Below are 72,089 nucleotides of genomic sequence, written 5' to 3' on the forward strand. Positions count from 1 at the left end.
TGACTTTTGGCAGACTTTCAACATACTTTCTAACGACCGGACTTGCCTACATACGATCACACCAAAGTCCGAGGGATTCACGCGTGATGACGTACACCGGACTAAAATAAGGAAGTTGATAGCCAGTAGCCAATAGCTGCCCTAGCGTGGGTTTTTGTCCGTTGGACTAGCATACAGACGAGCGGATTTCTGGGTCCGGCGGAGTTACGACGTAAAGATTTGAAGCATGTTCAAAATCTAAAGTCTGTCAGATCTGCGACTGGAAAAGTCCGGTGAAGCCCACACACGATCGGATTGTCCGTCGGATTTGGTCCGTCGGTGTCCGTTGGACAAGTCCGGTCGAAAAGTCTGACCGTGTGTACGCAGCATAAGAGACGGTCCTGGTGCTTACTGGACTTTTTTGGGTGGCCTGAAGCCTTCACAAATGCAGTGGAAATTTTTTTTTTACGGGATTTTCATGGCAAAGAGGGACTTTGCAATTAATTGCAATTTATCTGATCGCTCTTTATTACATTCTGGAGCATATTCAAATTGCATCATAAAAAAACTGAGGCAGCAGACTTTGTGAAAATTACTATTTGTGTCATTCTCAAAATGTTTGGCCATGGTTGTACAAGGCTCAATAGGGAGGACATGTCCCTATATACAAGGCTCTCTGGGGAGGACAGGTCCCTATGTACAGGACTCTCTGGGGAGGACAGGTCCCTATGTACAGGACTCTCTGGGGAGGACAGGTCCCTATGTACAGGACTCTCTGGGGAGGACAGGTCCCTATGTACAGGACTCTCTGGGGAGGACATGTCCCTATGTACAAGGCACTCTGGGGAGGACAGGTCCCTATATACAAGGCTCTCTGGGGAGGACATGTCCCTATGTACAGGACTCTCTGGGGAGGACATGTCCCTATATACAAGACTCTCTGGGGAGGACAGGTCCCTATGTACAGGACTCTCTGGGGAGGACAGGTCCCTATGTACAGGACTCTCTGGGGAGGACAGGTCCCTATGTACAAGGCTCTCTGGGGAGGACAGTTCCCTATATACAAGGCTCTCTGGGAAGGACAGGTCCCTATATACAAGGCTCTCTGGGAAGGACAGGTCCCTATATACAAGACTCTCTGGGGAGGACAGGTCCCTATGTACAAGGCTCTCTGGGGAGGACAGGTCCCTATGTACAGGACTCTCTGGGGAGGACAGGTCCCTATATACAGGACTCTCTGGGGAGGACAGGTCCCTATGTACAAGGCTCTCTGGGAAAGGCCAGGTCCCTATGTACAAGGCTCTCTGGGGAGGACAGGTCCCTATGTACAAGGCTCTCTGGGGAGGACAGGTCCCTATGTACAGGACTCTCTGGGGAGGACAGGTCCCTATGTACAGGACTCTCTGGGGAGGACAGGTCCCTATGTACAGGACTCTCTGGGGAGGACCGGTCCCTATGTACAGGACTCTCTGGGGAGGACAGGTCCCTATGTACAGGACTCTCTGGGGAGGACAGGTCCCTATGTACAGGACTCTCTGGGGAGGACAGGTCCCTATATACAGGACTCTCTGGGGAGGACAGGTCCCTATGTACAAGGCTCTCTGGGGAGGACAGGTCCCTATGTACAAGGCTCTCTGGGGAGGACAGGTCCCTATGTACAGGACTCTCTGGGGAGGACAGGTCCCTATGTACAGGACTCTCTGGGGAGGACAGGTCCCTATGTACAGGACTCTCTGGGGAGGACAGGTCCCTATGTACAGGACTCTCTGGGGAGGACAGGTCCCTATATACAGGACTCTCTGGGGAGGACAGGTCCCTATGTAAAGGAAACTCTCTGGGGAGGACAAGTCCCTATGTAAAGGGCCCTCTCCCTTCTACTGACACAATGCCCTACATGTAGGGACCTGACAGCACACATCCCTCCCTCTCCCTATATGTAGGACTGTATGGTGTCAGGTCCCTGTGTATAGGACTGTGTGGTGTCAGGTCCCTGTATATAGGACTGTATGGTGTCAGGTCCCTGTATATAGGACTGTATGGTGTCAGGTCCCTGTGTATAGGACTGTATGGTGTCAGGTCCCTGTGTATAGGACTGTATGGTGTCAGGTCCCTGTGTATAGGACTGTGTGGTGTCAGGTCTCTGTGTATAGGACTGTGTGGTGTCAGGTCTCTGTGTATAGGACTGTGTGGTGTCAGGTCTCTGTGTATAGGACTGTATGGTGTCAGTAGAAGGGAAAGATGTGTATGGTATCAGGTCCCTAGGACTGTGTGGTAGAAGGGAGGAATCTCCCGGCAGGCAGTGCGCGGTGTCTGCAGTCGGTCACACTGCGGAGTTGGGTGTATAGTGGGCGGAGTTGGGTGTATAGTGGGCGGAGTTGGGTGTATAGTGGGCGGAGTTGGGTGTAAAGTGGGAGGGGTTGGGTGTAGAGTGGGCGGGGAGCGGCTCTTCTCCCGCATTCCTCTCCTCCTCCTCGACCGGCAGGTAGTGTGAGCGGTGCGGGAGGACGATGTCAGTGGCGGCGCTGGTGACGATCTTGGCGGCTCTGCCCTGCGTGCTGTACGGCCGGGTGGTGCAGGAAGGGGAGGATGGCTTCGCGGAGTGTAACCGCTTCTTCTACCGGGAGAGCCCGCCGGAGGGATTCACCCACCCGGGACAGGTCCGCATCTGCCAGAGGTACCGGGGGGACCCGCACTCCGCCACCCTATACAGCACCGAGCACCGGATCCCCCTCTACTCCGCATTCATCTACCGGGGGGAGGAGGGGGCCACCCCGGGGGCGGAGGAATGGATGCTGGAGCCGCAGGTAAGAGGAGCATCTCCGGGATCACCGACCATAGATCACCGGGGACCGGGATCACCGACCATAGATCACCGGGGACCGGGATCACCGACCATAGATCACCGGGGACCGGGATCACCGACCATAGATCACCGGGGACCGGGATCACCGACCATAGATCAGGGGTGACTATTGGGGGCCATGGATAGGCTGATCCCTGCCCATGTGTGACCACTGACCATAGATCAGGAGGTGATCATTGGAGACCATGGAGGACCACTGGAGGGTGGAGACCATGGAGGACCACTGACCATAGATCAGGTGTGATCACTGCCCATAGATCAATAGAGATGATGGAGGATCAATGGTCACTGCCCATAGATCAGGTGTGATCCCTGGAGACAATGGAGGATCACTATCCATAGGCCAGGTATGAGCACTGTGCCCATAGATCACTGGAGACCATGGAGGATCACTGTAGACCATGGATAGGCCAATCATTTACTGCTGGTCTTTGGAAACAATGGAGGATCATTGCCCATCGATCACCGGAGATGGAGGAGGGGGTGATCTTTGCCCATAGTCCAGGTGTGATCAGTGGAGGATCATTGACCATGGAGCTCTGAAAACAACGGATGTTACCATCACTGCCCAGGTCAGTGGTCACTGCCTTTTAGACCAGGTGTGATCACTGGGAACGACGGATAGGCTGGTCACTAGAAACCGCATATGGACTGATCACTGCCCATAGATTAGCGGAGGCAATGAAGGATCATTGTCCATAGGTCAACTGTCTATATATCGCTGGATAATGTGGAAGGGGGGTGATTACTGCCCATAGTATCGCTGGAGACGTTAGATGAGGGGCCGTGTGAGCAATGCCAATAGACAAGGTGTCATCACTGAAGACCATGTATGGGTGTCCTATGATCCCTGGAGATAAGGGATGGGTGAGGATTCAGTGATAACTGCTCAGTTCAGTGACCACAGATCCACTGGAGACAATAGTGTTGAGTCCTGTGGTCACTATTAATAGACCAGGTGTTCTCACTGCCCATAGACCTGCTGCACACTATTTATATGGCAACATTGCCGTCAGTTTAAATGGCCATTCAGGCAGCGTATGAGGTTGGTAGTCATTGACATAAGTGGGTCATTACAGGGTCTGTCTAATGACTCTCCTCCTTGTGGCAGGTGCATGGGTATACATGAACATTCACAAAGTCCTCGGAAAGGTTGATTGCCCAGGATGGGTGTTCCTGGATGGTCACTCTTGTTTCCCAAAGATGAGGCCAGTACTGTGGTTAGGAATACGCACCTTGCCTCATGTGTCCATGCATGCTGATTCCAAGACAGGAGGATCCTGCTGTGGTCAGGTCTTCCAACCAACATCTTATGCCCATGGGTACCCAAGTGTTAATGATGTAACCATACAGCAATTGTGCCTATATCTCCAAAAAAGTTATGTCCTTCTAGTCCATATGCATTCAGTCATTGGCCCAGATGGTCAGCAAAGTGGAAGCCAATCTGGCCGTGGATAATTTTGGAGGCAAATGGTAGACTTCCTAATGTTTTCTTTGTTGGTGAGATCTGTCTGTCATCAAGAAGATCAAAGACCTGGTAGACCTGCCAAGTTTTTTACCTTTTTATGATTGGATTTGTGGAAAATAGATCAATAATTGCTGATCTGGTAACCCCAGGGATCGGCACATTTCGTGGGGCTCCCCAGGGATCAGCAAGGTACGCAGGGATCATCGCGGGGCACCCAGTGGTATAGCATGGTACACGGGGGCACCCCATGGATCAGTATGGTGCACAGGGCACCCCAGGGATCATTCCTGGGAGCCCTGTGCTGCAATTTTCTTAAACCCTTATAGCATTACTAAACCCACAACCGTAATATCAATCTGTATATGTAGCATAGCATGTTTGTTCTACTCACTGCAGAACTTAAGGGGTTTTTCCTCTGCATTGTGTAAAAAGGCTGTTTTATCCTGTATGCACAGATCCTCCCCTCCCTGCACTGTCTATCTGGGGAAAGCCAGCTAACACATGCAGGATAGCCAACCTGCACATGCTCAGTTGTGTCTTTTATGCTGGAGAGAACATTTAGGCTGGGTTCACACGATTGCGAATTGGATGCAGGTTCTCTGCATCCGATTTGTAATAGCAGGAGATTTTGACCGGCTCTCTATGGAGCCGGTTCACATATCTCTGCAGCAGGTCAGGTGCGTTTTGCAGAAAAACGCTGTGCGTCTTTTGGTCCGTTTCAGGTCCAAATTCAGGCTGACATTGCACCTGAAATGGTGAACGGGGCGCATCAGACCCCTGCTGTGAGACGGATGTGGGGATGGTGTGAAGCCAGCCTTGTTCTCAGAGATGGCCAGGTCACATAATATTGACATCACACATGTGGGCGTGTATACAGGCTGGGGTGAAAATCTCCTCCTTCCTGAACTCTCAGCATTGGAGAAACTGCAGTTTATCATGTAATCGCGGTATACAGATCATCCAAAAAGGTATATAGTGGCAGTATTTTAATGTAAGAAGATTTATAAGCGGTGGGCAATGTGGTGGAGGGCGGATGAAGGATTTTCATATTATTGGGTTTACTAACACTTTAACCTCAAATGGCTTGTGGATCCCTTGCGACACTAGTTTGTACGTGCCAGGCTGCTATTGCATTACTTACACACTTTTATATATAATATTTATATTTTTTTTATCGTTTATTAAAGTAGATATTTAAGGGTACAAACAGTGTACTTTGTACAAGTTGACAGAGACACATATGCATAAATTGGAGACATTTTCGTCCCTTACCAGATGAAATAGGGCTGTTTATGAATTTTTAAATGACCGGTAAACGCTATCGTATTTTTAAAATATATTTTTTTTTATTCAAAATTTTTTTTTTAATTTACATTTTTTTTTTATTACACTGCAATTTACTTTGTTTTTGTATATTTAAATTTTTAATGTATTTTTATTTGCTTTTTATTTTTTTATTTTTTTTTATTTATTCTGATGGCAGCCAGTATTTTATACTTGATGGCCCCAAGCTGCTTCCTTTTTTTTTTTTTTTTTTTTTTTTTTTTTTTTTTTTAAATGTTGAATAACTACCATACTCAGCAAGCCCTGTCAGTTGAGTCACTGTCTTGGAATGCAGTTGACTCTGAACAGATGCAGATTACGCATATCTGCAGGTTTGGCAGCAGTTCCTAATTTCTGTCCGGTCCCTGGATTGTAAAGCTTTGTCCCTGGAAATAACAGATTTTTTTTTTTTTTTTTATAATTAACAAACTGTATAATATATTTCCCATAGGAATGTTAGATTTAGTTCCTGTGATGTATTCACATCTATCTACTCAGCATTAGTTAATTTATTATACAGAATTTATAGAGCGCCAACCGTTTTCAATTCATTGAAAGGACAATATTATTATTATTATTATGCAGGATTTATGTAGCACCAACAGTTTGTAATTCATATAAAGGACAATATTATTATACAGTATTTATTTAGTGCCAACTGTTTGTAATTCATAAAAGGATATTATTATTATTATTATACAGTATTTATATAGCGCCAACAGTTTGCGCAGTGCTTTTCAACAATATTATTATAAAGGAATATCTTGCACTCCCTGGCAGTAGTGTGTTGAATTATGTGGATATATTAGATTATATAACTAGTTAAATCTTTCAAATCTTGCATTTATACCCTTTCCTAGGTGTATAATGGATTGCCCTGGTGTAGAGGAGTGCTTTGTGTAAGGGATTCTTTGATATTGGTATACAGAATATACAGGTCTCCTTGAATCCTTCGCAGTTGATCTGCAGTCCCTGCACTGAGCCTGATTATTCTCTTGTAAAATATATTCGATTCATGATTGTAGCCGTTTGCATATTTCATCGCAGCGTTGCGGGTTCTCTGCGCGTCGCTGGAATAATCAGCGTTTTGTTGCACGCCCCACCTCTCGCCTTTCAGCCAGCCTTCATTACACAGACATGTGGGTTTGACAACCACTTTCACTGACAGCACAGGACGGGCTTTTAAAATAATCGGTCTATTTTGCATGGCTTTCCGCTATTTATGGAAATCCAGCCGACGGCCGCGCCGGGCAGCTTTAATGTGACACAGCATATTGTGACAACTGCGGATTGGGGGGGGGGGGGGGGAGAGAAAAAAGGAATCTTGGTGGATCAGCTGAAAAGAATTAAGTCCTTGTATTTACTGTAGCAGAACGGGGTGACGTCAGCTGTGAACAAGGGGTATTGTCACCACGCCTCGCTTCCCTGCCGGTTGTGTTTGTGACTGGTGCCGGTGTCATTGTGTCAGTATAAGTGACACATTGCTAGGCACATCGCATCAAACAATGAATTTTACAGGGATAACCATTACAGCTTTGTTTAGAAAAATTAACCCTGTTCTCTCCACCTTGTAAATGCCATAGGAACACATACAAGCTTTGGAAATCTGATCAAAGGGAATGTGGAATGTTAACTGCACTTAATTGCAAAGGGAATGGATGCTGCATAGCTGGGGGCAGGCACAGGACAGACACATTTTGCGACTGTAAAAGCCTTTTGTAGAAACATAAACTGTCTTTTGGTTACCTGATTAGAAAGACAAAGGCCTCCATATATTGTTTTTTGGCAGTGGTTACGATGTGTGATGCGGTTACCTGGTTGGATATGCAAAGGCCTCCTAGGCAGTGGTTCCATTGTGTGGTTTTAGAGGAATGTTACCTGCTCAGGTGATGATTCAGCTAAGCAGGTCTTCAGCTGGGTATAGACATTAAAGGGGCAGTGCTATGTGTCTGCATAACGATACCAGTGTATGCCAACAGCCTTCTGGTGGCTTGTGTTTAGGCTGATCGAAAGAAGCACGTTAGAGGAACAACATTGGTTGGACAAGATTTTCTAACCTGGTGAGCTTCATTATCTGCGGGTGGCTAATAGAAGTTTAAGGCTATCAGTGGGTGCCTTTTAAAGTGGAAGTAAACCCTCCTATCGTTTTCAGCCAAGGAAGCTGCCATCTTGGCCTCTGTTTTAATCTACAGATGCCATGATGCTGCACATGTGATCAGTTAAGACACTAGCCAATGGGATGGTTTGACAGTCTGAGAGCACAACCAATGGGAAGGTTTCATTCCTGGCACGTGCTGGAAATATAACTTATTTGAAATGGTTAAATGGATGGGTTTACTTCCAACTTAAAGTGGAGTTCCACCAAAAAATGGAAGCTCCGCTTATCTGCCTCCTCCCCTCTTCCGGTGCATAGGTTGAAATCGAAGGCTTGGTTGGTCAAATTTCAAAATCAATGGAAGCACCATCAGATCACAAAACTTCTGATTTTTTTTTGTTAGAAAATTTGTTTGGTGTTTGACTCGTGTATGGCCTGCATTATCCTGTGAAAGGAAGTACACTAAAGCAATGGTCATCAACCCTGTCCTCAGGGCCCACTAACAGGCCAGGTTTGCAGGATAACTGAAATACATCACAGGTGATATCATTTTCTGGTCAGTGATTGCAGTATTCTAGTCTGCATCTCCCCAAGGTAATACATAAAACCTGGCCTGTTAGTGGGTCCTGAGGACAGGGTAGATGACCACTGCACTAAAGACTTCTCTTACTATAGGTTTGTCAGAGGGACAACGTTGGTTGAACAAGGGTTTTCTAACCTGTGAGCTTATGCTAACATTATCAACAGGTGGCTAATAGATATTGGAATTCGATTATCGGTGGGCATCTTGGGGAAAAGGTGGCAAGATTGAATTGCCTGATGTACAGTTTCATAGATGGTTGCTTTTGGAGGAAAGAAGGGTTGTGGTGCTAAATGCCTTCCTGTTTTGACATCTTATGCCAAAATAATCCAACTCGATAATCAGAAGATCAGTTGGAAAGCGTTGTTTAATGGGGGGGGTGATGATGGCGCACTGAAGTTGAGCACCAGGAGACACCAGAGGTGGACCAGTCTCTGGAAGTAGCGTTCAGCTATTCTGAATAGTTTTGTCCGGTTGCTGCTTCCTCAGAGCTAAGTTGGCCTTGGAGTGCCTGGTAGTGACTCCTCATGTTGTATTGACTCGGAGGGATTTCAATCCCCTGTGTTTGGAAATTTTTTTTTTTTTTTTCTTTTGCTTATTGCTTGACTTCCTGTACTCACACGTCCAGATAATCCAGTGTTTGTCCTCCTGTAATTTGTGGTAGGCCGTCACATACCGGCCCTGTGCCTTTATCTTTGAAGTCATCGGAGCTGGCTATCTCTTCTGGGGCCTAGCCCTCCAAGATGTGGCAGTATGTATGTGCAGTGTGTTCTGCATTGCCTCAAAGCCTCTTGCTGTGCTTGATTTGGGTATCGCGGGAATCTTCGGGGAGGGGGAGAAGGAATGTCATTCTTGTCTAGGAGAGAAAGGCAGAATTCTGAGCTGTGCTCCCAAGAAAATATATTACCTCCTTAAAGTAGAACATGAGTGTAAGTCCAGTTTATACAGTAAGGCCTCATGTACACTGCTGCTGGTAAACTGACGTTTAGGAGCAGTTGCGCATATTTATTTTATTTTATTTTTTTTTTTTCTTTCAGCTGCCCCTGAATTTTCCTGTTATCTTATTGGCACATGTACACTAAGTCGTTAATAGTCGTTAATAGTCGTTAATAGTCGTTAATAGTCGGTTGAGTTTAGAAGCATTTTTTAGAAAGCAAAAAAAATGCGTTCAGGACAAATGTTCAGAGGCATTTTGAACGCCAAATGCTTGTAAACACGGTAACTCACATTTTGGACGCGTTTTTGTTTATAGGCAGGCGGTTTTAATGGCGATGCATTTCTGACCGTTTGCAATGCAAAAACCGCTTCTAAACGTGGCACAACGGACGTTATTAACTACTTCAGTACTGGAAGATAGTAATATGACTTCCACAGATTGGATCTCCCATCCTGGGCGGGCGCCATATGACTTCCTCGGCTTCGGGCCGACATAGGGGGCGCGTGCGGCGTCACCGAAGAGCCGATGCGCGTGTCCGCCGGTCACCCGCGATCGTTCGTGACAGAGCAGGAACGTGGATCTGTGTGTGTAAACGCACAGATCCACGTCCTGTCAGATGAGAGGAGACCGATGGTGTGTTCCCAGTTCAGAGGAACACCGATCGGTCTCCTTCCCCAGTCAGTCCCATCCCCCCACAGTTAGAATCACTCCCCTAGGTAACACATTTAACCCCTTGATCGCCCCCTACTGTTAAATCCCTCCCTGTCACTGACATTTATACAGTAACCAATGGCTGTTTATCTGATCGCTGTATAAATGTCAATGGTCCCAAAATAGTGTCAAGTGTCCAATCTGTCCACCGCTGTAAAAAAATAGCAGAAATCGATTAACCTATTTTGTAGGCGCTATAACTTTTGCACAAACCAATATACGGTTATTGCAATATATTTATTTTTTTACCAAAAATATGTAGAATACATATCCGCCTAAACTGAGGTAAAAATGTTTTTGTTTATAGCGCAAAAAAATAAACTGCAGAGGTGATCAAATGCCACGAAAGAGCTCCATTTGTGTGAAAAAAATGATCAATTTCATTTGGGTACAGTGTAGCATGACCGCGCAATTATTCAAAATGTTACAGCGCTGAAAATTGGCCTGGGCAGGAAGGGGGCGAAAGTGCCCGGTATTGAAGTGGTAAAACGTTGGTTACTAGCTGTCAAGTTCCATTGTTAAGGAGAGGTTTTAAAATGTCCCGTGTACATGAAGCCTAAAGGTGTAGACAGGGTCGGTGCTCCCACTAGGCAATCTAGGCAGTCGCCTAGGGGCGCAGCCACAGCTGCTGGGTCCCATCCAGAGGATCGGTTCCCGGCGGGTGGTAGCTGGTGCAGTGTGTAGCGGGAGGTGGCTCCATATGGCTGGCTGCAGAGTCGCGGGGAGGGGGACCATGCTGATGTCCAGAAGCCATGGGTTACAGCTCTCTGCCCGCCCCGCCCCCCTCCCTGGGTGATGTGCAGCCATCACTGGAGGAGAAGGGCAGGCGGCATTGTGCATAGACAGCCAGGATGGATCCACCCAGGCCTGGACTGGCCACAGGACACACGCTGGGCCGAGGCCGCCGGGCCACTTGTCCTGGAGGAGCGAGGAGCCAAAAGAAAAGCTGATCCTGCAGCTTATCCAGCCTCTCCGCGGCCGTCCGCCGGAGCCCGGGGGGAACCGAATGATCAGCTGAATGGGGGTGGAGCTGGAGGATGTCTCCCGTGTGTGACTGGTGACACAGACTGCCGCCCGCTGTCTCACATGTGGAGGGAGCTGGAAAGAAGCGCCCCAAGGTAAGAACTTGTCAGGTGGTGGGGGGAAGCGCTGGGGATGAAGGCTACCAGTCAGACCTTTATCCTTGGTGTGTGACCCCCTCCATTTGTCTACACCCGCCCTCCTTTCAACCTGGCTCCATCCCTCCACCTGGCTACCCCCCCTCTCCTGTCCACTTTGCTATAACCTCCCTCCACTTGGCTGCACCTCCCCTCTCCCGTCCACCTGACTCCACTCCTCTACCTGGATATATTCTCCCTCCACCTGGCTGCACCCCCTCTCCTGTCCACCTGGCTGCACCCCCTCTCCTGTCCACCTGGCTCCATCCTTCCCCCACCTGGCTGCACCCCCTCTCCTGTCCACCTGGCTCCATCCTCCCCCCACCTGGCTACACCCCCTCTCCTGTCCACCTAGACCAGTTCTAGTGCTAAAGTTATTAAATGAATTTAGGTTTTTTTTTTTTTTTTTTTTTTTTTTTTTTTTTTTTTTTTTTTTGGGGGGGGGGGGGGGGTGAAGTAGCTGGTCTCGCCTAGGGCGAAAAATAGTCTAGCAAAAAAAAAAAAAATAGTCTAGCACCGGCCCTGGATGTAAATGTTCACATTTTCAGTCGGAGAAGTTTCTTTCTGCTTCTCATATTCTCCATTCAGGGAAACAAGCCATGCACAAAGGTCTTCACAGCTGCTCTAAAAAAAGAAGTTGTTGGAAGCTCAATGCTGTTAAGTGCAGGAACTACAAATTCCTGGCCTTGGAACCCGTTGCAATATCTGTATATCTCAGTCAAGGTATTAAGGAGGTTGGTTATTTGCCCCTGGATTCTATATAGAGCTTGGCCCAAATTTGTAACTGATAAGGCTCTAATACACACAACCATTAAGGAGGAATTCCGGGTATGGCTATTAGTTACATTGGTTTAACTTGGACCAACATACCTGGCTGATGCCCCTGGAAGTAGACAGCGCTACTCCAGTGATCTTCACTTGGTTTTGGGTCCCGTGTCAAGTGGCTGTCCTGCTGCATGCTGGTCACTTAGCGTGGGTGTCATTCAGAGAAGGCTTTGCATTGTGATGTCATCACCCACCTCTCCACCTCATCCAAGCAAAGCATTCGCTGAATGGCGCCCATGTGGAGCATCTAACCTCCTGTATTCAGAACAGTGTAGCTGCTTGGCACGGGACCTGGAAGCCAGTGAAAATCACTGGAGTAACAGTGTATACGTCACTGATTTTTGATTTTTTTTTTTTTTTTTTTTTTAGCTTCCAGGGACTTCAGCCAGATATGGTGTATATACTTAGTTACATTGGTTCATCTTGGAGCAATGTAACTACAGTATGTAAATATTCACACACGTGTGGCGCACAAGAAAAGTCTACGCTTATTGTGCTATATCAGAATTTAATAATGATTCTCATAGGAGTCATGATTAAGTGCTGATGTAGAGTGAAACGCGTAGACTTTTCTCATGCTCCAGTGTCTTGCTGTGGGGAGGTGTGTTTTTTTTTTTTTTTTTTTTTTTTGAGTGCGGCTGTCCAAACTCTTGTTTTTTATTACATATGCTTCCGATGCTTGTAAGAATTTCTCATCTCCGTATTAACACCTGCTTGCAGCAAGCAGTGCTGGAATCGGACATGGTGAAGCCATTCCTTTGTTGATTTGGATGTATGCTTTGGGTTGTTATCATGCTGAAAGATGAAGTTCCTCTTCATGTTCAGCTTTCCAGCAGAAGCCTGAAGGTTTTGTGCCAATATTGACAGGTATTTAGAACTGTTCATAATTTCCTCTACCTTGACTAAGGCCCCTGTTCCAGCTGAAGAAAAACAGCCCCAAAGCATGATGCTGCCACCACCAGGCTTTACTGTTTGTATAGTGTTCTTTTGGTGATGTGCAGTTTGTTTTTTTTTTTTTTTTTGCGCCAAACATCTCTTGGAATTATTGCCAAAAAGTTAAACCTTGGTTTCATCAGACCATAACGCATTTTCCCACACGCTTTTGGGAGCCTTCAGATGTATTTTTGCAAAATTTAGCAGGGCTTGAAAGGTTTTTCTTAAGAAAAGGCTTCCGTCTTGCCACTCTACCCCATAGCCCAAACATATGAAGAATACGGGAGATTCTTGTCACATGTACCACTCAGCCAGTACTTGCCAGATATTCCTGCAGCTCCTTTACTGTTGCTGTAGGCCTCTTGGCAGCCTCCCCGACCAGTTTTCTTCTTGTCTTTTTCATCAATTTTGGAGGGACGTCCAGTTCTTGGTAATGTAACTGTTGTGCCATATTTTCTCCACTTGATGATGACTGTCTTCACTGTGTTCCATGGTATATCTAATGCCTTGAAAATTCTTTTGTTCCCTTCTCCTGACTGAAACCTTTTAAAGTGGTAGTAAACCTGCTGACTTTTTTTTTTTTTTTCTCTTTTCCCTACACCTGTAAGGGAAAAGGCATAATGAGCTAGTATGCGCCGCATACTAGCTCATTATGAGATACTTGCCTTTAGCATGAGGTGACGGCATCTCACCTGGTCCACGCCGAGGGAGCTGACATTTCCCCTTGGCGTGTCTTCCGGGTATCGTGGCTCCGGCGCTGTGAGTGGCCGGAGCTGCAATGTGGTCGACTTTTTTGTCCGGCGGCTGCCGGGCTTTCAGCCGAGAATCCCCGGAGCGCATGCGCCGCTGCAGTCAGCGGCTCATTGCGAGGGGAATATCTCCTAAACCGTACAGGTTTAGGAGATGATATATTTTTTTTTACCTACAGGTAAGCCTTATTATAGGCTTACCTGTAGGTAAAAGTTTAAAAAATAGGTATTCAACCGCTTTAAACAATGAGATCTCTCTGATGCTTTGGAAGCTCTCTGCGGACCATGGCTTTTTTCTGTAGGATGCTGTAGGACTAGGACAATGTCAGGAAAGACCTACTAGAACAGTTAAACTTTATTTGGGGTTAATCGGAGGCACTTTAAATGATGTGTGTACTGACTTCTATTTAACATGAGTTTGAATGTAATTGCTTAATTCTGAACACGGCTACATCCCCAGTTATAAGAGGGTGTGCACACTTATGCAACCACATTATTTTAGTTTTTTAATTTTGTCACATTTTAAAGGTGGAAAAATTTCTGAAATTTTCCTTTTTATTTTTTCTATATCTATATCTCTCTATCTCTCTATCCACTGCATATGAACACCCAAAGTTTCTTGGCACAAGTTACCTCGCATGACAGGATTTTAAGATTACCTGTCAAGGTAATGAGTCCTCTATAGCAGACCTTGCAAAACTGTCAGGCAAATGTATAAAACGCCTTTTTAATTTTTCTTAATGCGTCATTTTGAAGGAGTTGTAAAACCTTTAATCAGATGACATTTAGGCCTCATTCACACTGGCACTGACAAACCTCTGATTATATGTGTTTATAGGACATTTCTAAATACGTATAAATATATGTAATGATTTTAAATGGTATTATTCACTGCACGTTTTATCTGCTTTTTAGATGCAAATTAAATAAATTCTGTGTATTCAGGAGCAGATCAGATGTGAACGTGGCTAAAAGGAGGTGATATGCATATAAAGGCAAGTAAACTCAGGTGAGGATAGGTATACCTTAGACCACGTTCACACTGCGTGTTTAGCCCATGTGCGTCTATACTGGGTGTTGTCATGCACCCCGGAGGCACAGGTGTAGCCTGTCAAGGTCTATGACAGGCTGAAAAATGCTGCGGTTGGACATTTTACAGAGTGGTGTTCATGTTTAGGACTTTTGTGTACATTCTAGGCATTTGCATCTGAATGTATGTGACACAAGTGTAAGTACCGCTCAATACTGTCCTACCACAGCATATTCCAGCCTGTATTAAGACTTTGGCAGACTGCAGTTCTGGACGCTGCACCTGTGTCTCCTGAGCGCACAAACGCCTGGATTGGGTGCACGGTGGCTAAACGCACATTGTGCATGTGGCCTACACACATACTTGTACTTCCTTCTGCATTAAGAAATTAGCAGCAGTGCCAGTGTGAATGTGTCCGTATGCCGGCCATACACAGATCATACACAGATCAATACACAGCGTTCTGTGGGTTGGCTTGTCTGCACCACCTGGCTCGACAAAGGTGTGTGTGTGTGGTGGTTTTTTTTTTTTTTTTTTTTTTTTTTTTTTCCCATACTGTCTCAATTATCACAAACATCTCATCACTACTGATCTCTTCCAGCTTCTTTTAGCTACTTCCTGTAAAACGCATTTAAAACGTATTGCACGGTTTACTTTTTCCTAACTTAAGAGCCCTTGCACACTGGGGCGGGGGGCGGCGTCGGCGGTAAAACGCCGCTATTATTAGCGGCGTTTTACCGTCGGTATGCGGCCGCTAGCGGGGCGGTTTTACCCCCCGCTAGCGGCCGAGAAAGGGTTAAATACCACCGCAAAGCGCCTCTGCAGAGGCGCATTGCCGGCGGTATAGCCTCGCCGTCCCATTGATTTCAATGGGCAGGAGCGGTAAAGGAGCGGTATACTCACCGCTCCGAAGATGCTGCTGGCAGGACTTTTTTTACCGTCCTGCCAGCGCATAGCTCCAGTGTGCAAGCCCTCGGGGCTTTCACACTGGGATGACAGCAGCGGCACTTTCGGGGCGGTTTGCAGGCGCTATTATTAGCGCAATAGCGCCTGCAAACCGCCCCAGTGTGCAAGGGCTCTTATTGAAATGTTTCATTTTAACTTTGTGCCCCCCAGTACATCGTCCTCTGTAAAGGATAGGGCAGTTTTAGTTTGTTTTAAGTGAATGTGGCAAGTTTGGTCTTTCTCCACATTCCTGTTATTCCTGCTTTTAATTCAGTCCTAGAACATGACTCCACCCTGACATATGGTGAACCGCAGCAAACCTCACCCTCCGGGCGTTCTCTGATCACTGAGCTTGTCTAAGTTGTAGTCTCTTTTTATTTTCAGGTGTTGCTAGTGCAATCGTGTGTGTGGGTTTTTTTTTTTTTTTTTTTTTTTTTTTATTTATTTTAATTTATTTTTAACCTTCAAGTGATAGAGTCCACCAGCTCAGTGGGAGATCTCTCCGTTGATCTCCCCTGAGCCGGCAGATGACAGGTCCCTCTCTGTTCACTAAGCGGGGAGGGGCTTGTTGAGCGCCACTGCTTTCTATGGAGAGATCGGACGAAAACGGACAGTGCGTCCATTTTCATCAGATCTCATCAGATCTCATCCGATCCGCCTGGGACGGAATGTGAACGTAAGGCCATCTGTCTGATTTTTAGCGGATCGGACCAGGTTGGATGTCAGCGGACATGTCACCGCTGACATCAGATGCTCCATAGACTAACATGGAGCACCCGTTCAGGTCCGCCAACAAAACTGACAGGCGGACCTGAACGGTCCGACAGTGTGAAAGGGGCCTAAAGGCTTTTTATATGTGTGTACATACATGCATACCTCCACTGTGCAGTTTGTTTTGCACAGTCGCCCTGATCCCCGACTTCTGGGGTCCCTCGCGGCTCCTCCCCACATCAGATAATCCCCTAGGAGAAGTGCTATCCTGGGGGGGGGGGCTGCTATGTTGCTGGCACGCTCCCGAGTTCAGCATTTGTGTCCATAGACACGAATAATACTGGACTTGGCCCCGCCGCTCACATCATTGGATTTGATTGACAGCAGCAGGAGTCAATGGCTGCGCGCTGCTTTCAATCTATCCAATCAAGAGCCGGGACCCCGTGGAGAGAGGGAGAGCGGGTCCCCGCTGACAGAAATACGAGGCTCGGGTAAGTAAAATGGGGGGGAGGGGGCTAGGGGCTGGTCACTGCCAGGTGTTTTTTCCCCCTTGCATTAAGGTGAAAAACACGAGGTTTTACAACCCCTCTAATGCATTAAGATAAAAAACCTTGAGGCTTTAGAACCACTTTAATTCAGAGCTGTCTTCTGTTCACCTGTTTATTTTATTGGAACTCTACCCCGAGCTTGCCATACAGTAGATTTTCAGACAATCAGTCGTATTAAATTCTCAGTGCATTTGATGGTGTGGCATAGAAGAGCCGACGCCAATTTGACCCCACTAACAGAACATAAAGAGGGCCTTCTTGTAATGCAAATTTTCTGATGAGATTCTACTAGTGTATGGCCAGTTTTAGGCTTCATGCGTGTGGCCGTACAGGGATCAGACAATGTACATAGCTTGCGTAATGCCTCTGTAATGAATGAGAAAAGGCGGCTGTACACTGTCTTGTGTCAAGCGTTTCACAAAGCACCCCTCTGCACTTTCTGTCTACATTCAGAGCATACTTCCATGTACATGTTGTTGCTTTACGAAACTCTCTTGGTGCAAGACCGGCATACAGTCGCCTCTTCCTATTCATTTCAGTGGGACACTGAACGTGGCTGCAGCAGGTCTTGGGGCAGGCATTATGCAAGTTCCGCATGCTGTACAGCCCCTGTATGGCCGTGTACATGTAGGCCACAGATTATGCCACTTTCTTTCCTGCAACCATGGGAAGCTGTCCCTGCCGGGAGAACACACTGATCTTTGCTATAAAATACCAACAATCGCATGCTGGTTGTACCCAAGTTATTCCAATCAGCTTGCCCATAAATAGATTGAATCACGGCTGGTCTCTACTGACTTGGTCCCCCCATGGCACATTAAGACTGAAGTGGTTTTCAGCATTTGGGTTACTGTTGACGCTGTATACTTATTAAAGCCCAACACAAGGCTGGCAACAATATAATGCTTGTGGTGTGTGTTGTGTGTTTTTTTTTTTTTTTTTCCCTTGTGAATTATTTAAAAGGCTAATACCTGCAGGACCTTAATTGGTTTTGCAGGCCCCACTCTTCTGGTTTCCACTATGGCGGCTCTCCCTCTGCAGTCGTGTTGGTGCCCCTCTTGCCAATATCATCATGTACAGTGCAGAGCCAGTGGTCACCGCTCCAGGTTTGCAGTGTATGTGATGACATCAGGGGCTTACCCAATTATCCGTGCCGGAGAGCAAAGGATCAGAGCGCCAGCTGTCTCAGAACCATGGGTATTCTTCAGTTGGATCACCCTGAAGGACCGTAAACTGGCCCTTTTTGTTTTAAAAGTTTGGGGACCCCCTGCCTTAGATAAAAGCATATAATGGAGGGTGGCAATTTTTTAATTTTATTGGCCAGCATGGCGTTCAGCTTTAACAAACATCGCTGCTTCTAAGGAGTATGTGGAGATCAAGAAGAATCACTTATCGTTACCCCTGACAATTTTCACTTTGCTTTCTCTTGGAACCGTAGGAGATGGTGAGAGGTTATACTTGAAGGCCTATTTTCTTCAACCTAAGTAATTATGGATATGGATTCTTTGCAGTGATTCAATTAAGCAGAAAGACTTTTTGAGGTTGCAGACTCTATTAAGTATGATGTCATCTCCTGGATGACTGTAATGCATTAGGCTTTGTCATAACCACCAAATTAATGTACATTGCATGATGTGATGAAGGTTCTTTTTCTGCTGAAATTATAAATTAATCAAAAACGGTCTGAAAATATTATTGTCTGACAAAGCATTACCATTCAGCATTGTTGACAGGATAATAAAATAAATTCTGCATCTAGAAAGACGAGGCTTAATACAAAATGCTTCTAGAGACAATATTTCATAGTATATCTCCATGCTTCCCCTAGTAGTCTATGGATGTGACGTGAGTTAGATGTCTTGGCAGTAGAGAGCTTTATTATTTAAACGGATTATGGATTTTTTTGTTTTTTTTTGTTACAATTAACAAACGGTACAGGAAAGAACACAAGGCAGTATAGATTATCTACTATAATGAAAGGGATATCATACAGCTTCATATAAACACCATTAGAAAGTACACCTAAGATTGGCATATTTATATCATTTTTTAAACCTTATGTTGAAAAGTAGACTTGAATCTGCAAGGTGTTGCACCTAAGGTAGTTCTTTACTAATTTGATGAGTTTTTTTTTTTTTTCTGCTGTGATGTGTATAGCCTGGTGTTAATTGATCTCCTTCACAACACACAAGCTGAATGAGACAGTATAATAGTCGGCAGGCTCTGCTGGGTTTTAATAAAAGAAGCCCAGTATAACCAAGCTACGTATGATTAACCCTAGCTTCACGTCTATGCGGTCGCAGTGGATGCGGTTTTGCCATGCATTTTGTTTTTTTTTCTTTTTATTTTTTAACAAACTGTTTTATAGCTGGTTGTTAAGGCTGCCACGTTCTTAACAACCAAGTCATCAGCGCCCCCCCCCATGCCTTTTTTTTTTTTTTTTTTAAATAGCCCCCCCCTTTCCCAAGAAAAAATTCATACCAGACCCTTATCTGTTCATGCAGCAAGATGGATCAGGAAGGGGAGGGGGAAGCCCGCTGACTCTTTGGTTTATAAGTATGTGGTGACTGGTTTTCCCACCCGCTCTTTAACAACCAGCTATATAAAGTGTTTATGGATAATAAAAAAAAAAAAAAAAAAAAATAGCCATCAAAAATGCAACACTTGCGGGTCTATTGAAGTTCTTTCACTCTCATAAAGTCCCTGAGCCTTTCCAAGAATGCATAGATGTGAAATGTACCATAGGAAACTAAATGAGTTGTAGTGCATTTCTGAAAACTGCATAATGCACTAAAAAACGCATAGGTAGGAACCTTGCTTTAAAGCTGAACTCTTAAAAGTCCTTTCTTGCAGTGGGAATGCATCTACACGCCAATACTTGTTTATACCCAGGGTGCCATGAAAAGCGCTTTTACTTTTCTGCTCTCGCGGGCTCCTCTTGCCCTTCTAAATTGGTCCCTGCAGCTCTTTACTATGCTCCAACAGACCTCTAATGTCTTCAACACTGATGCAGGGACCATAGCCCTGCATTGGTTGCAAGGACGCCAAGGGATAGTCTACTGCCAGAGCAAAGGGGAGCTCCGTCTGCTGGTGGAGTTGATGGAGACAACAGTGGACATGTCTGCATAATGATTAGTTGGGAAAGTCGCTTGTTGACTCCGCTGGAAGTGCATGCATCAGGAAGGCAGTTACGAGAGAGGGACAACACATAGTTGTCACACCAGGGGCATTGCTAGGTCTACAAAAGATCTGGGGCTAGATCCCATAGCAGCATAGTAAAGAAAGTCATGCGCTTGGGCGGCATACACATGTATACAGTAATATACGTGTGTGTGTGTGTATATATGTATCCCCAGAGAGCCCCCTTTACATCAGGGTCTCCAGAGAGTCCCCCTTTACATCAGGGTCTCCAGAGAGTCCCCCTTTACATCAGGGTCTCCAGAGAGTCCCCCTTTACATCAGGGTCTCCAGAGAGTCCCCCTTTACATCAGGGTCTCCAGAGAGTCCCCCTTTACATCAGGGTCTCCAGAGAGTCCCCCTTTACATCAGGGTCTCCAGAGAGTCCCCCTTTACATCAGGGTCTCCAGAGAGTCCCCCTTTACATCAGGGTCTCCAGAGAGCCCCCCTTACATCAGGGTCCCCAGAGAGCCTCCTCCTTACATCAGAGTCCTCAGAGAGCCTCCCCCTTACATCAGGGTACCCAGAGGGCCCACCCTTACATCAGGGTCCCCAGAGAGCCTCCCCCTTAAATTTGGGTCCTTAGAGAGCCTCTCACTTGCATCAGGGTCCCCAGAGAGCCCCCCACTTACATAAGGGTCCCCAGAGAGCCTCCCCTCCCCTTTGGGGACCCCTGCAGAGACTCGGGGCTATTGGCCCCAGATTCGGGGCTATAGCCCCAAAAGCCACCCCCTAGCAACGCCCCTGTGTCACACTATAACAGGAAGTGCCTTATCAAAGTCTGTCCTGGTAGGATCACCAGGTATTAATGTAAGCTGCAGATTTAAAGAAATGGATTTTAAACTTGCATTAACATGTTTTAGATTATGAGATTTTGTTCACATCTAGTTTACTTGTTCACAATCTTTAAGAATTAACACAGACCATACACTGCTCGAATTTCGGCCAATCCCTGCTGACATTGGACGTTTTTTTTCCCATTAAATCTGAACTAGGAGAAAATCCAGAGAGCACTATGATTTAATGCAGTTATGTAGTCACCAAAAACTTTTATTTATTTATTTTTTCCCTCCTGCATCTAAATGCCCCATCCATGTTAGTCTATGTACCTATACACACACATAGGTGCTTAAAGGAAAAAAAAAAGGAAGAAAAAAAAGGCCTAAACACATCTAAACATTGAGCACATTTAGCTCTTGAGTATTCCTTAATTTCAATGGTCATTATAAATGAATATTCTGGCCAGTGGAGTGAATGAACGCCCAATTGCTTGATTCTTCTTGACGCATTTACAAAACGTGGCTTTAGGCGCATTTTTATGCTTCTTTTCTCTTGTCAGCAGAGTAGGTGTTCAGAAGAGCTGGGCAAATGGCCTAATGTAATATTAAATGCAGCCAGCAGAAGTAGACTAGACTCGCACTTTTCTGATGCGCTTTATGTAAATGTATATCATGTTCATTAGCATGTTGTGGTGTCCTTCATTATAAATGGCACCTCAGTGCACTAAGGGAACATAGCCCCAAGGAGCGGCGGGGGAGAATGAGTGAGGGTAGCATCAGCGATGTTCGGAGCTCATGTTGGCCTGAATGGACATATACACTATATTACCAAAAGTATTGGGACGCCTGCCTTTCCACACACATGAACTTAAATGGCATCCCAGTCTTGGTTCGTAGGGTTCAATATTGAGTTGGCCCACCCTTTGCAGCTATAACAGCTTGAACTCTTCTGGGAAGGCTGTCCACAAGGTTTAGGAGTGTGTCTATGGGAATGTTTGACCATTCTTCCAGAAGTGCATTTGTGAGGTCAGGCACTGATGTTGGATAAGAAAGCCTGGCTCGCAGTCTGCGCTCTAATTCATCCCAAACATGTTCTATCGGGTTGAGGTCAGGACTATGTGCAGGCCAGTCAAGTTCCTCCACCCCAAACTCGCTCATCCAAGTCTTTATGGACCTTGCTTTGAGCACTGGTCTAAATCATTTGGTGGAGGGGGGATTATGGCGTGAGGTTGTTTCTCAGGGGTTGGGCTTGGCCCCTTAGTTCCAGTGAATGGAACTCTTAAGACATCAGCATACCAAGACATTTTGGACAATTTCATGCTCCCAACTTTGTGGGAACAGTTTGGGGATGGCCTCTTCCTGTTCCAACATGACTGCACACCAGTGCACAAAGCAAGGTCCATAAAGACATGGATGAGCAAGTTTGGGGTGGAGGAAATTGACTGGTCTGCACAGAGTCCTGATCTCAACCCGATAAAACAGTGGTTCTCAACTCCAGTCCTCAGGACCCACCAACAGGCCAGATTTTAAGTATTACCTTGGGGAGATGCAGACTAGAATACTGCAATCACCGAGCAGCAAATAATATCGCCTGTGATGCATTTCAGTTATCTTGCAAACCTGGCCTGTTAGTGAGTCCTGAGGGCAGGAGTTGAGAACCACTGCGATAAAACATCTTTGGGATAAATTGGAGTGGAGACTGCGAGCCGTCCAACATCAATGCCTGACCTCGCAAATGTACCTCTGGAAGAATGGTCAAACCTTCCAGTGGACAGCCTTCCCAGAAGAATTGAAGCTGTTATAGCTGCGAAGAGTTGGCCAACTCAATATTGAACCCTATGGACTAAGACTGTGATGCCATTAAAGTGTGTGTGTGTGTGTGTGTGTGTGTGTGTGTATATATTATAATATATTTGCATGCATCCCAATACTTTTGGTAATGTGTAGAATTTTAGAGGGTTTAGCAGGACAAAACATATATATTTTCCTTTTTAAAGGACGGCTACGTTTATGTGCCTGTTTACCCCAGATGCGGTGGGGTTGTGTTGGCCGCTATTTCCAGGCGCAGCCCCATCACAACCACAAATGCCTTGTTTCCAATCATGGAAGAAAGGAAAAAATCCTGGACTGCTGCACACCGCTAAACCTCTTTATTTAAACGATTAAAATCCAAAAACGGTCAAATCTTGTGCATAGAAGACAGGGGAAACCAGCTAATGCATTTTCACATCATGGATAGATGCTTAGTCATGTTTCCAATCATGTCAGTTCCCTGTGGTTACATAGTAGGTGAGGTTGGAAAAAGACACAAGTCCAATCTATGTGCGATTTATGTGTCAGTATTGCATTGTATATCCCTGTATGTTGGGGTCGTTCATGTGTTTATCTAATAGTTTTTTGAAACTCTCAATGCCCCCCCACTGAGACCACCGCCTGTGGAAGGGAGTTCCACATCCTTGCGGCTCTTACAGTAAAGGACCCTCTACAAAGTTTAAGGTTAAACCTCTTTTCTTCTAATTTTATTGAGTGGCCACGTGTCTTATTAAACTCACTTCCGCAAAAATGTTTTATCCCTATTGTGGGGTCACCAGTATGGTATTTGTATATTGAAATCATATCCCCTCTCAAGCGTCTCTTCTCCAGAGAGAATAAGTTCAGCGCTCGCAACCTTTCCTCATAACTAATATCCTCCAGACCCTTTATTAGCTTTGTTGCCCTTCTTTGTACTCGCTCCATTTCCAGTACATCCTTCCAGAGGACTGGTGCCCAGAACTGGACAAGCATACTCCAGGTGCGGCCGGACCAGAGTCTTGTAGAGCGGGAGAATTATCATTTTATCTCTGGAGTTGATCCCCTTTTGAATGCATGGCATTATAGTTGCATAGTAGAAATGGTGTGTGATAAAAGACAGTACTACTTGCACTTTTTTGCACAGTGGTCTGCAAGGCAAATTACTGCATTGCAATGCCGCCATGGTGCATAGAGCTGGAGTGAAATGTCACTCTTCACATTTTGTTAGTTTGGTGAAATAAAAGTATGCAATGTGATGTGCCCAAATCGGAGTCATGGCAATATATATCGCACAGCGCACGCCAGTGGCCATGCGTTCAGGGGCTCGCTCGTGTGAACAGGCTCCCTAACACTTCTGTATTTTGATGCAGTGGCTTGTTGCGTCTTTGGTGCACTTTCCTTAGGAATTAATAGTAAAACGTGAAATGATCCTAAAAAAAATTCACTAAAGCGTGCAAACCCTGGTGCAGCTCTGCATTATAACTAGTAATCAGCTTGTTCAAATAAGCTTTGACAATTAAACCTGGAAGCTGATTGATTTCTCTGTAGAGATGCATCGGAGTTTGCACTCCTGTTTTAGTAAATGAACCCTACCCCTCCCCACTCTCTTCACATCTTGGTATCGAGAGCTTGGTTCACAAAAATTGCAGGACATAATTACAAAACATTTGGCAGCATTAAAATGTCAAAATAACAATATCAGAATACCATAGAAAATTTAAGCTTCTAAGGGGGTCATTCTAAAATGCTCACATAAGCCCTTCGATGTACTCAGGAGATCAAACCTTTGTAAAGAAATCCAACAAATGAAAACCGGGATGAATGTGGGCTCCAATCCCCGCCATTTAAAGAGAGCTGGAATGTGGTTTCTGGGCTTGGAATAGTTTGCATTAGTGTGAGGTATGGTGTGAGGTATGTGCCTCTCCCCAACTGTACAAACATTAGGAGTGCTACACTTAAGATTCGTGTAAACAGAGGCTTATTGCTTCATCTCCAGCATGTTGACACCTTAGCACACCACAAATAATGCTTTTAACTGCTGTTGACCACATGTATAGGAAGAATTTCTTTGGACATTCTCTGGAATTGCTTCTGTCACTTTGCTTGCTTAAGGCAAAATGACAGGTTCTCTTGAAGGAAAACCCTTAGAGCCCTTGCACACTGGGGCGGGGGGCGGCGGCGTCGGTATGCGGCCGCTAGCGGGGCGGTTTTACCCCCCGCTAGCGGCCGAGAAAGGGTTAAATACCACCGCAAAGCGCCTCTGCAGAGGCGCTTTGCCGGCGGTATAGCCGCGCCGTCCCATTGATTTCAATGGGCAGGAGCGGTATACACACCGCTCCTTCACCGCTCCGAAGATGCTGCTAGCAGGACTTTTTTTTTACCGTCCTGCCAGCGCATCGCTCCAGTGTGCAAGCCCTCGGGGCTTGCACACTGGAATGAAAGCAGCGGCACTTTCGGGGCGGTTTGCAGGCGCTATTATTAGCGCAATAGCCCCTGCAAACCGCCCCAGTGTGCAAGGGCTCTTACCCCGGCTCCATCTGCTGAGTCTCACCTTCAGTGTTCTGCCCTGCTGCTGTTTTCCAAGAGTTGTGTTCTGGTGGCCCATTTGATGCGTGAACTTGCATCATCTTGTAATGCAGACCACCACAACATATGGTAGTGCATTTCTGTGCAGCATGGGTGTGTTGGGAGTGCAATAAGGAATGAATGGCACCGCAGTACATCAGAACACAAAATTAACGTGTTGCACATTACTGTAGTGCAGGAGTGTGAATCCAGCCCTTTGGACATGGCCCCATGGACCCAAGTTGAAAATTGTTGAAATTTTTTTTAACATGTTGAAATCTCTTGAGATTTTAGAAATCTGGGTTTGCACCTACTGAAACCTCTTGCTTTCCCATCTAATTGTACCTGTGCATAGAGGCTGTATATAGGTTCTTTGTCGATCCTTCTCTAGTATCACAGCTCTAGCCTTCCCTATAATCTCATGGGGTTCCTACACACTGGTCAGTCAAGGCTCTGAGGGGATGAAAAGCCAGACAGAGCTCTGCAGCAGATTTGGGTATGTGCCAGACTAACAAAGATGATGGCACCAGAGTGTGGGTAAGGCCAAAGCTAAAGGGGGCTGAAGTTCCTCTTTAAGTACTTCACAATATGTTCTTTGTAATGTGGTAATCCTCTGTAGGAGCTGTGGCAGAGGTGATGGATATGGATATATTCATATATATTCGGCGTATAACACGCACATTCATTTTAAGAGGGAAGTTTCAGGAAAAAAACTTAAATTTTTTAAATAAGGAACTTTGAAGCAAAATAAGGGTCAGTGCCAATCTGCAGCCTCACCATTGCCATCAATGCAGCCTCACCATTGCCATCAATGCAGCAGCCTCACCGTTGCCATAAGTGCAGCTTGATCGATGCCCATCTGCAGCCCAGAGGGGACAGGGAGGGGGACAGGACGAGCGCCATCAGATTACATACAGTGAGAATCTCCTATGATAGACAGAACAGTGGTCCAAAGGTGGCCCAAGAGACAGGACTTCTTATTACAGATGCCGCCAAGTAAACAGGAGATTCTCTCTGTATGTAATCTGACGGCGCTCGTCCTGCACACTGGTCAGTCAAGGCTCTGAAATATATATATATATAATATTTAATTTTTTGTATGTGTGTAATGTTCTGGCAAAGATGAAGAGCTCTTACATTTGGTAAGGTTGCAAGTAACCAAAATTTATGGTAAACACAATCTTACATTTTGGCATGTGGAGAATATCCCTGACTCCACGTGGTAAGTGGGCGGTCACACACAATGACTCTGGGGGACCCAGCCCTAGGTCTTCAGAAGAGTTGGTGGGTCGAAGTCCTGGGCACAGAAAAGAAAACCCTTGGGTTTAATGCGGCAGAGGCCCTATTGGGAGTATGGGGTGGTGGTCTTGCAAGGGTCAACATAATCCGAAGTACTGAATAGACATTTATTGGCAACACCAAAGGCGTCTTTTGTGGCAAATACACCACTTCATCAGTTTGTGGTGTTTCACAGAGGTTTAGCAATCCTCTGTCTTTGGCGTTACCAGTAAATGTCTAGTCGGTACTTCTGATGACTTTGACCCTTCCATGACCACCATCCCACACTGCCAAGTGCGCCTTTGCCGCATAGCACCTAAGGGTTGTTTCTCTCCACCCATGAGTTCACAATATGTTGACACCATATGGAAAAGGAAAAGCGTAAATGTACAAATCCTTACCATATGTTCATGGAGTATAAGCTCCAAGTATGGATTTGCAATTTGCTGTCTTTTTTTTTCTCTCTTCTTGTGCCTGTGTGGAAGTCAAGCATTCTCCATTGTCCCAGATCAATATCTGTGCTGCACAGTCAGCTGTTGAGACCTCCCTGATGAAATAAGAGATTCTGAAAGCTTGCATTGCAGGACATTATCTAATAGTGATGTTAAACAGACATCAATCATTGGATCCTCTTAATGGGCATGCTTTTCCTAATTGATGCCATAAGCTTAATTCATTGCTCAGACCGACGAGTCGGGATTTTTTTTTTTTTTTTTTTTTTTCCTAGGCTAGTATTGACTGTGCTGACACACAGAAGAGCAATAAACACGATCTATCATTCTATCAAGGTCATTATCTAGGGACAAGAGCAAAAATATATTTCATTTTTTATTCTTTAATTTGTTTCCAATTGATGCCTTAAAGGAGCAGTTCAGGAAAAAAGATTAGAAATATTGCCAGTAAATTGCTAATAGTTATTACTATAGACAGGGCTGCGTAGTTTCGTCAATAAAATGTCCTACATTTAGTTTTGCAGGGCCTGCTGTTATCCTGCATTCTGTCTGTCAGTGGCTGGACTGGTTTGCTATCAGTCTTGCCTGCGGCAACTGTATGAAATGACTCAGATGTGGAGAGGAGTCCTAAGAACATAAAGATTCTGTCTGTAGCAGAGAAGAGAATCAGAGGGGGGGGGGGGGGGGGCAAGCAAACTAATGGTGCCGATTTTTAATGCTGAAGAATAAAGGAGAATGCTGCGACTTTTTAAGTGTGCTTGTTTTCAGTGACCAACTGGATTCTGGTTCTAAAAAAAAAAAAAAAAATTGCGTGCAGACAAAATTCTTGCAGAGGTGACCTGCTGTCTCCTCTGCAACTAATCAAACTTACTTGCCTGTTTACAATCTTCTTTGCTGGGGAGCTTTTACCCCCCCCCCCATTTGTTTTGGTAACCATTGATATTGGAGCAGAAAATGATGGGGATACACAATTTTACAGTTGTCACTAGACTAAGAGCTCAGAGTTTATCTTTCAACGGGGAAACCTTTTTCCAGTGACGGGGAATTTTTGCCTTCTTTATAGAAATTTCATCTCCCTTTCTGTTACATAGTAAGGCTGAAAAAAAGACCTCAGTCCATCCAGTTAAATCTGGGGTGTGTGAACGTGCTTGCATTTATGTCAATAGTACATCGTATACCCCTGTATGTTGTGATCGTTAAGGTGCCCATCTAATAGTGTCAAAAAACTATCAATGCTCCCTGCTGATACCACTGCTTGTGGAAGAGAATTCCACATCCTTACCACTCCGACAGTAAAGAACCCTCTAAACACTTTATGGTTAAACCGCTTCACTTCCAACTTCAGTGAATGGCCAAGTGTCCTTTTTAAACTCCCTTTCATTGAAAAGTGTGTCCCCCCCCCAGCCCCCCCCCCCCCCCCCATGCTAGGCTCACCAGTCCTTATTAGCTTTGTTACTCTTCTCTGGAACGTCTCCAGATCCAGTACATCCTTCCTGAGGATTGGTGCCCAGAACTGGACAGCATACTCCAGGTGCAGCCGGACAAGTCTTTTTAGAGTGGGAGAATTATCGTTTTATCTCTGGAGTGAATCCCCTTTTTAATACATGCCAATATTCTGTTGGCTTTGCTTGCAGTAGCCTGGCATTGCATGCCATTGCTGAGCCTATCATCTACTAGGACCCTCAGGTCCTTTTTTCCATCCTAGATTCCACCAGAGGTTTCCTCCTCTAGCGAGTAACTTGCGTTCATATTTTTAGCACCCAAATGCATTACTTTGCATTTTTCAATATTTAATCTCATTTGCCATGTAGTTGCCCAACCCGTTTACTTAGGCCTTCTTGTAAAGTTTCCACATACTGTGCAGAAGTTATTTCCCCGCTTAACTTTGTATCATCTGCAAATCTGCATCTCCAAAATAAGTGAGATCTCAATGAGACTACTTGACCATACATACACTTTTATGCAGATTTGACACACATTAAAAGTGTCACTAATCCCACATCATCAAAAAAAAAAAAAAAACACTCAAATGGTGTATTACATGCCGTTCATACTCAGTCACTATGAGATTGTTTGTTTTCTGCATTCTGCAAAAAAAACTGTTTGATCCTGCTATTTTCTATCTCTACCTTCTGCTCAGGTCCCTAATTCAGCTAGGGATTTTGCAGCTGTGGTGGAAACTCTGCACATGCTCAGTTTTCAGGGAGTTTCTCTGCTGAGCATTTCCTCCCTCCCTCTCATCTGAGCAGCCCATGTGACTATAGTCACATGTGGGCCTATGCACAGTGGTAAATGACAGCCAGGCCCCCCCCCCCCATGTCCACTAACCAGTTAAACACAATGGGGGTGGGATATTACATGTAGATTAATGATGGCTTCACCTTCCTCTTATGGGTGGTGTAGTGGGTAGCACTCTTAGCAGTAAAAAGGGTCGCTGGTTCGAATCGCAACCACCACACTACCTGCCTGAAGTTTGCATGTTCTCCCTGTGCCTGCGTGGGTTTCCTCCGGGTACTCCGTTTTTTCTCCCGCACGCCAAAGACTTGCTGGTAGGTTAATTGACTTCTGTCTAAAATTGGCCCCAGTATATGAACGTGAGTTAGGGACCTTAGATTGTAAGCTCCTTGAGGGTAGGGGCCGATGTGAATGTACAATGTATATGTAAAGCGCTGGGTAAATTAACGGTGCTATATAAGTACCTTTTTGGAGGGGCGTGACATAGCTGGTGACTGGCAGAAATCCGCCCACACCAGGTTATTTTCACAAAATCATAAAGCTTTGATTTCAAATATATTTGTATGGCAGTTTAAAACAGTTTGATATTTATTTTTACTCCTATATCCCAAAGGTGTGTTTGTGTGTTTTGTTTTTTTTCTTGAACATGTGACCAGCAGCAGATGATTAGAAGCTCCCTCTGCTTATGTTTCCCTGCAGACAGGCTGGGAGAGAGCTACTTGGTTGGTGGTTTATTTTTCAATAAAATAATTAGTGCCATCATCCATATACAGAAATAGAAGGGATAATGTAAATTAAACAGTGTGTTTAGTATTAGAAGAAATAGGTCACCAGATCAGAATGGGTTAAAAAGCAACAAATTTATTGCAGGTTGCAATAAATTTTTTGTTACTTTTAACCCATGCTGTACTTGCGCCCTTTTTGATTTCTTCATATGCTCATGAGGGATTCCCAGACCTTGATTAGGAGCTGCCGGTGATTGTATGTGTTTACCATACCTGAATTTAACATCCAGACATTCCACCCCCGCTGTCTTCTCTGCTAACTTATGGACTTTTATATCATTTTGCAATCTGTCAGTGAAGTGCTGATTCAATTGCTATTTTTAGTTTGTTTGGTTTTTGTGTTTAGTTTTTTACTTTAAGCGAGATCTAGTTTTTACTGTATATATTTTTTGTAAGTTCTCAAAAGCTGATATTGCCATTTTTACGATGCATTATGTATGTATATTAAGCATATTCTTAGAACTTTTTGTTCTTATTTCTGCAGCTGGATGATTCAAAGAGCAGTTTTGATGAAGCCACCAAAGGCTCGGAGCAGACTGAAGGCCTTGGTACTAACCAGGCCTTAGAGGAAGATTACGCCTCAACGGATTACCAGCCAGGACTGCTCTTTCACAGAGCTCCAGCCATGCTTACTAATGCTGTGCCACTCCCTCAGAACTTCAAGGAGAAATGGGCCGTGGATGTGGATGAGCTGATTAAGGAGAAGTTAGTGCCTCAATGCGGCAGCGAAGGAAACGTGCACATTATTGCCGGTGCTGTTCCGTCTAGTAATCAAATGAAAGACAAGGTGAACATTCCAGAATATGTCTGGCTTGCAGCTTATTGCAGTGTTCCTGAGGCATGGTCTTTAGGAGTCATCAAGACAGTTGGAGATGTAGATGGTGTGGAACAGGTCACTTTGGAAGAACTGGAAAGTAGGTTGCCTGGTGATGTAAAGCTGTTCTCCAGCCAGGATGGTGGAGGAGCTATGCCTCCTGAACAAAGAACATCTGAATCCGCCACCCAAACAGAAGACGAGGGTCCCGCTGAGCCAGGAGCCTTTTCTAGGTGCTTCCAGCTCCTTTTCTGCATTGTCTATGAGGTTGTGAAGAATGTCTTTGGCTTAGTGTGGTTCCTGGTCAAACAAGTCCTTAATTTCGTTTTTGGAAGACTGTACTGGATCTGGACTGCGGCCACCACTTACATTTTTGCTCTGAGCAAAGTTTTGTTGAACATCCCATGTGACATCCTCAGAGTTCTCGCAAATATCTTCTGTGGTTTTTTCCGCATTCTTAATAATGTGTTTTCTGCTGTTTGCCTCGTACTTAGGCTGCCGACAAGATTCCTGTGTGACATGGCCTGCTTTCCATATTATACAATTTGTGCCATCCCAGATGTGGGCATTGACATACTAAGTGGTATCTGGGGTGTGATCGGTTTGGGGTTCCATGCTGTGTTTGGCACATTTGGGAGCTCATTCTCTGTGGCTTCCTTTGCAGGCAACAGTTTTTTCTCAAAGTTAATTGGACAGTCCGAGGGTTATGAAAACTAACTAATCTCACTAACCTAGAACCGTGACCATACTGCTGATTGATGTGCTAGCACTTTCCTGCAAGTCATTTGAATTTCCTGTGGAAACTAGATCAAATTTGCTTTTTTTTCTTTTAATCCTATCAGAATATTGTACTTCCGCAGGAGTTAAACATGTTTAGGAATACTCTGGCTTTTTTTAGTATATTTAATAGAAACAACCAGCTAGCTTTGGAGCTCATCAGATTTAGAGATGTCACCTGTATGACTGAGTTTCTGTTTATTCATAGACAGAGAATGGCTGTAAAAATTGGCTTGTGCAATGGTAGTTTGAAATGCACTGTTTGAGCTCTGAGTAATAATAAATACATATGTGTATATATGGTACATGCATAGGAAAAGCCAGGTTGAGCTAATATTGGCAGGTGGATCAATGAGACAGAAAACTTTGATTGTTTTTATGAGAGAGGATTTTGACATGACTTTGCATCGCCTGTTTAATTTATTTTTTAGAACAAAAAAAAAAACAAACTTGTGCAATTGTTTTGTAAGTTAATGTCATATGGGTGTTCTCTTTATTAATGTTAGTTTTAGGACATTTTTTTTAAATTTGCATCACCTTCATGTTACAAGTACTTCTCCTCCTGTGAAGATTGCCTCTGTGGAGCAAATTTGCAGTTTTAGTGCTGCGTTGCTCAGCTACACAGATACAAAATGTACTTAAGTGTTATGTTTTTATACATTCATCTGATGGTCATAGTTTAGCAGTTCTTTCATGATATAGTTAAAGGACCAGTCCATGTATACTGGTATTACAGTTAAGTGTCTTTTCTGGAGGGGTAAAATGGCCGCTGGATTCCAGAGCGAAGGTTATCTGGGGTGTGGGCACCTTTTTTAGTTTGGGGAATGAGTAGAGGGGTCAGTTTGTCTTTTATGGGGTGGAACAGGATTTTGGAGAGCTTTCATCTTTATTCGTAGAGAGGTCCTAATGGAGGGGGATCGACTTTTTTATTTAAAGGAAGCCTGTAGTGGCATTTGTTGATCTTTTTAGATCTGAAAATACAGGCTCCCTGGCTGTATGCTGATCCTAGAGCTTCAGTACTTTCTGTATCATTGACTATGGATAATGCAGATTTCCAGTTCTAAAGTCTCTTGACTTTCCTGACCTGTCTGCATGTGTCCCAAAGTATTGACTGTCATCCAGGTAACTAGCATTTTTAGAAGATGATCAGCAGCGGTGGCTTCAATATTGCTCTGTGTACAGGTTTCTTTTAAAATTGCAGAACCCTTTTTTTTTTAAACTAAATGTGATCTTGAACCTTGTGCATCTGAGAGGGCTTTTTTCTCTTCCCACAATGGCTCATGGGGTACAGCACATTCAGCTTTGTGTATTTGAACTCTCCCTGGCCTGGCTTCTGCATTCCATGCAGCGAGTCTCAAGAACGAGGACTAAAGATTTTGTAGCCTGCATTAACTGTAGTGCATTGTAACATACAGTGGACTGAAAGCTTTTAAGCATTGGGGCATGATCTGTACCCCACCCGGGTCAGGGAACATTCAGAAGGTTTTGTAAAACACTTCAGGCTTCCAGTTTTGGCTTTCCTCTAGGTACAAGGCATGCTCTCTACCCAACCTGGGTCAGGGAAGATTCAAGAGGGTTTAGTAAAGCACTTTAGCCCTTCTTTGGGGGCAAGGCATGCTCTCTACCCAACTTGGATCAAGGAATATTCAAGAGGGTTTGGTAAAGCACTTGAGGCTTCCAGTTTTTATTCTGTGGGGACATGACCACAAGGCCATCAAGCTTTCTGTGAATGGGAAAAATGTATATTACATCAGCAGACAAAAAGACTAATTCAGGTTAGCTGAATTAAAGGGTCAATCCACCAAGAAATATTCCAGTTACTGAGCCTGGTTGGCAGCAATACCAGCTAATTTCTTGTGTCTTTTGGGGACTCCCTTGCTGAAAACGGTTGGAATCCCCTTTTTGTAGTTGCTGTAGGCCCAGACACTTGTTCACCGAGATCCTTCCAACAGAGTCCCATAAAAAACAAAATATTGCATTAAATTTTTCCAGCTACCTACCAAAAAGTGACTGGAAACGTTTGGATGAATTGGCTCTTTAAAGATTAGTTTTAGATGGGCGTGCCTTATTTCTTTTGGCACAGAAATGGTTCATGGGAGTTGCTAGGTTGGATCAAACCATATTCATATGACCTATAAATTGCTTTGTCAACTGTTTATGCATGGCCTTTGCAGCTAGTGAAATAGTCGTATTGTGCGGGGAAAGTTTGTGAAACGTTGCTGGAGCCTGCCAGTTCCTTCGTGTGCACTTCTTGCTACTAAAGGCTCTTGCCAAAAAAAATTGCTTGCTCAGTAATGCAACTAAGGGGGAATAGATTATGCCATTTTGAACAGACACGCAAAAAGACAAGCAAATTATTGTAAATTATTTAAATATGAATGTGAGCTGACAACGAACAAAATGACTTCTTTTGGCAGCCTCACCCTGATGAGGAATGAGAAAACAAGTCCAGTCTCCATATTGGCATCTGTTTTGTAACGCACCCTTTTTGACACGCATCCTCCTTTTGTGTACTCGCAAGCAGATGGAGTTTACTTGCGTTTTACCTTAAGGCCTCTTGCACACAGGCGTTTGTAGTACGGTGGGTTTTTTTTTTTTTTTTTTTTTTACAGATTTAAACACAGGTGCATTGTTGTTGTCTATGGGAAAAAATGAACACAGCTGTTTAACCACTTGCCTACTGAGCACTTTCACCCTCTTCCTGCCCGGGCCAATTTTCAGCTTTCAGTGCATTGTGCGGTCACGCAACACTGTACCCAATGTTTATCATTTTTTTATTTTTTTTATTTTCTTTTATTTTTTCATTCGGTAGTATTTAGTTGCCACTGGGTCTATTTTTTAAAATTTTTTTTTTGGCTAAGAAAATTCTGAAAATATTCGGTCCGGACGTACAGATCGGTACGCTCATGAAAATGAGGCCCATATGCACGTACAATGGGGACAAAGTATTCAAACCCCCTTACATTTTTCACTCTGTTATATTGCAGCCATTTGCTAAGATCATTTAAGTTCATTTTTTTTCCTCATTAATGTACACACAGTACCCCATATTGACAGGAAAACACAGAATTGTTGACATTTTTTGCAGATTTTGTTTAACCGGTTCAATACAGGGCATTTTCACCCCCTTCCTTCCCAGGCCAATTTTTATTTTTCAGCGCTGTAGCACTTTAAACGACAATTGCGCATTCGTGCGAAGTTGTAACCAAAAAAATTGACGTCCTTTTTTCCCCACAAATAGAGCTTTCTTTTGGTGGTATTTGATTACCTCTGCGGTTTTTATTTTTTGCGCTATAAACAAAAGAAGAGCGACAATTTTGAAAAAAACACAATATTTTTTACTTTTTGCTATAATAAATATCCCAATTTTAAAAAAAAAAAAACTAATTTTTTCCTCAGTTTCGGCTGATATGTATTCTTCTACATATTTTTGTTAAAAAAAAAACGCAATAAGCGTATATTGATTGGTTTGCGCAAAAGTTATAGTGTCTACAAAATACGGGATGGATTTATGGCATTTAAAAAAAAAATGTATTAATTTTTTTTTTTTTTTTACTAGTAATAGCGGCGATCGCAATTTTTTTTTTTTTTGGTGGCGGACACATCGGACACTTTTGACACATTTTTGGGACCATTCACATTTATACAGCGATCAATGCTATAAAATTGCATTGATTACTGTGTAAATGTGACAGGCAGTGAAGGGGTTAACCACTAGGGGGACACAAGGGGTTAAATATGTTTCCTAGGGAATTATTCTAACTGTAGGGGGCGGGGACGTACAAGGAGGAGACCGATCAGTGTTCCGCTGTTCTGGGAACACAGATCGGTCTCCTCTCAACTGACCGGACGTGGATCTGTGTGTTTACACACACAGATCCACGGTCCGGCCTGGTTAACGGGCAATCGCGGGTGCCCGGCAGACATCGCGGCCGCCGGGCACACGCACCGGGTCCCGAGCAATGCGGCGGCGCGCGCGCACCCCCTAGGCGGTCGGGAAGCCCAGGCCGTCATATGACGTGTTTGCTAAACACCTAAAGGACTCCAAGATGATGAGAAATAAGATTCTCTGGTCTGATGAGACCAAGATAGAATTAAGGCCAAAAAGTTCTAAGTGGTATGTGTGGAGAAAACCAGGCACTGCTCATCACCTGTCCAATACAGTCCCAACGGTGAAGCATGGTGGTGGCAGCATCATGCTGTGGGGGTGTTTTTCAGATTCAGGGACAGGACGACTGGTTGCAATCGAGGGAAAGATGAATGCGGCCAAGTACAGGGATATCCTGGACGAAAACCTCCAGAGTGCTGAGGACCTCCGACTGGGCCAAAGGTTTACCTTCCAACAAGACAATGACCCTAAGCACACAGCTAAAATAACAAAGGAGTGGGTTCACAACAACTCCGTGACTGTTCTTGAATGGCCCAGCCAGAGCCCTGACTTAAACCCAATTGAGCATCTCTGGGGAGACCTAAAAATGTCTGTCCACCAACGTTTACCATCCAACCTGACAGAACTGGAGAGGATCTGCAAGGAGGAATGGCAGAGGATCCCCAAATCCAGGTGTGAAGAACTTGTTGCATCTTTCCCAAAAAGACTCATGGCTGTATTAGATCAAAAGGGTGCTTCTACTAAATACTGAGCAAAGGGTCTGAATACTTAGGACCATGTGATATTTCAGTTTTTCTTTTTTAATAAATCTGCAAAAATGCCAACAATTCTGTGTTTTTCTGTCAATATGGGGTGCTGTGTGTACATTAATGAGGAAAAAAAATGAACTGAAATGATTTTAGCAAATGGCTGCAATATAACAGAGAGTGAAAAATTTAAGGGGGTCTGAATACTTTCCGTCCCCACTGTATGTGTGTAAACTGCAACATAATTTACTTTTTTTTTTTTTTTTTTTTTTTTTCTTGATCTTTCTGCCAGGAAAATCCTAAATGTAAACATTGAATTATTCCTGTGTGCAAGAGGCCTAAAAGCAGGAGGGAAACTGCAGCATTACAGTTTTTTTTATTTTATATTTTTTTGCCTATTTCACACTTGAGTTGCTATTATTTTTTAAATTTTTTTTCTGCATGCCAGAGCACATAGAAAACACTTTTCTATGTGCCCTGTTCACCCCATACATGCGCAGAGGGTGTGAACAAGGCCTCCATGCTTTACCTGCTTACCAGTTTCTATCTTGTTCAAAATTTTTGTTACTTTGTTCTGTATTCAGTTCATTCATTTTATTGTTTAGATTTGTTTTAAAAAGTGTTGCAAACTGAATGAAGACTGAGTGAAAATATAAACACTGTACAAAAGAGGGATTACGGCTGCATTCACACCCGAGCGTATCGTTTTCAGTACCGTGATTTTGTACAGGTCAAAAGGTCACCAATGTAAAAAGCATAAAACCCGCCTGTAATCTGCGTAAAAAGAAGCACGTGTACTTTTTTGAGCTTCAGGCGTTTTGCTTCAGACGACAGAACGCTCAGATGTGAACAGGGGCCATTTAAATGAATGGGATTTTGCTTGTTGGGCGTTTTTTGGAACTTTTGAGCATTTTTACGAGCTAAAAACGCTCAGGTGTGAATGCCGCCTAAATACTTTCTAAAATTAATTGAGAATGGCATCTTCTAAAAGTGTGTGGTGTTTTTTTTTTTGTTTTTTTTCCTGCTTTTGGTGGCAGTATGCACCTTCATTAATAGAAGCATCTCATATTGATGAAGTATGCGCCTGAGTTCATTCATGGTACATTGACAGGTGCATTTGATTTGCTTCAAAAGGGATTTGTTTTCTCGTAGACATGTATGGAAATAAAAACCACTTCAAGTCAACAAAAGCCTGTTAACACATGTGCGAAGACTTGTATGCATTGCCTTTTAAGGCCGGGTTCACACGTGTGGCTGCGGGTTCATCCCTGGGGTCCAGTGCGTTTTTGTTTACCGGTTCAGGTGTGAATGTGGTCCGAAACTTTTACCTGAATCGGACTCAAGCATGCACCGGCCTCTTTAAATTATTTATTTTTTAAATCCGGACCGCAGCCATCCCGGACATGTGTGAACTGGCTCCATTGAGAGCCGGTCACACTTGCCTGTCATCCAGTTTGGTTGCAGGGAAACACGCATCCAATTCACACATGTGAGAACCCAGCCTAAAGGATTAGTCCTCGGGCAGTAAAAGATCATCAAAAACCCTTTGGAGCAAGAACGAAAACTTCCAGTATGCATTGCCAGAAAACTTAATGTGTGCATTATCTTAAAGGGTTAATTCACTTTTTTTTGAAAAAATGAACTCGCAGCACTCTCCCCTCCTCACACTCCTGGGTCCCAGTTTCACCACTTTCATTGATTATCTTCTGATGCCCGCATCGGCCATTGTAATGGTCTGGAGGCGTAGTATTATAAAGCTCACAATGGTAAGCGTGCATTCATCAGCGCCGACACGTGACCATGCAGACAAATGAGACTCCTCTGAGCTGTCCTGGAAAAAGAGGGTGAGGAGCTAGGATTTCAAATGGCTGGACTGCCGTTACATCAGCTACTGTGGGCAGTAAAAGATAATCGTCCGAGGATAAACTGGGATGGGGGGGGGTTGTATGAAAAATGTGTTTTGCGTTTGTTCATCTATCATGTTTTGTGAAAAGGTGAACTAACCCTTTAACCAAAAACACCTGGCCATTGGGGAGATACATTAAAAAAGCCTGGGGGTTCATGACGTAAATTTAAGGTAAATTAGTGTATCCCATCTTTCGTGACAGAATATTTTTATACTCCGCACAAATGGTCGGTTTCTGTCACCAAGCAATATTGCTACCAGTTTGCAGCTGTGACTGAATTGAATTAAAAAAAAAAAAAAAAAACTCGGCCCCATGTGAGGGCAGCCAACCGCAGCCAGGTAATTGGTTCCTCCATGTGCTGTTTAGTCAGTGTTAAATCGTTCTAGTGATTGAAGCTGACCTGACGATAACCGCTCCCTGTCTGTCTAGTTTATAGGTTTAGTGTCCTTTCTCGTCCTGTGCTTTTTACCCGTTCTAGTTTATACGCAGCAAGTGTAGCACGGGGAGCTAGTTACAAAGGGAGGGGATCCTGGGAGGATTATGGCTGTAAATAACTTGTAAAGTTTGTCATGTAAACTTTTTTTATATTCCACCATTTCCGGACCTAGGAGTCCTTTTCTTAGAAGGTGTGTTTTTTTTTTTTTTTTTTTTTTTTTTTGTCGTGTTTAAAGTAGGCCTCTGGCACGGACAGCCATTTATTAAGCCAATGCAGTATTCTGCTTAGGCAGCCATTTTCTAGCTGGAGTCATTTTGTAATGAAAAGAGTTCTTTAAAGGGTGAGAGGGTTCATATTTAGATTTTTTTGTTGTCTGTGTTTTAGGGGAAATATCCCTAATGGAGGATAGACTGCAGTGAAAAGGTATAGTTTTCCTCACACGCCGAACCAGCTATTTCTGACTGTATTGTCTATAGTAAAGGATCACGAGCAGGAATGGGATTCCGGGCCCAGAATTCAAACTTTATTCACAATCGCTCAACTGATGGTCACAAAACGCATTCCTCCTCTGTGTATGAAGTCAAAAAGTCTACACACAGCATTGTTCTTTCCGAATCGCCTTTGCTGCTTGAAAGGGCAAAACTTCTCAATCATTTCATTGGCCTCATATGTTGAACCTGCTGCATTTTCATTACCTAGACCTTCTTCAGGTTAAGTTGGTAGATTTCTCAATGGATTCTAATAGTTCAAGCAGCTTTGACTGCCCTTTCAGCTTCTTGTTTCAATTTGGCCATGTAATCTAACAACTTTTGCCTCAGCTGTTTTTTCAGTAGCTTCTCATAGTTCCACATGCTTTGACTGCCCCTTCGGCTTCTTTTTTTGTAATTTGGCCATGTGACCCTCCAACTCTTGCCTCATTAGCCATTTTCTCAGTGGATTCAGAGTTTTGACCACCTGTTAAACATTTTCTTGAGTAAGCCCATCTGACCTCCCAAGCTCTTGCTTTATAAGCTGAACCCACTGCATTCTCATGAACTGGATCCTCAGATTAAAGCAAAACTATATTGCATCCGAGCACCACAGACCAAAAACCCGATTTGAATTCATTTTTAATAAAGAAAACAGACCCATCCATCCATCCATCCATGTCTCCATGCTTTATTTGGTCAGGAAAAACATCTCCTTAGCATTTCTGGCTGTGGTCATCTTGAGTAAGGACAGATTAAGAGAATTACTTCCTGAAATCCATCTGCTTAGGCATGCAGGCAAGAGGTTGTGCTTGGCTGAGAACTTTTTTCATTCTTCCTCCAGCTTTGTAACAAAGTCCTACAGAGGTATGGGCACAAAGCTGCAGGGCATGCCTGCAGCAACCTGCCATTGCACCCACGATCTGCTGATTGCAAATACAACGTTCCTGCAAAAATATGTGCATTTATTCTTTTCACTTTTTGAATTAAAAAAAAAAAAAAACTTTAGCTTTACGTTTGCTGTTTTGTCTGTGAATTTTGAGTTTCAGCAACTTTGACTGCTTGTTTGACACTTGCTTGATTTCATCCATCTGACCCTCAACTCTTGCAAAATTTCATCTGCCTCCATGAGCTGAACCGGCTGCATTTTCATGGCCTGGATTTTCAGGTTAGGTTTCCTGCTTTCCCAGTGGATTCTCCGGGTCAGTAGCTTTGAATGCTTGTTCTGCTTTTCCTTGTGTTCAACCATCTGACCTTTCAACTCATGCTTTGTTTGTTGGTCGCTTGCTTGGCTTTGTTTTCTATTTTTTTTTTTTTTTGGCAGTGAAGAGCCATACTCGGCTCATGCTCCTACTTTTCGCATGTCCTCTACCTTTTTAATTTCCAGGTTCTTTATCTTCTCCCCCCTGTTTCTCTCCTCACTTGCAGGAGCCACCAAATGCATTGATGACTTGTAGACCAAGGTATGATTCCAGGTCCAAAATTCCATTTTCACAAACACCCAGCTGATGATCAGAAAACGCATTCCTCATGAATACATCAGTCTATATACAGCATGTCTTTCTGAATCGCCACCCAACTGTCTCAACAAGGTAATAATATTACTTTATTGAAAAGACCTAGCCTGGCTGTTTTTACAGCGTTTGTACATGTCTTTTCAATAAAGGAATACTAATTTTTTTTTTTTTTTTTTTTTAGTTTTTTATTTATTTTTTTTGGATGTCGTCATGAGTGCCGACCATCTTTCCTTATTCTGGTATGTTAGGGGTGGCAGGAGCCTCGAGGTCTGAGCACCGGGCGGAGATGTTATGTGGGAAGGTTGTAGCACCTACACACCTGTGTACACTACACTGTCTCCCTCCGGTCATTTAAATTCCACAAGACACCTGTGAGGACAGGACTTTTTAAATGTTTAGGCCACACACACCTATTTCCCCTTCCCCCAGCCAGGTAATAAATCAGGGCTGGCTTCTCTAAAAACACTGCAATAGCTTCCCAACAAAACTGTACAATATTTTATAAAAATTATGCTCCATTGTGCCCACATTATTTCATACTCCAATGGATTTTGGTTCCGGCCTTTAGTGTATTTGTTTCCCTCCTCTTCAAGGGTTCACGCCTGGCAGGTTGTAACCTTTCCCCTCTATCCAAAATAAAAGCAATGTTTTGCCTGGGGTTGGGCTTTAGAGGCTAAGGCTGGTCATATACTGATTGAAATTCAGGTAGTTCAGCAGGAACTGGCCAAATTGGCACCATATTATCCCCGAAATACGTATTAGTGTAACATTCTCTAAAAGGTGGGGTTAACCTTTTTCAGAACAATTGATGGTGTGTTTTTTTTTGTTTTTGTTTTTATTTGCCAATTCTAAACAAGCTATATTCTCAATGTTGGCCTAGCTGACAAAATGGCTCCCCAGCATAAAAAATGGCTGCTTTAATACATAGGCCAGAGGCCCACTCTAAATTACTAGCACCATCTTGGCACCAGAACTGCTGCAGTGGCTAGCTAGTGACTTAAGCATCTTTATACAGTCATAGCAATGACATCGATGCATACTAATCTTGTGTGTTGCTAGTAGATGAGCAATATAATAGTGTTCACTATCCAGTCACCTCATAGGTTGCTTTTTAATGGGATGGTGCAAATGTAGACTGCAATCTGCTGCAGAGCAATTAAATAGACCTCACTGAATAGACCGGTGTGCTTGTGCTATATATCCCTCCCCTGGTGAAACCTGTCATGTGGTCATTTACTATGTCCTGTATGTAAAAATATATGTTTCTGTTCTACTTTTTCATATGTATGACTACAAGAAAAATAAACAACTTAAGACACTGTCGTCTTCGTCTTAGTCTTCTTTTTTTTTTTTTTTTTTTTTTTTTTTGTGATTTTCTTATTGGGTTTGGCCTTGGCCATTTAAAGATGTGTGTTTCATGTCACTCAAAGTTTGATCTGATTGGCTGTCTGAGAGCGTGACATCATCCATCAGCCTGCCTCTCCCACACAGCCAATCAAAGGAAGCTTTGTAGTCACAGAATACAAAACTGCCTATGAATGGCTGAGCGCCTCTCAGCTGGACTGTTTTTTGTTCTTGGGTGAGACTGAAGGTCTCCTATCTTGCATCCGGAACCCGGGTACTGTCTACTGTATGTAGCTGAAGTTACATGAAGTACATACAGTGCTTGGAGACACTGCAGGACTTGGTGAAGGAAATAGTTTGCAGCAGCAGCTTGGCCTAAGCAAACTATTTTAAAGTGACATGAGACATGGACGTCCGCTTTAAATTATGTTTGGATAGTGGTAAGGGGTTACAACCCCAGTCAGGTTTTATTTATTGCTGTCTGGGGTGCTTCATCTTTTATATGTACTGGTGACTATTCTCAAAGTGACAAAGGACAAAGTGAAGGTAATCTAAAATATTAAAGTTGTCCTCGGATTAGAAATAAATGGGAAATCTCCCAATGGGGACACCTGTGCAGGTGAGGGGACTTCCCTCACCTTGGTGGGATTTATTCTCAGTTCCTGTTGTGTGTCTGGCACAGGCAGTGAAGGGAAATCTCCCCAAAGGGACACAGCTGACAATAAAATAGATTGTCTAATGTTAACTGTTTGGGGTGCCTTGAGGCTTAAATTAGTCTAACCTTAAGACTATCTTTGAATGGAGGACAAGTAGTATGGCTTCTATGAATGGAAGAGGTGACAGAAGGGAAGGACAGAGTCTGCACTCTTATAAATATGGATGGGTTGCTTGGCTCTAGTGAACCCCCACCGCACTGGAAGATTGCGGGGGTGGCGATCTGAGGAACTAAATTTAAACCTAAAGCAAGAGCCATCAGCACAAAAAGACACATGGCATTGATAGTAAAGCAAGGCCATACACGGAACAAATTTCTTTTCTGCAAGCATGGGTTGCAGGAAAGAAATTAAATTTAAATTCCCCCCATCAACACAGACCATGTTAACAGAGGCATCCCTCCGAGCCATTGTATTCTACCGGTGGGGTAAGCCAGTGGTTATTGCTAGCGGCTATACCAGCTGCTAGCAATAATTGCATGTGAAATCCAGCAGGATAGTTGTACCCAAGTTGATAGATCAACTTGGTACATTCAGCCTGTCCACACATGGTTCCAATCTCAGCCGCTTCCTGCTGAACCGACTGAGCTTTGAACCATCTTTGATGGTTTACGACTTGCAGCGCGACTGCCTCAGGCGACCTGGACGACCTGGACACGACAGGGGTGGCGACTTGCAAAACTACTTCTATATAGAAGTCTATGCAAGTCGCCTCAAGTCGCCCCCAAAGTAGTACAGGAACCTTTTTCTAAGTCGGAGCGACTAGAACGGTTCCATTGTACAGAACAGGACGCTGCTTGTCAGGCGGCTAGGTCGCCTGACAAGTCGTCCTAGTGTGAACCGACCCTAAAAGTATGATCGTAATGCTACTGTACTAAACGGGTGTGGGCAGCAAATGCCACCAGAGGGGCCTTGCTGACCCATGTGATGACCATCTGAATTCATCCATTAAAGTGGAAGAAAAGCTTAACTATATCTATTCTTAAAGGTGTTGAGTGTAGAGGTCAGGGGGATATTGGGTGCTATGTGTATTGGAGGAGTTTTGTGTATACAGGTGGCAGCTGTAAGTGTACAAGAGGGATGGGGCCAGATAGGCTATATAGGTCCTTGTGATATCTTATGGCAGTCCTGCTTATCCCACCTGGGCAACTCAGACTCCCAGGTGAAATTATGGAGGGATGCACTGTAATGTGGAGGGAGTCTTTGAATAAAAGACTATGGATTGTGACTCTCCAAGTGTTGGGGTACTGTATTTGGGAGGGGAAGGGGGCAGGAAGAGCTTTGCTGGACACCCAGAGGCAATCATCCAAACTCCGGAGAAGTCTGACCAACAAACGAGGAATGGAGATGAAGACCACCTTAGGGGAAGAGATCCTGCAGATCCTCCCCAATCAGAAGGTAAGTGTGTAATACAGCACAGTCTATGGGAAGAGCTCAGATTCCCTATGTATAGGAAGGCTTTCTGCAATGGTACATTGATAATATGTGTAATGTGACACTGAGTATTTCCTCTGGGTTCTATGACTCTGACGTGTGACCACAAATTTATTCTTTCAGGACATTCTTCTCCAGCTCTATGTAGAGTGTGCATTCTATATCATCATCTATACAAGCGCAGCTCCAGGAAGTATTGGAACACTTCGCTAACTTGCAGCTTCCAGACACAAATACCTGCAACAATTTAGAAGTACAATCTAATGCCGCATACACACAATCGGACATTCCGACAACAAAATCCTGGATTTCTTTCCGACAGATATTGGCTCAAACTTGTCTTGCATACACACGGTCGCAAAAATGTCAAATTCCAAACGTCACAAACGCGGTGACGTACAACACGTACGACAAGCTGAGAAAAATTAAGTTCAATAGCCTGTGCGGCTCTTCTGTTTGATTCCGAGCATGCGTGGAATTTTGTGCGTTGGAATTGTGTACACACGATCAGAATTTACAACGGATTTTGTTGTCGGAAAATTTGAGAACCAGCTTTCAAACTTTTGTTGTCGGAAATTCCGACCACAAATGTCTGATGGAGCCTACACACGGTCAAAGTTTCCGACAATGTGCTCACATCGAACATTTGTTGTCGGAAATTCCGACCGTGTGTACGCGGCATTGGGGTACATGCACACAGTACTGATGTATGAACATCACATTCCTGGCAGAAAATTCCTGTATAAAAACGCAAGGATGAGCAGTATAGTAATTGCAAAGTATCTGTGTACGTGTGCATAAAAATTTATTTTAGCTTTTTATTGGGATGTGTCATGTGCGTAAAATGCTGTCTAGCCTAGCAGATGTTTTGTATTTTTTTTTGTTGATCTATTCGCAGCCCAAGTTTCTGTGCCTGTGTGTACAGGCCCAGTAAAAACGATGTGCTGCATTTAGATCAGTAAAAAAAAGATACCCATTCCCACCCTGCCCGCAGCCTCATGGGACACGTCACAGGTCCCATAAGAGTGAGGGACCATTAACAAAAGTGCAGCATGGCTCGCTCATGCACAGTGGGAAGTCAGCTGTGATGTCGCATAAAAGGGTGTCACAGCCGTCTTCCCACACTAAAGATGCCGGGGACCCAAAGACCGGTGAAGAACTGGCTTGGGTGAGGATGGCACTGGATCCCTGGACAGGTAAGTGTCCTTTTTATTAAAAGTCAGCAGCTACAGTATTTCTAGTTCGACTGAGGACCCGCTTTAATACTCATCTGTGAGTATACTGATTTGTTACTTCTATTTCGATAAATGGTGCCACTGTTAATGCATTAGGCCAGTGTGCCACCTTTTTTTGCTTTTTCCAATGTCTAGGAAGCATTGGGAGACCTGACCTATGCCAACTGTAGGATGTCATTAAAAGGAATAAAATGTATTATCCCCAGATATGTAATAAAATTCTGTCCAAAAAAGAGACATATCTATAAAACATACATTGACTTCATTTTACAGGAGCATGTTGAAGCGTTATCTTTTATACACAATACTCCACATTTGTTGGGTGTGGCAGCATACAACGTGACCATAATGTGTTGCTGCTAAGGTTATTACATTTCCTGTCGACCCACAATTTATTTATTTCATGGCTCTTACTACTTCTAGGTATAGGGCATGAAGATGGGGACTACCTGTGCCATGTTATGCACAACCTGTACCTGAATTTTGACCCATCTATGGCCAGCCCATGAGTTACGTGGCTGTATGTACTTTAGTAAAAGCTAATGGTTTTTACAACATTTTAGGTGGCAATAGATGATTGTAATATGACCAGGTTCAACAGGGACCTGGATGAATTTTGACCCATGTGTGGACGTCCCCGCTCCACAGAAGTCAATCATTAGATCTAGTTCTGTCCATTGAACAAATTAGAAAACTTTTGTTGATCAGCGTCGAGACCTGTTGCCAAAATACAGTGTCCTGGGGAGGGGGGGGGGAGGGGTGCTTTTGTGGATGGAGGAATCTGGTCACTGGCTGAACAAAAAGAGCGAAACAAATCTGCTTTCAGAAACAGAACAAGGCCAGTTTCACATATGTGGGACCTTGGTTCCCAGTATGGGGTCCGGTGTGTCCCTGTTCACTGGTTCAGAAAAAAGTCTCTGACAGGGAGTAGTACTAAGCAGAGGGTGCGCTACATCCCAAAAATCCAAAAAGACCAAAACATTCCCCTAGAGCGGGACTTTTGAGGCACTACCATCAATGATGCAATGTAAGTAAAAAATATATAATTTTATTACAAAATTCAAAAGTACAACAAAAAATATATACAAAAATACAAATCAAACACAAACAATATATACAATGGGATACATCAAAAAGCAAGGACATGTAATTTGGACACAACTGCATCACATTGAGAGGAAAACCAAAAGTGGAAATGTAATAAGTCTCACTGAACCAACGCGTTTCGGGGAATCCTTCATCAGGGTTCATTAAGTGAGAGTTACCATCTAAGAAATTACAAAATTAAAAAGAAACATTAACATCACACACAAAAAACAGATAACATTCCCCCCACATCCAGTGAAGGTATGTGTGAGAGTCATACTCACTTCCAAAATACATGTGCTATAGAAGTATCCAAGGCATAAAATCAGCTTCACAACGGTCTCCCAGGCCATGTGCATACAAAGAGTTCTGTTCACTGGTTCAGGTGCAAATCGGGTCCGAATTTTTGCCTAAATTCGCACCTGAACTGGACCTATAGACACACAGGACCCTTTTGGAATGCGGCCCGAGGCAGCCCCGGACCTGTGTGAACCGGGCACACTTGCATGTCATGCGAAATGGATGCAGATTTTCCGCATCCAATTTGCACATACTGTATGAGAACCCAGCCTATATCTGGTTTCAGAAACGAGCCTCTCATCCATAATTTTTTTTTTTTTTTTTTTTTTGCATGCTAGTCTCATATCGAAAGTGAAGAGGTTACTGAACTTACGAAAATTCTCATACGACCGAATTCAACTTCAGAATTGATGTATTGTGAATTGTTTTGAAATGTATTCTTTTGTTTCCGAGAATGCGTAGTCTTCACTTATGACTTTTTTCGGACGAAAACTACTAAGTGAATGAAAATCGAATGTTGTGTTCACTTGTGATTAAAATTTTTTAAAACATGCACCTTCATTTTTTTTTTGTCATTCGAAAAGTCAAAATTGGCTATTGACAGCACTATACTAACGATCAGATAATCGGCCGATCATATAAAATTTTACTTCCGATTTTCTTATCGCGTTTACGGCTTTTAGTGTGCAAAGACTAAGGCCTCATGCACACTGGACGTTATAAAAACGCCAGTAGCTTTGTTATGAGTTTTTCAATGTTTTTTTTTTTTTTTTCAATAGCGTTTTAGCGGGGCGGGGTTTCATTGGATTCAAAACCTTAAACACTGGTAAGCCCCATTTTTGAGCGTTTATTTGCGTTTTTTGGCATTTTTACAGCTGAAAACTGCCTCTCAGAACCCACTAGTTGTGGGATTATTTTTAGGGTTGCCAATACCAAGTATTTGCAGAAGTATCGGTACTCGTGCAAATGCACCGATACCTGAAACCGATACTTTCAGGCTTGGTTCTTTGAGTTATCAGTGGGTCTCCCCAGTGTTTATTAAGACCTGAAACATTAGAATAAAAGAAACATTTTTTTTTTTTTTTTTTTGTATATTTGTTTCTTCATCTGCAGATCAAAGGGATGAACAAATGTTCCTCTGTTTAACCCCTTAATAACCCTTATTTACTCTAATCAGCCTTAATTAACTCCCTATTCTCCTCCATTTAATCTTTTATTTTACTGCTTTTTTTTTTTTTTTTTTTTTTTTTTTTTTTGTTCGTGTCTATTTTTTAAACAATAAACAACCTAAAACTTTTTTTTTTTTTTGTTTGCTTTGTTAGTGTATATATTAACATATATTTACACATTTCACATTGAAAAAGCGCTAAATTAAAAAAAAAGAGAGAAAATTTCATTTGTAAATAACGTTTCAGTGCATTGTACCATTGCTGACAGCTGAAGTTAAACAAACAGTTGCGGTGGGTATCGGTAATTGGTATCGGCGAGTACTAAAAAAAAAAAAAAAAGTATCTGTACTTGTACTCATTGTAAAAAAAAAAAAAAAATAAATAGTATTGGTGCATCCCTAGTTATTTTAGAGCCAAAAAACGCCCCAACTGAAAACAGTTGATAACAGCCTATGTGTGCATAGACACATAAGATAACATGCTGAAGAGTTTGACTGTAGAAAATAACGTCTGACGCCAAAAACAGCAGCTATAAAAGCGTCCAGTGTGCATGAGGTCTAAGGCCCCTTTCACACGGACGGACCGTCTATCCGTTTTTCTTCCATCCGTCGACGGACGACAATGCATTCCTATGGGCAAACGGATGACCATCCGTTACCATCAGTTAACCTCCGCTTCCGTTTTTATCCGTTTTTTTTAACGTACAAAGCTACGTCCAGATCCGTCAAAACGGATATTAACTGACGTTAACTGACAATGTCCGTCAACGTCCGATCAGTTAAGATCCGTTTTGTAGAAATAATTCAAAGTTCATACTTTAACAAATAAAAAAACAAAGTGAAAAAAACCTTTATTTTAAAAGGGTTATGCAGAATAACTGTTTTGAACATATCATGTGCTTTTGTGTCTTTTTATGCTATCAAAACACAATGAAATACCCAAATTAATGAATTAATAAATTAAAATTTGCACTGCATTATATATATATATATATATATATATATATATATATATATATATATATATATATATATATATATATATATATATATATATATAGGTACTGCCATGAAACTTCTCCTGATGGAGATAGAAAGTAGTCGGCAAATTGTTCACGCATGGCAGTGTAGGATGGGTGGAGCAAGGCTTTCTAGGTAATTTCCTTAAATGCAAAGAAACTGCTGTAAATGGATGAAAACGGATGAAAAAACGGATGTAAACGTGTACATTAACGGATGAAAACGGATATTAACGGAACGGAAGACGGATGAAAACGGAGATTAACGGAACGGATGACGGATGAAGATGGATGAAGCAACGGATAAGAACTGATACGTTTTTAACGTGGCTAAACTGATGGTGCCCGTGTGAAAGGGGCCTAATAGTAATGATGCTGTGAAACCTTCATTAAACCTTTTGAACTTCATGGTATAAATGTTTGGAGGTTGATAAAAACAATCTGAGACTTCATGAAGGCGTTGATGGATTAAATTAACTTTTGTTGACCCCAGATTTAAAACCTTATTACTCTTTTTTAGCTAATGCCACGATTTAACATTTACATCAAAAAATTGAGCCAACTACTTGTTTATTGCAGTGTTCAGATTCTGGTTTTTAAGTGGTAGTAAACTTCACTTTGTGATTTTTACCTATAGTACAGGTAAGCTTTATTAGATAGCATGCGCTATAAAGGAATGGCATACTCATGCCGTGGCCGTGACGAGGACTGGGTGAAGATGGAAGCCTTGTCAGCATGCTGCTGGAGAGCTTTGTTTCAAGATAAGTTCCTCATAATGTGCAATGCATACTAGCACTTTATGATATTGCCTTGCAGGAGGTACTGCAAGTAACATGAGGAACAATTTTTTTTTATTTCTTATTTTTTTCTTCAAAGGTTTACTACCGCTTTGATACAGAAAGTCTAAGACACATGTCATGTCCATGGGAGAGCTATTGCTGAACCTAGATCAGAATACAGGAATTACTAGGCTAGTGTTCCTATGATTAATAGTTTACTATTGTTGCCAGGAGAGGCCGGTCCATTAGGGGCGCAGGGGGCGCGGCCCCCCTAGTTTGCACGTGGGGATGCATGCAGGGCGCCGGACTCGAAGCTTGCTATGAGTTGTGTGTGTTTAATTTTTTTTAACAAGCCACATGATTAGAGATTGAGGCTCTAATTGGCTTGAAAAAGGTTGAGCTCGTGGCGAACCCACCCACTTGTAACACTAGCGAATCAATATTCGCTATTGTCTTCTAGCTTATCCCCCCAGCTGATCTGGACAGGATCGGGTTGGCCAGGAGGAGAAGCCGAGGAAGCTGCGGAGGGGCTGAGTGCAGACCTGGGGGGTGATTGCCCCCCCCAAAAAAAAACGTTTAGCACCAGCCGCTACTGATTGTTGCTTATAGCTACTGGGAGTATAAATACTGTATATTATGCAGATCGAAAGACGGGTGACAGAAACATCTGTCTTATTGTTATCTCACATGCACAGTGCCAGATAGCTAGGTCTGTGGTAGATGTAGTAATTTTTTTTAGCAGGGGTTCCCGGTGATTTCAAAATTATTTCAAAGGTTCCTGTGGAGTAAAAAGGTTGAGAGACTTATCTATTGCAAGCTCAAATATCTGTTATGGAATGAATGACCCAATAAAATCATCTTTTTAGAGTGGGTGGTGGGGGGATTTTTTTTTAATGATTTAACAGATCAATTTCCCTACTTTTGCTTTAAATTTATTTTGAATTATGCACAAGACTCGGCCAATCAAACAAATTATTTGATTATACTACAAGCACTTCTCTGCTGAAGGATTTTGGGATGATGGTAATAAGATTTTTATGTCTTTAATCTGAGGCTAGGATGCAGAGCACTTTTATTTCCAAGATGTTACTGAAGCAGTTTTGTAGCATTTTTTTTTTTTAAAGGAGTGCCATAGCAGTTTGTTTCCATGTACTGTCGGAAGTCAGTTATTTTGAAGGTAGGATGGGAAGCGCCATAATTTGGGACTCGGGTGTAATTCAGGGTTGTTGAGATAGGTGCGTGGTCAGATATAACAATGTCGTGGATGTCAGCATCAGATATCAGTTGGACAAGGTTGTCTGAGCAGAAGCGGTAGTCAATTCTGGTGAAGACATTATGGAGGTTAGAGTAGAATGTGAATTCTCTATCAACTGGGTGCCGGAGGAGCCAGATGGAGGGAGTCCATCGTGGAGGCCAGAAGTGTCGGAGAACTGGGGTCCGGGAGGGAACGTGGGCAGTTGGGAGAAGATCTATCGTCAATTGGGTGTAGTGTAGAACTAAAGTCCCCGCCGATTATGTGTGGGTTACGAAGGAACCAGGTCGATAGTTCACTGAAAAACTGTTTTGTGGGGTTATTGGGTGCGTAGATGTTTGAGATAAAATCTCTGGTCCCTATTTGAACATGGGCTGATAAAAGGCGTCCCTGGGAGTCTGAGTCAACAGATAGGACTGTGCAGGGAAGGTTTTTATGTATGAGTATTAGAACTCCTGCTTTGCGTCCGTTTGAGTCGGAACCTAGGACCGTGCCCACCCATAGTTTTTTCATACGTTGGAAGTCAGGGATGGAAAGGTGGGTTTCCAGGAGTAGGGCAATATCTGTCTTAAGTCGCTTAAGGTGGCAAAGAATTTTCACTGTCTTATTGGGGGGAACGAAGGCCTTTCACATTCCAGGAGACTATTTTCATATGGGGGGGGGGGGGGGCATGAGTTGTGTGCAATAGCATTTGGTGGTGAACTGCAAATGTAATCGGGGTTTGGAAGGAGCCTAAGCTGTCTGAAAGCATGGAGTTAAGGACATTTGGTACAAGTGTACCACAGGATGAGAGTGCATGGGGGGTGTTAAGAAGGAAGGTGGTAAAGGGTAGAAACAATAAAATTTGAGAAACTTCATTTTTTTTTCCGCATGGAGTCACTGAGTAGGCCAGCTCCCATTACGGGACCCATTGACTGCAGTATTTAAACCAACGTTTTGGAGGGTGGTGTATGCTGGCAACTTAGGTTGTGCACAGGGAGAGTGGTCCGAACTACGTAGGGAGGCCAGGGGAGGAAATCGTGGCATAAGAGAAATCAATAAACAAGTTACAACATTTTAGCAGGATGTAAAACAGTAGAAAAATGTTCGGCCTACCAGTAAGTGGAGTACCTGGTGAGGAGGAGAGAACAGAACTGATAAAAAGAAGAAAAAATTGGTAAGAGTCATCTCGGGTAGGGTTGAGCTGGTAGGGCCAGCTGAAGAGCAATTGTAACTGAGACCAAAATGGCGCTGTAAGAGCACTCTCAACGAGGTGTGGAGCGATGTTGGTCTGGGCCAAAGGATCTGAACCGTTTTGGAGAGTCTTTGTGTGGGCTCCTTTGGTCTAGAGCACAGTTGATGGGAGCTGTTCTGGAAGAGGGGCTGAGGTGCGCACCTGTGCGTAGTGATCTTAGGAAGGCCTCCGCCTCGGATGGATCATGGAAGGAGAGCTGGTCGCCATTAGGGGCTTTGAGCCGGAGGGCAGCTGGGAAGGCTAAGGTAAATTTGATTTGTTGCTGGTGTAGATCCGAGCAAATTTGTTGGAATGCTTTCCTTTTCTTGGATACCTCTATGGAGTAGTCTGCAAAAATCAGGAACTTTATTCCGTCGATCTGAATTGCCTGAATTTCTGTAGATTGAAAGCTTTGTCTGAGTAATTGAGATATTTGGAGATTTTATAGGTCGGGGCGATTTGCGGTCGGAGTTAAAGGTTCCCATGCGGTGGGCACGCTCTACGGTGCAGGGGCCCAATTTCCCTAGAACAATGGTTCTCAACTCCTGTCCTCAGGACCCACTAACAGGCCAGATTTTAAGTATTACCTTGGGGAGATGCAGACTAGAATACTGCAATCACTGAGCAGCAAATGATATCACCTGTGATGTATTTGTTATCTTGAAAACCTGGCCAGTTAGTGGGTCTTGAGAACCACTGCTCTAGAATGTATTTGTTCGTCTTGTCTTGGGCCTGTTCTGTGGATTGTGCCTGTTACAGTTCCTCCTCTGTTAGCTATGTGGTGCTCAGCCTCATTCAGCCTGAAGGCATGTTCCCCTAGCTGGGCCTGGAGCTGTTGCATGCCCGCGTTGACAGCTTTCTCCACAAAGGCTGTTATCATTGGGGAGAGGAGAGCTGCCACAGCCTGTGCAATAAGGTCTGTGTTGTGGTTCCCTGTGTGCTGTGTAATAGCAACGTCAGCTTGTGAGGAGGAGGGGGCCGGACTGCCGCTTACGTCCATGTCAGGCACCGTTTCTGTGGAGGGGTCCGTGTGGGCTGAAGCCAGGGGCCTCGATCTCGATTTGCGGCTGTGCCGATCGCACGGCCGTGTACGATCGCGAGCCATTTTTTTCCACCACCTGGTCCATATCATGGCCGGGTGATAGGTGGAGGTGCTGCCGGTATTTGTGGCGGGATTGCTGGTTTTATATGCCATTTCAGAAGTCTAGCTGCGGGAGCTGAGGTGAAGGGCCGCTACTCCATGCGGCGCCGGAACCGGAAGTCAGTTTGTTTCCTAGAAATACATCTGCATGTAATCAGATTAATATAAACATATAAAGGCCCACTTTTTTGTAAAGTTTTAAATAGAAAAGGGAAGGGTTGAGCTCTCTATTGTCTCGCTGAGGGGATTTCCCTTCATTTTCCTGTGCTGAAGACACAACAAGAAATGAACAAAAATCTCTCCAAAGTCAACGGAATTCCCATTTTAGAGATCTGTCACAACGGGGCAAATAAAGCGGTGAATATCCCCAAAATATGAACACTTCTGCACTCCATCCATAACGAATGGATAGACATTTTCAAGTAAATATAAAGCCATTTTTTCTTTTCATTTAAAATTTTAATTACAATTTCAATTTAGAAAAGCGTACAGGATGTTTTCTTTCCTTAACTAGAGAAATAATTTTCCCTGAAACAAGTGTCGCTTTTGGGAATAGGGAATATGTGCTTTCATTTGTGAGAATAATCATAAAAGAGGCAATTTCATGTTTTTTTTGTCAGCCCCCCCCCCCCCCCCCCAATCCATGCGTCCAGCCCCTTGTAAGACAGACGCATGAATTCCTATGGCGGGGGTGTTTTTTCAATATAGGGTGGGCTCGGCGCACAGTGTGCGCTCACAGCTCACCCAGGTGTGTTAACATGGCAAATGAATATTTGCTATTGTAACACTGATCTTCCTCACGGCCAATCAGGAAGTGGGTCTGAGACCCATTGGCTGAAAGGACAGGCGATCCTGTTGGATGCCTAGGAGGAGGGAAGGAGACGCGCGGCGGAAGCGAGGAGGAGAGGACACAGGAGTGGATACCCGCTGCCGGAATGCACGCTGCATGGATGCTGCTGCCCAGATGCCCGCCACCTAGATAGGGTAATTGCCCGGACCGGCAGACAGCGAGCGGGCTGAGAGGGGGGGGGAGTTGAGGTGGGGATGGGGGGGTTTAGTTGTTTGCCATCACCCCAAAAAAAATACCAGCCGCCACTGGTTTTTGTGATGTGCCTGCAAAATCCTTTGCACTCATTTCTGGGCAAATATTAAAGTGGTTCTAAAGGCTCAAGGTTTTCTTTTACTGTAATGCATTCTATGCACAGTTTTAAAACAATTCAATACAGGAGGAATCCCTGCTTGATGGTGGTAATCAGGGACCAGAGAGGGAGAACTTATCAGTAGGTTCATTTATTTCTGGTTATTACAAGAGTCATGAACAAGGAATCTATTTATAAAGATGGATGCTTGGCACAACACTGAAATACTTAACAAAATTCTTGTGCCTGGCACATGTATGAACAAAGCTAGGGAGATCCGATTTACTTTGCCACTCCAGCTGTTGTGGAACTACACCTTTCAGATGGCATTTGTAAATCCACATTAGCTAGAGAATTGTAGAAAGCCTAGACTCAAGGGATGAGTGGAATGATTTGGGCAAAAATTTGCTAAAGCATAAATTCTTAATTTTACTCATTAAGCAGCTTAGACAAAATGTGTTGACTAAAGAAAAAATCTACTTTTTATTTATTTAGGTGTTTTTGTGGTGTAGCTTAATTTTATTTAATTTAAGGATCTATTTATCAAGCAGTGAATCTGACATTTACCATACACCCCACTGCATGTGAATCTTCCAGGTACATGTGTGAATGTGTGGTGAAAGTCACACTCACTGCTTTTTAAATACGTCTTTATTGTATGGTTTTTTTTTTTTTTTTTTTTTTTTTGTGTTTTTGTAATTTTTTTTTAATTTATTTTTTTCAGGTTTTTGTGCAACTGATTGTATTCTCTCGCTTTGACAATATTTGGTGCTTTTTTTTTGTCTTTTCTGTGGAAAAAAAGAAAAGATAAAATTGGCACAAAAACAAGTCCTGAATAATTAAAAGGAGCTTTAGTAACCCCTAAAAACTATTTAACACCTATTGCCCTGTAAAAAAAAAAATATATATTTTTCGCAAATCACCAAAATCATTTGTTATAATTCCCACTGTCTTTTGTAAACTGGGTGTCATGGATGCAATTTGTATTTGTTGTTGTGTTTTTTTTTTTTGTTTGTTTAAAGCTGAATTTCCCCATAGCAAGGGTTGACTGCTTGTTTTGCCTGGGGAGGATGAAGAATAAGGGGATATACTGTACACACCATATTCCTTGTGCTTCCGCAGGCTTCCTCCTCTTTGTGTGACCGGTCGCCAAAGCCTCTGACGTCATCCTGTACAACGCAGATCTAGCAAATCCTACATTGTACGGGAGGATACCGAGGGCCCATCCACGTTCCAGACTGGAGGAGGAGAGCGTTGGCTGCTGAGGAAGCAAGGAATAAGGTATTACTTTATTCATCATCTCCTAGGTAAAACAAGCAGTTAACCCTCCCAGGGAGGAGGGCACTCTAAGTAAACATTTCTTTCCCCCCAATGTACAGCTTTAGTAAAGATTAACTACAAATAGTAAAACATAAAATTGACCAAGAACAATTATAGTTTTCAATTTATCAAACTTTAGTGGGCTTTAATAAGCTTCAAGCAGTAACGAGGTTGGTAAAAGCTGGAAAAGTGGACTGGAACGCAAAATGTGAAGGTTTGCTATGCTATAAGGCACATCTAGAAATGGTAATTGTGCTTAAGCAATACCCTAGAAAAAAAACATTTGTATGGAAATGAAAAATAGTAGTGCACTTCTTGATGTGTGACTATGCCTAAGAACTATTAGGCCTACAGCCTCAAATCATTGATGTCAGTGGGATAGTTGCCCCAGTTGGAAAAAAGGCCTCCAAATTATTGGCTTCAGTGGGATAGATAGTTGGACAATCGTCCCCCAAATCATTAGTGCCAGGGGGATAGTTGCCCCCCAGTCATTGAACAGTCCCCCAAATTAGTGCTAATTTCTTCAAAGAAAACATTTTAGTCAGCTGAAATTTTACAGTGATGAACTCAAAACGAAAAGTACACCACATTTTCGTCCACTGACAAAAATCAATTCCGTTTTCATTAACAAGCAAAATTAAAATGTGAGGCAGGGACCTTTACCCTTGTGAACTGCAAGCAAGCGACTGTGCAGCCAGCATTATAGGCCTCCAAGTCCTCAGCCAACCATCCAGAGCAGTACTGTGCATTACAGGCCTCCCGACGAGAGTCCCACTCCCAACTCACGAGTCACATTGACGACCTGCCAGAGCAGTGAGTATTCACTGTAAGTGTTTACATTCCAGTTACAGGCCTGAGGCCTCCCCTCAGACCACTGTCCATCTAGAGCACTGTGTGTGCATTACAGGCCTCCTCTGACCACCGGCATCCAGGGCACTGCATTACAGTCCATCCCTGAGACCCCCCATCCAGCACTGTGAAGCATTACTGGCCTCCTCTGACGACCAGCAGCCAGAGCTTTGTGCTTTACAGGCCATCCCTCAGACCTGAGACCACCATCCAGTACTGTGCAGCATTATGTGCCTCCTCTGACCAATGTTCAGAGCACTGCGTGCATTACCGCAATTGCAGAAGACTAAAATAGGACCAAAACTAAAATGGCATTTTAGTCAACAGACTAAAACTAAATTTAAATTTGCTGCCAAAATTAACATTGGTGTCAGAACAGTCCCCTAAGTTATTGGTTACAGTGGGATAGTTGCTCCCAGGGGAAGAGTAACCTGAAATCAGTGGGAGAAAAAAAGTTGCCCCCAGTGAGAGAATAGTACCCAAAATCATTGGTGTCTGTGGGATAGTTGCCCCAGTAGGAGAATAGTCTCCCAAATCATTGGGGTCAGTAGGATAGTTGCTCCCAGTAGAAGAACAATCCCCCAAGTTCCCCAAATCATTGGTGTCAGTGGGATAGTTGCCCAAATGGAAGACGCGTCTTCCTAGTGGAAGACTTATCCCTCAAATCATTGATGTCAGAGGAATAGTTGCCCCAGTAGGATAATAGTCTCAGTAGGATAGTTGCTCTAAATAGATCATTGATGTCAGAGGAATAGTGGCCCTCAGTGGGAGAATAGTCCCCCAAGTCATTGGATGATTGCTTCCAGTGGAAGAATAGGATCTATTGGCATCAGTGGGATAGTTACCACCTGTAAGAAAATAGCAAGAGAGAGAGAGGAGAGATAAAGTGTGGAGGCCGAGAGAGAGAGAGTGCTAACTCCAGACATGGTATTATGTGCACAATGAGATTTGTTTTTTTTTTTTGTGATGCCAAAATGTCCCTTTCCAGTTCTCTCCTTTCTATCTTTCCAATGGAAATTAGGCAGCAAATGTATTAATCTTTCTCACCATCACCCCAGACATTTTGTCCCAGACGTTTTTTTTTCACTTTCCACTGTAGTACTAGAGCTATTCTGCTATCAACAGAATTATCCATTAATTAAAGCAGTGGTTATTGATGGACTAGTAGATTTAGATGGGCTGTACTTTACTGTCTAACAATGTAAAGCCCAACTCCAGCTACCACTTTTTAAGCAGTTAGTTATATTTTCTTTCCTTTTGGGATACTTTTCTGTCAGTGTTAAATTATTTGTCTCAACCCTCTTACTGCTACATCTGCAGGACAACTTAAACTGTTAAAGGAAGTTGAAAAATAATAGACTAAAGCTTCGTGTACACGGTCTGATTGTTGCACGACCGAGCGTCTACTTTTTGTCAAAAGGGCGTGTGCAGGATTTTGTCTTGCATACTATCTGCAAATTGTCGTTTGACAAACAAGAGCGTAGTGACGTACTATGAGAGTGTAAAGAGGGTGTTCATTTCTCAAGCGCCACCCTTTGGGCCCCTTCTGCTAATTTCATGTTAGTAGAAGTTTGGTGAGCGTTGATTTGCGATTTTCAGATTGTACAAAACAAATGCCTTTTAAAATAGGTTTGGCATAACTACATGCAAAGCAGCTTCATTATTATCCCATTAAAGAAGATGAGAATTTTGACATTTCTTCAAATGCTGCGTCACGAATGTTAATTCTAGATTACGAGCGGTAGTTTACAAGACCAGACTCTTCCCAGTCGTTCCTTGAGTCCGAGCATGCGTGTTTGTACTTTCAACTTTTGTGTGATGGATTTCTGTACTGACCATCCGAAAATCAGACATTGAGTTCAGATCAGACAAAAATTTTATAACCTGCACATCCAGCTTTTGTCTGATGTAAAAGTCAAATCGTCTGTCGAATGCAGCGTACTAACGATCCGAAAATCCGCAGGCAGCTCGTCTTATGAAGTTTCCCTTCTGATTTTCATACCGTGTGTACGAGGCCTTACGGGCAGGGTCACCATGTAGTAAAATTGTGTTTGTGGGGGAACTCAGAAAAACAAAGGTTGCTGTGTTGATGCTGCTGACAGACTAAATCCTATGTCATTTTTTATTTTGGCCATAGTCACACTGGGGGTAAATAGGACCAATGTCATGTTGGGGTCATTTGTGCTGATTCTGACGCATGTTTGCAAGAAATGGATGTACATGTTTCTGAGTCTGTTACATGCACTGACTTTTGTCATACGGAAGCGAGACACACTTCTAAAGTCTGTACATCTCTTTATGAATTCCAGGGAAGGTGCTCTCTGCTGTCAACTTGACTGAACTCCCTCCCTGGCTCCTGTCTCCCTCACCCATGTAAAGTGATTGCTGCATTCCTCTCCTGATTTTATCCTGGTCTGTATGTCCAGGGCTGAAGTTCCTCCTTTTGCAAAGGATAAGTTGTAGGAGAGGAGAAGACTGGGGGAGATCTGGGCAAAGTCAGTCCCAATTATTATGTGTTGCTGTGTCCCAGATGGACTCCACATACCTATACAGATTAGCCTTTTATGTTCTTCCTTCTTGTGAGTTTTGTTACCTTGCCATTAAAGCTGCTTCTAATACTACAGTCAGGTGGCGCTTCCTGTGTTCTCCCTTTTGGCCTCCTTACATCAGGTGTCCCCATCTAGAGCACCTCCTTACATCAGGTGTCCCCATCAAGTGTGCCCCCTTACATCAGGTGTCCCCATCAAGTGTGCCCCCTTACATCAGGTGTCCCCATCAAGTGTGCCCCCTTACATCAGGTGTCCCCATCAAGTGTGCCCCCTTACATCAGGTGTCCCCATCAAGTGTGCCCCCTTACATCAGGTGTCCCCATCAAGTGTGCCCCCTTACATCAGGTGTCCCCATCAAGTGTGCCCCCTTACATCAGGTGTCCCCATCAAGTGTGCCCCCTTACATCAGGTGTCCCTATCAAGTGTGCCCCCTTACATCAGGTGTCCCCATCTAGAGCGCCTCCTTACATCAGGTGTCCCCATCTAGAGCGCCTCCTTACATCAGGTGTCCCCATCTAGAGCGCCTCCTTACATCAGGTGTCCCCATCTAGAGCGCCTCCTTACATCAGGTGTCCCCATCTAGAGCGCCTCCTTACATCAGGTGTCCCCATCTAGAGCGCCTCCTTACATCAGGTGTCCCCATCTAGAGCACCTCCTTACATCAGGTGTCCCCATCTAGAGCACCTCCTTACATCAGGTGTCCCCATCAAGTGTGCCCCCTTACATCAGGTGTCCCCATCAAGTGTGCCCCCTTACATCAGGTGTCCCCATCAAGTGTGCCCCCTTACATCAGGTGACCCCATCAAGTGTGCCCCCTTACATCAGGTGTCCCCATCTAGAGCGCCTCCTTACATCAGGTGTCCCCATCTAGAGCGCCTCCTTACATCAGGTGTCCCCATCTAGAGCGCCTCCTTACATCAGGTGTCCCCATCTAGAGCGCCTCCTTACATCAGGTGTCCCCATCTAGAGCGCCTCCTTACATCAGGTGTCCCCATCTAGAGCACCTCCTTACATCAGGTGTCCCCATCTAGAGCACCTCCTTACATCAGGTGTCCCCATCAAGTGTGCCCCCTTACATCAGGTGTCCCCATCAAGTGTGCCCCCTTACATCAGGTGTCCCCATCAAGTGTGCCCCCTTACATCAGGTGTCCCCATCAAGTGTGCCCCCTTACATCAGGTGTCCCCATCTAGAGCGCCTCCTTACATCAGGTGTCCCCATCTAGAGCGCCTCCTTACATCAGGTGTCCCCATCTAGAGCGCCTCCTTACATCAGGTGTCCCCATCTAGAGCGCCTCCTTACATCAGGTGTCCCCATCTAGAGCGCCTCCTTACATCAGGTGTCCCCATCAAGTGTGCCCCCTTACATCAGGTGTCCCCATCAAGTGTGCCCCCTTACATCAGGTGTCCCCATCTAGAGCGCCTCCTTACATCAGGTGTCCCCATCAAGTGTGCCCCCTTACATCAGGTGTCCCCATCAAGTGTGCCCCCTTACATCAGGTGTCCCCATCAAGTGTGCCCCCTTACATCAGGTGTCCTCTACATGGATTGTCCTCAGAGGGCCTCCTTACAGCAACTGTCTGTATCAGACAGGCTCATGGATTAATGAATGCATTCTCAGAGACCTGGGGGTGCGCAACTAAAAGACCCAGACCTGAAGGGGGAAAGAATAATTTGCAGGGAAACCATGGGCAATACTGGTGTCTAGTCATTTGCCCTATGGCTGACTTTTTTTAGGCACAGTTTCCAAATTTACATTTCTCTTTAGATGCTTTGCAAATGTTTGCTGCAGTGCATGCTTCTCAGGCTTGCCTTTGATAGCTAAAATTTAAACAAAGTTCACATGTTCTTCCTTTTTTTTTTTTTTTTTTTTTTTTTTTTAAGCCAGCCATACATGGATCAAAATTCAGCCAGTTTAGCAGGGATCCATGTCTGGGCAGAGAAGTTGTACAAATGTCGATCAACTTCTGTACAACCACCCTTAATTGTCTTGGCCTGCCTTAAACACATAGCCAAACACGATCTAGTTCATCAGTGGGATCTTTATATACTGTTGCAAGGTAAAGGCATTTCAGTTCTGTTAATTACTGTTAGGCTGGACATAGACTGTTCGATTTGAACCATGTATGTCAGTGACAGCTGGTGCTCAAAATTTTTTCTGGGGGGGAGGGCGCAAACAAACTGAAAAATTCTGAAAAAAGAAAAATCCCATCAATTGCAGCCTCACTGTGCCCATCGAACGCTGCCACTGTGACCCTCCCGCCGTCTGCCCAGCCCTTAACCTGTCTCAGAGGGGAAGCGGGAGACTGCAGCGAGTGGTGTCCTCCATGCGTCTCTTCTCGTCCTCTCCTCCCGATAGGTGTCCAATCACAGCGCCTGTCGTTTCAGCTGATCAGGTGATGGGTAACAGACCCGAGCACCTGATTGGCGGAGAGGCAGTTCAGTGTTGGAACAGCGAATGAATATTCACTTTCCTAACACACCTGGGTGAACTGCGAGCGCCAAGCATGGTGCTCGCAGGTTACCTTTTTTGACGCCTATTAGAGCCTATGGCTCTAATCAGGTGCTTCAAAAGCTCCCCCCGCCGCTGTAATTCATGCGCCCGAAAAGGGGCCGGGCACCTGAAAAGGGGGTGGCAGCGGCGGCCATGGATAGATTCATGCAATGCATGAATCTATCCACTGGTTATAGAGGGGGTGGCAGGAGAGAGGGGGCGGCGCCTGTGCGCCCTTATGGACGCACCGCCACTGGTCTATGTACAGGCTGAATTTACCAAGTTGATCGATTGATCAATTTGGGTTTAACAAGCCTGCCGGGTTTACCTGAGATTATTGTTAATGGCTGCTTTACCTGCCCGCCCCCACCTCCCCATGGGGAAAACACAATTTCTCAGCAGGGTGAAATCCCCTGTCAACGCTGACTACGTTGATGGGGTCATCGTGCAAATTTCTTTCCTGCACAACGCGGTTGTAGAAAAGAAATTTGCACCGTCTATGGCCTGCCTTAGCCAGAATACGACAGGTGTTTAACCATATCTCTCAGAGTAATGTTGTTGTCTTATTGATTGCTTGTGTAAGTACACTTTTGAAATATTTCAAGGTGTGTCAGTAAGTGCTGGGTGAGCAAGGTGTGTCCATCTTCAGGTGTGCAGAGAAATAACAGAACAATTCAGTGGCTCCTCTGGAGGTAGAACTACACAACTGTAATGCCGCATACACACGGTCGGACTTTTCGTCTACAAAAGTCCGACGGACGTTGACGGACCAAAGCCGGCTGACAATCCGATCGTGTGTGGGCTTCCCCGGACTTTCAGCGGACTTTTCCAGCCGCAAATCTGACGGACTTTAGACTTGGAACATGCTTCAAATCTTTACGTCGTAACTCCGCCGACCCCAGAAATCCGCTCGTCTGTGTGCTAGTCCCACAGACAAAAACCCACGCTAGGGCAGCTATTGGCTACTGGCTATCAACTTCCTTATTTTAGTCCGGTGTACGTCATCACGTACGAATCCGTCGGACTTTGGTGTGATCGTATGTAGACAAGTCCGTTCGTTAGAAAGTCTGCCGCAAGTCCGTCGAAAGTCTGTCGGACGGGCTGTCGGACTTTTGTAGCCGAAAAGTCCGACCGTGTGTACGCGGCATAACAGCCTCTTCTTTTCAGAGAAGGCTTTCCACAAGATTTTGGAGTGTGTCTGTGGGAATTTGTGTCCATTTAGTCAAAATAGCACTTGCTAGGTCAGCTACTGATATTAGATGAGAAGACCTGGCTCACAATCGCAATTCTAATTCACCCCATAGGCGTTTCAGTAGGGTTGAGATCTGGGCTCTATGCAGGTCACTCAAGTTCCTCCATGCAAAGCTTATCAAACCAAGTGTTTTTATGTAGGCACAGTTATGTTATAACAGAAAAGAGCCTTCTCCAGCAACGTTGGAACAGGATGGGTGTCTACAATATATTTGTATATTGTAGTATTAACAGTACCCTTCACTGGAAACACCTGAGCCCTATGATTTGGAGGGTGTCCAGTACTTTGGCGATAAATATATAGTAGGTGTGGTGGTGAGGTGTCCACAAGCCATTGTCCATATAGTGTATAATGAAGGTATGCATGACTATGCAGAAAAGGATTCTTTAACAGGTTCTCCCTCCTTTTATTTCTCATGAAGCTGTGGGATGATCAGTCGGGCTGCACCATGCAGTATGAGAAGCGTTCCTCCATCAGAACAGTCGTTGTGCACATAAGTCCATGACTCAGCACTAGGCGTGGACGGTTATTGGCTGCTGCACCATATTGGCAGCATTCCAATTTCTTCTGAAAAATATTTTTTTTTTTTGTTTTTCAACCTACTGGAAAACTGATAATTTCATGTCCTGTTCAGCTATCTTTAGAACCTCATGGGATGTTTAATCAAATATGCAGCAGGAAAAAAATAGTTTTGTGCTTCAGAAGCTTATTTTAGATGTAGAGGTTACAGCAATGTTTATTGTGAAATGTCCATAAACGGTCTGTCGTTTATAACTTCCTTTTATATGGCGGGTTCCAAGTGGGGCCTCTGACATCAACAAAGGGCCGAACATATTAATTAGTTAATGAAATGTTACAGAGACTGCAGATACACAACTGGAGATGGTGAGAACAGGGAGTGCACGGCTCAAAGAAGCATGAATGCCCTGCTGGAGGTTGCTTGCAGCAGAGTCCACCGGATAGCTGTCAACTTTAAAAAAAAAAAAAAAAAAAGGCCTGGATTCTTTCCTAAATGTATAACTGGGCAACCAACATTTATAGGTAAAGTTGATCCAGGGAATATCCCATTGCCTCTCGGGGAATCAGGAAGAATTTTATTTTCCCTGCTGTAGATTACAGCCTCAAAAACGACGGTAAAACAGCGCTAAAAATAGCGCTGTTTTACCGCCGACGCCCCCACCGCCCCAGTGTGAAAGGGGCCTTAATGTCTAAACCACTGGCAACAAGAGTGAGTACACCACTAAGTAAAAATTTCCAGATTGGGCCCAGTTAGCCATGTTTCCTACCCGGTGTCATGTGACTCGTTAGTGTTACAAGGTCTCAGGTGTGAATGGGGAGCAGGTGTGTTAAATTCAGTGTTATCGCTCTCATTCTCTCATACTGGTCACTGGAAGTTCAACATGGCACCTCATGGCAAAGAACTTTCTGAGGATCTGAAAAAAAGAATCATTCCTCTACATAAAGATGGCCTAGGCTATAAGAAGATTGCCAAGACCCTGAAACTGAGCTGCAGCATGGTGGCCAAGACCATACAGCGGTTTAACAGGACAGGTTCCACTCAGAACAAACCTTGCCATGGTTGACCAAAGAAGTTGAGTGCCCATGGTCAGCCTCATATCCAGAGGTTGTCTTTGGGAAATAGACGTATGAGTGCTGCCAGCATTGCTGCAGAGGTTAAAGGGTTGGGGGGTCAGCCTGTCAGTGTTCAGACCATACGCCATACGCCACACACCACATCAAATTGGTCTGCATGGCTGTCGTCCCAGAATGAAGCCTCTTCTAAAGCTAATCCACAAGAAAGCCTGCAAACAGTTTGCTGAAGACAAGCAGACTAAGGGCATGGATTACTGCAACCATGTCTTGTGGTTTGATGAGACCGAGATAAACTTATTTGGTTCAGATGGTGTCAAGCATGTGGGGGGGGGGGGGGTACTGTGACATACTGAAGCAGAGCATGATGATCCACTCCTTTCGGAGACTGGGCCGTGGGGCAGTATTCCAAAATAATAAATGACCCCAAACACCTCCAAGACAACCACTGCCTTGCTGAAGAAGCTGAGGGTAAAGGTGGTGGACTGGCCAAGCATGTCTCCAGACCTAAACCATATTGAGCATCTGTGAGGCATCCTCAAACGGAAGATGGAGGAGAACAAGGTCTCCAACATCCACCAGCTCTGTGATGTCATCATGGAGGAGTGGAAGAGGACTCCAATGTCAACCTGTGAAGCTCTGGTGAACTCCATGCCCAAGAGGGTTTAGGCAGTGCTGGAAAATAATGGTGGGCACACAAAATATTGACACTTTGGGCCCAATTTGGACATTTCCCTTTAGGGGTGTACTCACTTTTGTTGCCAGCAGTTTAGACATTAATGGCTGTGTGTTATTTTAGGGGACAGCAAATTTACACTGTTATACAAGCTGTACACTCACTACTTTACATTAATTTCTTCAGTGTTGTCACATGAAAAGATAGAAGAAAATATTTACAAACATTTGAGGGGTGTACTCACTTTTGTGAGATACTGTACCAATCATGTTTCTGACCTGTTGACAATTAACCTATTTAGTTGCTAAATGTTCTTCCAGCTCTTCCTTGTTAGTACCATTTATTTTGCAAACTTTTTGCTACTGTGTCCCAATTTTTTTGAGATGTGTTGCTGCCACCAATTTTAGAATTGCCTTACTTTTTACTTAAAATTAGTAATTTTCTTAGTTTAAACATTTGAAATGTTTTGCGTTTTCTATTGTGAATAAAATATGGGTTGATGAGATTTGCAAACTATTGCATTCTGTCGTTATGTAGATTTTACACAGCGTCCCAACTTTTTTGGCATTGGGGTTGTACATATACACCCAGAATAAATAGCTAGGTGTGTCAATGTGTGGTGCTTTTTTGCAGAATCATGGGCATAAGAACAGGGAGCACTACAAACAAATTACTAAAGTGAAAAAAAAAAAAAAACTCTTTTACATTTTGTTACATCAGGGTTTTGTGTTTCTTAGCTTTGATGCCATCTAGTGGCAACTTTATATATGGCTGCTACTCATTTATTAGATTAGTGATGCTCAACTTACTTTTGATATATACTGTATGTGTCTCCTGACATCACCAAAGAGACATCATATTCAGCAAATGTAATCTAATTCTGCTACTAAAGCCCCACATTTTTGGCATTTACATGAGCCACTTTTGATATTTCTTAACGCAAACTTTAAAAAAAAAAAAAAAGAAGTGAGGAAAAAAAAACTAAAAAAAAAAAAAAAAATGGACTGACAGCGCAGAAAAAATTTAAAAAGCGGAAAAAAACAAACACAAGAGGGCACCTCCATCTAGGTGTAGCGACTTATTAACCACTTCAATACCGGGTACTTTCACCCCCTTCCTGCCCAGTCCAATTTTCAGCTTTCAGTGCTGTTGCATTTTGAATGACAGTTGCACAGTCATGCGACGCTGTACCCAAATGAAATGTTTATAATTTTTCCCCCACAAATATAGTTTTCTTTTGGTGGTATTTGATCACCACTGGGGTTTTTTATTTTTTGCGCTACAAATAATAAAAAAGACCGAATTGAAAAAAAAAAAAAAAAAAGGTTTTCTTAGTTTCTGTTACAAAACTTTGTAAATAAGTACGTTTTTTTCCCTTGATGAGGCTGCACTGATGGGCACTGATGATGAGGCACTTATATGCAGCACTGATGGGCACTCATAGGTGGCACTGATCAGGAGGCACTGGCAGGCATCACACGGTCATGAAGTACACGATGGGCGCGTGTGCCCACAATGCCGTGATTTAAAGGGGACATGCCTGTACACCCATTTGCTCAGCCGTGCCATTGTGCCAACGTACATCGTTGTGCACTGGTCGGCATGTGGTTAAAAGAAGTACAACTGTCAGGCTTCAGGCTGGAACATAAGCAACAGCAGCTTCTGTGCAGACTCACAGTGAACCTTTGGAGGTCTATATGTGTTTATGACAAGCCTTGATCCACTTCTAACTAGTGAGTGCATTTTTTATAGTTTTTTTATTCTTTTTAATAAATCAATACACCTAGTAGACATGTGCAATATGTTTCGTAACGAATCGAAATTCGGCCGAATTTTGCATCTTTCGGACATTCGGATGCATCCGAATGTCCGAATAAAAGAATAATGAATTTCAACTAATACGAAAGAAATCATAGTGGATATAACGAATGAATTCGACATGATTCGATAATTCGTTAAAGATCTAATGAAACAAAAGGTCAACTCAAAGTAAATCTTACAGTCCAATCAGCTGATTAATTTTGTGCTGGAGGTTGGATTCCTGGCAAAGTGCATTCCTGAGAACTGAGTGAGAAGGGTGTTGTATTGTATTTGAGCAGAGGAGAAGAGATATTGTCATTGTGTGTGTTAATAGATTCAATAAACAAACGACTTTCCAAACAACGAATCATTGTCACGAATACCTATACATACATAAATATTGAATTTCAACGAATACGAAAGAAATTATAGCGGATATAACAAATGTATTTGACATGATTCGAGATGCAGTATAACGAATCTCACAGCTCTACAGAAATACCAAATTATGCGAAAACTAATTAACGTAACATAACGAATATAACCGAACGAAATTATGTATTTTACTATTGACAACGAAACGAAACAACATTTTCCGTTGTGCACAAGTCTAACACCTAGATGGAGGCGCCCTCTTGGGTTTGTTTTTTTATATGTGCCTTAGGGTCTCAAGACCTAATCTGAGAGGAGCTGCATCTACTTCACCTGGTGTTCCCTACCACTCTCCTGGCCCTCTTATGTGCCCCGCTAAACGGCACTTGAGTTCTAGTCATCGCAATAGCTTATTTATTTTCTTTGGAAGAAATCAACTATAGCCTAAAGAATATCTTCCCTTCACTGCTTTGAGTAAGTACCAAAACACAGACTACAGTGAGTCTGCAGGGGCTTTGAGGGTCACATAATGAGTGCTAAAGGGCCACATGCATAGGCGTGCGCACAGGGTGTGCCAGGTGTGCCTGGGCACACCCTAATCAGTACGCATTTTTTTTGGCAGTGGGGATGGGAACAGTTTCCCCTCTTACCGGCTCTGCCATAAGAGAAGTGCTTACGAACTTCTCTTTTACTGTGCCTGCAGGGAGATCAATGTGCCTGGACCATATATACTGTACAGTATGTAGACACACATGCATGTGTGTTTGAGCTTTGGGGTGCACACTTTAATGCAATAGGCTGCGCACACCTATGGCCACAAGTCAAGCACCAGGCTATTAGATGACTAAAATTTTGATTTTCCTCAAAATTATGGCAAAAATTTGGAACTTTTAGCGCAATTTCACCATTTTGGTAAAATGCTCTGAAGTCAATAAGGTGAATTTCATATTTTGATGGTTTTTAAGGGTGCAATAAGCGTTCAGCTATCCTGGAGTTGCTCTCGTGCCAAAAACTGACCCTTGTTAATTTTATGTTTTTTATGCAGAAGAAAACAGCAAAACAAAAGTAATTTTTTTTAAAAAGTACAGTACACAAATATTGATCAATATTGTATGCACCTAGAAATTTACACCCATGTGTTTGTTTACACATACAGCTTGTGTACAGATTTTATTACTACGGGTGGCTGTATGTTCCCACTATGTCTCCCACCTTCCCAAAAAATACCACCTGAATAAAGAAAAGAAGAGCTCAGTGAGTGCAATTAAAGAGAAAAATAGCTACAGATGTTTTTGTGTAATCCCATGCATTGTGTGTAGGGCACCCTGCGATTTGGAGCGCTATAACATGACGTGTTTGCAGATGCATGGACGGTGTCATTGACAAATAGTGATAATGCTGCGCATTTGCTAAATAGCAACGCGTTTCTCTGCGTTTTCCCAACACACAATAATGTGAACTTAATGCTAGATTTCCCTATCCATGGACTACAGTCTGTACGGAGGAATCTCTGAAGCTGGTTACTTATTAGGACAGCCGACACCCGCAGCTGTCTAAATACCTGAACAGTGACTGCGTCTGATTGGACGCTTTTCGGCAAACAATTTTCTGCTCAGCTAATTCAGTTTTCAGTTTAAAGAATGTCATGTGGGAGGCGGCGGACAGGGCCACCCACAGATCGAATTTTGTCTGGATCATCAGGAACTTGCTAAAATTTGTGTAGTGTATGGCTAGCTTAACCCTCTGCTGCCCATCTAACGCAGTGGTCATCAACCCTGTCCTCAGGGCCCACTAACAGGCCAGATTTTATGTATTACCTTGGGGAGATGCAGACTAGAATACTGCAATCACTGAGCAGCAAATGATATCACCTGTGATGTATTTCAGTTATCTTGAAAACCTGGCCTGGTAGTGGGCCCTGAGAACAGGGTTGATGACCACTGATCTAACGCATGTGTGTGACAGCAAAGAGGAATGGTTTTAACCCCCATGCACTGCACATATGTGTACATGGACAGCAAAGGTTAATTTGCTTTCAGTGTGCTCACTGCATGTTCCCAGCACAGTGACCGAGCTGTCATAGACAGGTCCTAGTCTCTAAAATTGATTGGTAGCTCTCTGGACTAACTTCAGGTTACATGACCACTGTGACGGCTAAACACAGTGGTCAGGTGATTGGACAGTCCTTACCCTTGGTGTAAAGACCCAATTAAGGGAATTCTGGCGCTGTAATTCACTAAGGTGCGAGAGTAGGGAGTGTTGGGTGTTTCAGGAGTGCATAGGGTTGACCTGTTCATTTCATCAGGAGGCACAGAACAGGCGACAATGGACACTAAGAGTTTCAGGCTTAGAAAATGGAGTCTCACCCTTCCTGTATCGCAACCACATAGTATGGGGTTGAGTGCAATGGACACTGCTCTCCCAGCCAGCCCATATGAGATACAGATGAGAAATGGCCTCAGCTTACTCTTCTCCACAAACCACACCACTGACGTGTTTCGTCCTGCCCACCAGGGCTTAGTCATAGAGGTATGGCTGGGAGAGCAGCATTCATTCCACCCCCTTACATGTGATTTTTTGGATGAATATAGCAAGATATCAGTACCCCGTATCCTAAGATCAAAAGGAAGGATTTCCTCTTTAGCTTGAGTGGTGCTCCAAGCTTTACACTTCGGTCACCTAGTATGGGGGCCATTGGACCAAAAAAAGCCAAGGACCACCAGCACAGGGAAGAAGCACATCTTCCAACGATCACCATTATAATACCCCAACAATCAAGTTTTTCTTTTGGGTTTCCACTTTGAGAAAAAAAACAAACAGAAACCTTTTTTTAATTTGATTTTATTAAGTTTAAAAATTCTATTAATAACAAAATGCAATTCAGCTTGTATGCAAATTCTGTCAAAATGTGCGAATTTTGTACTCACTTTTAATGTCACACACATCGGGATCTATGTTACACACACAACATCTCCCCATCCTGTCTATGAACACCATGAAGTCTTATATACAATTGGAACAATGAACATTTTAATCCCTTACCACCCAACCCTAGCATCTCTGAAAAAGGGTCTATATGTCTGGGGAATGGGACAGACCTGATGATGTAATTGGATTGTCACCGGGGTCACATGATTGGAAGGTGATCCCGTCGGCTCCCGATCACGACTAGAGACCGAGAGCTGTCTATGATAGCTTGGTCACTGTGCTGGGAGCTTGCTACCAGCTTGAAAACCTTGGCCATCTATGGATGCAGATGTGCACTTTGTGGCTGCATATATGCAGACAGCAAGAAGTTAAGGTGGAGCTTCAGGTGACTTTAGTCTGGTGTTTATTAATCACGTTGCTACAGTTTTGGATAGAGTGGAGAGGGGTTAGAACATCTGTCAATTTTTTTTTTTTTTTTTTTTTACTGTGTCCCCATTACAGGGATTCACCCTATGTATTTGAGAGTGAAAGTAAATCTCAAAACTTTGGTTGTACCAGAACAGGAATAGAGGGAAAATCATCCAATGGGGACACTCATTCTGGTGACAACCATGGATTCCCTCACTTCCTATAGTGGTTGTGGGACAGGAAGTAGAGGAAAATCTCCCCACTGGGACACAGCTAAAAAGAAAACTCACAAGGGTTATAACCCTCCCTTTACTCTATCCAACATGAAAAAAAAAAAGTATTGCATTTAGTTCTGCTTTGAGCACTTTTCAACACTTAAGTCATGTTATCAAGAGGAATTCATTACTCTTGGTTATGACAAATGCTATGCTCTTCATTGTCCAGAATGTGGCTGTCCAATGTGTCAAAGGGACAGAGACTAATGGTCTGTGACTTGACTATTAAAGTTGAAGTCTGGGCACAAAAATTGTAATTTAAAAATAGTCCATGTCACTAAGCACAAAGGATATAAATCGACTTTGTAAGCACCAAATGCCAAAATGATCCAGATATTAGTAGCAGTGGCATCATTACTGCGCTGTACATCAAGAAGAGCTGTAGGAGTGGCCCTGCAGGCTCCACCTACTACAGGCTGCCTACAGAAAACTACAAGAGGGGGCGGAGACAAGACCAGTCATCCTGTACAAGGAGAGAGATCAGCAGTGAGCGGTCTTTATTACAGGAAGTTCCTACACAGAAGTAAAGTCTCACACTGGATTACTGCACAGATCTGGAAGAAATACACAAAGCACACCAAGATTTAAGGAATATTTGCTTATCCTGGAGTTCAGCTTTAATGTTCGTTTTCCAACACCTTCAGATTCCATCCAGCACTGCAGTATACTATACTGAAATATACACAGCTCTTTGTCAAATTTAAAAGCAACTGCAAGTTTAAAATGAAAAAAAATGGCTCCATATTTAACTGTTACAAAAGCCATATTGTAAATAAAATAGGTAAATGCAAACCCTAACAAAATGATTGTTTGCTAAATTGCATCTAAAGGAATACAGACCAGCTGATTGATAATTATAAAATCTCTCCCGTTCACATTCACTGAGCACATGGACACAGACAAACAGCTATTTCTTCAGAATAACAAAAGGTCAGAATCTGCAACAAAGTTTGTTAAGATCCATGCAATGTACTGTACATAGATCACCCAGGGGGGATTTTCTCTTTCTCAAAAACCGCAGAGTTACTCTTTAATGTCTTGCGTGCACAGGTACAGGTCCCCTTTTTTAGCTAGTCTACAGCTACCAACATTTTAGATGTCAGATAATTTTTTATTCTTACTGCTCTAAATGTTAGAAAGAAACAGAGAGAATAGCATGAAGGAGCAACTTTTTGTGTGTTCATTTCAACTTTAAAACTGCAGGACGCTGCCTGTTTGATTTGGCTGTTTTTTTAACAACAATCTGACAAATACAGAGGCTGTCATTGCGGGCCTCCATCTGAAAAT

The 72,089-nt window shown here is 43.6% G+C and overlaps 1 protein-coding gene across 1 annotated transcript; it reads left to right on the top strand.

Moving 5' to 3' along the window:
- Positions 1 to 2,401: 2,401 nt before the first annotated feature.
- Positions 2,402 to 36,930, top strand: ENDOD1 (endonuclease domain containing 1). Its single transcript, XM_073613025.1, has 2 exons — positions 2,402 to 2,783; positions 30,401 to 36,930. The coding sequence occupies exons 1-2, from the start codon at positions 2,487 to 2,489 to the stop codon at positions 31,445 to 31,447; spliced, it is 1,344 nt and encodes a 447-aa protein (XP_073469126.1). The 5' UTR covers positions 2,402 to 2,486; the 3' UTR covers positions 31,448 to 36,930.
- The last annotated feature ends 35,159 nt before the right edge of the window (positions 36,931 to 72,089 follow it).

Source organism: Aquarana catesbeiana, linkage group LG02 (assembly GCF_042186555.1).
Source record: "Aquarana catesbeiana isolate 2022-GZ linkage group LG02, ASM4218655v1, whole genome shotgun sequence".
Taxonomy (NCBI): domain Eukaryota; kingdom Metazoa; phylum Chordata; class Amphibia; order Anura; family Ranidae; genus Aquarana; species Aquarana catesbeiana.

Excerpts from the sequence above, each read along its gene's own strand:
- ENDOD1 (XM_073613025.1), top strand. The coding sequence starts at position 2,487 with ATGTCAGTGGCGGCGCTGGTGACGATCTTGGCGGCTCTGCCCTGCGTG. Across the intron at positions 2,784-30,400 it reads AATGGATGCTGGAGCCGCAG|CTGGATGATTCAAAGAGCAG; the intron begins GTAAGAGGAGCA and ends TTATTTCTGCAG.